Genomic DNA, 71,764 nt, shown 5'->3' with positions numbered 1-71,764 from the left:
ACCTACTTGGTATTACCAGCCACCAAACTCAATGATGGGGGCTTCAAGTTGGTCTAGAACAGCAATGTCCAACAAATATAACGCTAGTCACATCTGTAAATTAAAATTGTCTAGTAACCACCCTAAAAAATAGTAAAAAGAAACAGATGAACTTAAATTTAATATTTTTATTTAACCTGATAATTCAAAAGTTTGATCATTTCAACATATAATCAATATAAAAATTATTGTCCGGCTGGTGTGGCGCAATGGTTGAGCGTCCACCTATGAACTAGGAGGTCAAGGTTCGATTTCCGGTCTGGGCACATGCGAGGGTTTCGGGCTTGATCCCCAGGGTAGGGGCATGTAGGCCGCAGCTGATCAATGATTCCTTCTCACAATTGATGTTTCTCTCTCTCTCCCTTCCTCTCTGAAATCAATATTTAAAAAAAAATTATTACTGAGAGATTTAACATATTTTTTCATACTAGTTCTGGAAACCTGGTGTATATTTCACACTTACAGCACATCTCAGCTTGGACTAACTACATTCAAGTGCTCAATAGCCACATATGGCTTCTGGCTACCATATTGGACAACTCGGCTCTAGAAAATGGTCATGAGCAAGGAAAATGGCTTAACTTAGTAGAAATATAGTATCTCAAGGGTCTGAAATAGACTTTAAAAATCACAAATCTTAACATTCATTTGATAGTCGAATCTTTTCTACAATGCCCCTAATCGAGGGGTCACTCAGACTAGTGCTTGACTCATACGTCCAGGAATGATGAATTCACTGAGGCCAGCCAGTCTATTTGGGGGCAATCTTAGCTCAAAAATTCCTTGCCAAGGGCACAGGCAGGTTGGCATATGGTGGTCTGAGCAGCTTAGTTGGGTTGGGCTTACCTTAAGGGGTTGGTTAATTGGGCTAGGAAGTATTGGGGGGATTAAGAACTACAAAATAGATGGGGTGGTTTGAATAGGAACTGTTAGACTAGGGCTGGGCTGAAATTCTGGTTCAAATTGTCAACTACATTGTAACTAGAGTAACAGATAAAACTCCCCCTTCCCCCCCCCCAAAAAAAAAAAAAAAAAAAAAAAACCTCACAAAACACCCATATGCTTATATGCCAACTTCACTAATCTGGAGATAAACTGATTTGGAGAATAATTTAAATTGTGATAAACTTTAAAACTTTTCACCATAAAGTAAAACATAGTTGGTTTATAATTAACGAAGGGTATCATATGTAGTAGACCTGTTTTACAACCAACATTATCCTAAAGAATTAACTTTCAGATCCAGTAGTCAAAGCACTTTCAAAATCATCCCTTCTCTGGGTTTTAGCCTTCTCCTTCCATAAAAATACTCTGGAAATGGGAGACAGACAACTTTCTTTTAAAAAGTCAGTAAAAATGACACCGACTGCCGGGCTTATGTGATCCCTGACTTGGTGGCTCCTGAAATAATACTTTTCCCCCTGCATTTGCATTTCTTCTTTCTTTTTCTTTTTCCCCTTGGTAGTGAGGTGGTCTTTTCCGGGCCACCTTCGCCCTCCCGCCTTCCCTAATTCTACCTTTCCAGGGCAGGGGAAGGTGCATCCTCGCCAGAGCTCCCGCCGGCGCCTCCCTAGTCCCTCTGGCCCGCGGCCGGCGGAACGGCGCACCCTGGACACCCATTAACGTTTATACTACATCTCCGGCCCCGCCGAGGCGTCTCCCGGCTGTTGTCCGCGGCCCCACGCACGCCACCCGCCTGTACACTGTCAACCGCACTTGGGGGGAAATTTTTGGAACAGAAGCGCCACCTATCCGCTTCCTTCCCGCCTCCACAAAACCAGCCAAACACCTCACCTGGGGCCGCAGAAGCGGTTTTGGCACACGGTCCGGAGACCTGTATTTTTCACAAGAAAACAAGCATCCCAGAAAAAAAAAAAAAATTCAAACTGCACTCAGCGGCCAATGGGGACGAAGCGGGCGGTGGGCGGAGGAAGCGCGAGGCGGGCGGGGCGCGCGGGGGCTGGTACCGCAGGGGAGGCGTAAAAACACGGCGGGCGCCCGGTTTGGGGTTGTTTTTGTGTGTGTGTGTGTGTGTGTGTGTGTGTGTGTGCGTGCGTTTTTTTTCCTCCAAAACCAGCTCGAGCGCGAGACTCCGCCTGTAGCGGCAGCCTCTCGGATCCACCTTAAATCTTCAGTGGACTCCGCGCAGGGGTCAGTGGGCGCAGCCAATGCCAATCAAGTTTACAACCACCAGCACGGGAGGGGAAAAAAAGAGAGGAAAAAAACAATCTGCAAGTTCTCCAGTCCACACACAGTCACACCGACACACACACACACACACACACACACACACAAGCACACAAAAGGAAGGAGGGGGTGGGGGTACCGGCGCGCGCGCGCGAGCGCGCGGGAGAGGAAATGTTTGCAAAATGCTGGCTGGAGGCTCGGTGCCCGTGGCCCCGGCGCTCGGGGAATGCGCGCGGGAAGCGCGGCCCGGCCCGAGCGCCATGATGGTGGCCGCGGTTTGGAGCCCATTTTCCTGCGGGGGAGCTGCAGTGATGCAATCCCCCGGACCGGGCTCGGCTGCGCGCCTTCTCCCGGCTTTTCCTTCACGTTCCTTTCGAGGCGCCTCGACGTTTCGCGCCCAGCACGCAGAGTTCTTTTTGTATCTTTCACTTTCCGATTCCTCCCTACTGTGTCCCCCCCCCCCACGCGAGACGGAGCTGGTACGCGGGTGGGGGACACACACACAGACGAGTTTACGTGTAAATATACACTTTCGGTTCTGCGGGCTCTGAGGCTGACCCCACCCACCCCACCCCCACGAGAGCCCGGTTGTTGACCAGGTCCCCGAGTTCTGCCCCCGCCCCGGGTGGTGGTTCTAGCATGATCGTGGGCACTCTTCTCCCCGACCCCCGGCTCGCTTGCGGTATTTTTACCTTCCATTTGCCCGGGAGGGAAGGGGGACTGAGCGTAGGGTGTGGCTCAGGTGAAAGAGATGGCAACTTTTAAAAAGTTAGTACTCTGAGAAACGGATCGGAGAGCCTAGACGAGCTTCTAAAACATCCTTTTCCATCTAAAAAAAAAAGCTTATGAAGAGCAAGTATCGACGCTGATGGTGATGAAGATGAAATGGCGAAGGCAGCGTTCCAAGACTGCCAGGGAAGGTCGCTGCGCGCGGCCAGGGCGGTGGGCGCACCGAGGCCAGAACGGCCATCGGCCCCGCTCCCTTTTTTTATTCCCTCGGTCCCTTCCGTCCCCCAATCGTAACCTCTGCTAGTGCTTCCCGGCCCCGGCTCTCTTGCTAGGCAGCTGGGGGTGCGACAGAGGACTTGCCCAAGCGGAGGGAAGGGAGGAAGCGACCCTCCGGTGCGCCACGGCGGCCCTCCTGGCTGCCGGCGAGCCGGGAAGCCTTTCGAAAAGCGCGGGGCTGCGGGTCATTGGAGCCCGGGGTGGGGGGTGGGGGTGGGGGAGCGTGCTACTGCCCTGGAGGGTACCCGAACTCGGGAAAGTTCTCCCTTTCGCTCAGGTCCCCCCACCGCTCTGGAGTTAGCAGAGGAAGATGGGGAGGGTCTGCTTGCCGAGAGGAATTGGGGGGGGGGGGGGGGTCCCGCTTCTCTCCTCGCCCAGAGGAGAGATGATGAGGGAGGCAAGTTTCTGGGAAACCGCTCAGCACCGCTGCGCAGGCGGAGACGCAGCCGCCCTTCGCGGCCTGCGGGCGCCCGGGGCGCGGGGACGGCGCTCAGGAACCCCGGCGGTGCGGGAGCTGCCAGTTGAAGACCCAGAGCTCGACGGGGTCTTTCTGTCCCGAAGCGTCAGCCAGCCCGACCCCGCAACTACCGCGGCGGGCGAACGCGGAACTGCGGGCCAGTTCGGGGAGACGACGGCGCAGGGGCCAGGGTAGCCGGGCAGGAGGTGGCCGGTGCTGGTGGCCCGGTCCCCTCCGAGGGACGCTCGCGGCGGGGGACGCAGTGCTGGCCTGGGGAAGAGGACGCCCCGAGTCGCGGGGGACGCGTTTGGAGACGTGACACGGAGGTGTAAGGGAGCGACACGACGACCGGGGGCTGCGTCCCTGTGACCGTGCCTAGCGCGGCGAGCATCCACCGCTTCCTGGCCCAGCACTCCTACAACGCAGTCTCTAAAAATTCACATTAAAGGGGCCTTTTTAGGAAGGGAAAATGGGGTACAGGCAACAATGAAGAGGAATTTTTTCTTGTTAGAAACACTTTTTATTTTTAAAGTACCCTTTTTGGTTCAGAGAAACTTTTATTGCATTATTTCCTGATTCTCCCTCCACTCCTTCCTCCCCATTTTGAATTGTTTTTCTTGCTTTCTTAGTGTCTTCCTGAAAAACACCCATACGTGTTCTGAATAGAATCACAAAAAAACCACCTTTCAGTCTTTAATTAAAATAATACCTACTTGGAAAATGTAGCCCAGCCAGCAAAGGACCTACTTTTCCCTTCCCGCAGCTGTAGAGTCAACCCTATTTTTAAAACACACACACACACACCCCAACTTCGGGTCAAAATAAGCTGAAACTATCTTGTTTAGAGCCCCCTTTTGGGGCGCAACAATGTAAATGTAACTACTTGAGGGAAACAATTTAACTCAAATTCAGATTTTTGCAATTTAACCATTTGCAGTTTCCTAAAAAAAAAAAAATAATTTACTTTTACATTTTGAAGAGAATTTAAAATTACAGGAATTATTTTAGTAAATCTGACTTTAAAATCTTAATTTTTTTTCTTACTTAAGTAAAAATTATCTCTGCTGTGAATATGAGAACCTAAAACCCTCTGATTTTTGTGTTTAACCAATTTTGGGTTGTGTAGATTACCAGGAAATTTATAAGTTTAGGAACTTGTGTATGATGACCAGTTAAATTTGAAGAATGCTGGTTTTATCTAAATTAGTGTGGAATGCACACTAATTTCTAAAGGGCCTATAAATTTGAATATTTTGCACAAGGGGTGTTGATTAGACGGTCTAAACAATTGCTCCAATTCCCCACAACACTGCATGTGTAAATAGAGAATTTAGTGAAGCCACCAATGTTACTTTCATTTTCAATCCTGCAAATGTGTGATCAGTGTACACTTATGTAAGAATTTTTAGTTCTGACACATTCATATCCTAGAAGACGTAAATATTTGAACTAATGGAGAATTTAATAATCTTATTTATATGAAAATATGGCTTTTCCACTTTTTACTTGTAAAGTTTTGTCCACCCTTATAGAACCAAGTGGAAAATAGCTACTACTACATTCGGACCCACATAAACATATGAGTTGTGGGCCTGAATTGTCTAGATATTTTCCACTTCCTACTCTATTTGTGTAAATATGACTAAAACGCTAGGTTGAATACCTCAAGCTTAGTAAAACACAATTTACACAGTTCAACTCAATGAATAGCTATGGAAGCTTTCTTTATTGATTGTTTGATATGTAACAATAATTGGATCTTTTCACACATTACAAAAAATTATACTTGGCTCAGTATGCAACCTTTTAAGCACAGCCATATTATTTAACAGAAGAAGGGGGAAAAATCTATTCTACCCAATACAGCATTTACAAATGCACAAAACATGCCACTTTGGCTTGTATATTGTCTAGATTAAAAAAAAATCTTTTTTAACATAAATAAGTTAGTATAATTTTTCAGTGTCTTTACAGAGTTATGTACACAGGTACACTTGAAATGGTTTTGTTTCATACACATACACAGGAAATGAAAAATACTGTTTAAAGATGTAGTATCCATTTCACTTATATCAGACGGGCTTTTTGTATACACACTTACCTCTTAAAACACTCCTTTCCTTTGGGCAAATTAGCAAATAGAATAAGAAACTTTAAATTTAAAAATTATTTCATTATTTTTCATGTGAAATTACTTACAGATCTTTTAAAAAATATCCAAGGATTTAGAATTATTTTGACTGTGTCTACACAGCCCAAAGTGAAAAGAAAATTCAGAAATTTTCTCAACAAATCTGGTAAAAATTAGATGGTTGATTCTGAGCATTCAGACTCCCCCCTCCATTTATTTTTATTCTTATTTTTTTGCCTATAATTACCTGGAGTGATTACCTAGCTGCTAAATAATTAACTGGTAAATTCCAATTTTAAGGGGAGTACTGAGGACAGTTTTTTGTTGTTGTTTAAAAAAAAAAAAAGCCATTTACTGCTACATAACGGAATCATCAGAGCTCCCAAATGAAAAAATAGCTTCATGTAAAAAATAAATAGCAATTATTTGTAGCCAGTGTTCAAATTTGGATGATTTTTAAAACGAAGTTATCAGTTTTCACTGAAAGGGACATTACATCTTTAAAGAAAACAATTCAAACCCCTTCCTTAAACTGCTTCTCTTCATGTTAAGTCAAATAATTTTCTCCTTGCTCTAAATCGAAGCAAGCTCTTCATACCTACCAAAGCCAATTCCTCAGCTCCACCCTCCCCACCCTCCCCTCCCTTCCCCAAAGTTTATATGCTACATAAAAGCTAAAAACTATATACACAGGTAGTACAATGAAGCAAATAAGGAAAAACCTAATTGCACGATGCTACATCCAATGCTTTTAGAGGCAGATCACTTAAGAGTGCCTAAAATTTTAGTGTTATTGTGTTGTTCCTTTTCAGTGCTTATACAGGACATCCATTCCATGGAGTCAGCGATATGTATTTAAAATGTTTAATTCATATCTTCCTTGCTTCGCCAAGCAGTGAGATGTCTGATAAACAAGGAAACATACTCTCAATTCTGCAAGAGAAACAGAGGAAAGAATTAGGAGAAAAGTATTAGAATAACATTACCAATAAAGTACAGGAGTTGTCCCTGTCTTAGTTGGGAAATACCTGATGGAAAAGAAAGTATGTACTCAAAGTTGATGGCTATAGTCATCTCTATCCAATGTTTCTTCCCTTCACGGAATTTTTGCTCTCCTCTGTGTTGTGTACTTTTGTCTACAGCACTGGTTCTCCACAGTGGGCAATTCTGTCCCCCAGGAGACATTTGGCAATGTTTGGAGACATTTTTGGTTGTCACAAGGGGGGTGCTGCTGGCATCTAGTGGGAGAGACCAGGGATGCTGCCAAACATTCTACAATGCACAGGACAACCTCCCACAACAAAGGCTTACTTGGCCCAAAATGTCAACAGTGCAGAGGTTGAGAAACCCTGGTCTAGAGAATCGGGGTCAAAGATGGTGAGAAAGAACAGAGAGAGGAAAATTAAGAAACTGTAACACTTAAGAGTTGCAAAAGTTTCTAAATCTGAGAAACGATGGAAAATACAACTTCTAGTCTACTAAGAAAAGTCTATGAACATTTTTTTCAAAATGTCCTAGTGCCTTAGTCATATACAGGATATACCTATGAATGCTCCTGAATAGGGCCTTACTATTATTTCTAGTATTCTCTGGAAGGGCAGTATTTACTAACAAATGCCTCTCTGTGTCAGAATGGAACCAGGTCAAAATCCCGTAGGTCTGCTTTACTGTGGCTCATCTAATGAGCTAGGCCACAAGTCACAAACCAACAACAGCTGCAGGTGATGAGGATGTGTCAGAACAGGTTTTCATCCAATTTTCCCCCTTCATATACAGCTGTCATATAGAGGGTCTATAGTGCCATTTTGTATAAGCTCTGAAAAATATCAGATGTATTTGAAGAAGTCATATATATGACATTATGATTTAAAAACACAACACACTTGAATCCCACCTTAATCCCTATGGTTCTTTAACTTATTTTTTAAATTTTTATAAATGAGGATTTTAAAAGTTAGTACCAACCTCTATTAAGATCTCTTTATATGGTAGGCTATGAGCATGTATGGGGGGGGGGGGGGAAGGGGGAGAAGAGGTCACAGTCTTGTCCGTAAGAAGTATACAAACTATTAATATCTATATTTTGATCATTATGAATAGCTTATCCATGTAAAGTTGGGGGAGGCGAGTTATTCAAATTATTTATGTTGATTGATTTTAGTAGATGGAAAAATCTTCACTTCCCTTGTTTGGGGGTAGACCCACCCTCGACAACCCTGATATCTACTATCCATTTACCATACAAATATCCAGATCGCCCTGTTATAGCGTGATTAGCATACACATGCTGACGTGTTCCTGGACTGCTTACTCTGGCAGAGTTAATTTAACTTCTGCTTTGCAACTTCAGTGTTACCAGAACGTCTGTAGGAACCTTCGTTGTTGCTGTTGTTTGAGCTTTCTATTTTGGTTTTTTAAAAATATGCAGCTTCCTTCTCTGACCTCAAACTTATCAGAAAACAGGGAAAGTGACAGTTTATAGAAATTATAGATAAAAGAACACAACACACCTCTCTTTTTGCATTTCGGTTTGCTCAACCAAATACTTGCCATTTGTGCCTAAACATATCCCTCAAAATTTAAATTTAATCTTTTTTTTTTTTGGGGGGGGGGCGACATTTTTCCATGTATGGCCCAGAATCTGTTATTCACAGAACATGAACCTCTAGGAAATGAATTCTCCTGAAGTGGGTCTGAGGCATACACCCCTCGGTCTTGGTCAGATGAGGAAAGAACCTATTGTTCCCAGCATGTTTTGGTGGGACTCACAGGGAACTTACGTTGCTACCCACAGGGCCCTGATTACAAGGACTTCTCTGGGACGCTTGCTCTAGTCATTTCGTGTTCCAAGGGAAAATGACCCGAGGACATGGAAACTGAGAAGAAATAACAGTATCCCCACAGTGATGCCCCACAGCCTTCGCCATTCCTGCTTTTTGGACTTAACAAAATATAAACAAAAGAAAAACCCACAGGCTCTAATCTGCCGGCAACCACGGAGATCAGGTTATCTTGGGGTTTGAAAGCTCAGAGAGAGAGTTCCTGCAGGCCGATCTGGGCGTCAGTTATTTGCTCCTAGTCATCAACCCACCCGAGCAATTTACGTTTGACGTTTTCGGAGGCCCGGCTTCTTGGGCGTCTGCTCCACGGAGCCCGCGTTCGGGGAACCGTCTGAAACGTTTTCATCTGTTCTGTTGGTTCTTTTGTTTTGAGAAGAGGCATCTAGGGACAAGAGGGGATTAAAAGAAAGAAAGAAAAAAAAAAAAGAACACACACAAACAATCTTTATTAGAAAAAAACAATGGCTGGCAGAAGTTGGCTCAATAGTCGCGGAATGAAAAACCCACCACCTCCACCCACCATGCCTGGGCCCGTCATACCAAGGAGCCTTTCAGGCAGGGCACACACTATGAGGTTGTTTTTACAGAACAGACAGTGCTTGCTACGCCCCAAACGCCCTCTCCCAAGTGTAGAGGGGAGGCCGCTGATAAAACACCCCAACGTTGTCACCTACCCACCGCCGGCCAGACGGGAGGGAGGATCTGCGATGCTTTCGGTTAGTAAAAATTATCAGATAATACAATCTCGGGCTCCTGACTCACAAATCATAAACACAGAGAGGCAGTCAGACAGCACGCGCCACCTAAGATTACGAAAGTTCCCTCCCAAGGAGCTACCCCAGAGTCGGCTGAAAAGAAAGGGGATGGGTTAAGCCCCGCAAGCAGGCAAGGCGGTGCCCCAGACAGACAGACAGGCAGGCAGGCAGACAGACATTTTATGGCTTGGGGAGGGTCATTACCGTCTGCGGCAGGTCGCTTCCTCATCCCGGCGCACGGCTCCGCTAAGCCCGGCTGGCTGTCCGACGCATCCGTCTTTTGCTCCCCCACCAAGTGTGAGTCCTCGGAGTTCGCCGGGGCCCCGACGACAGGCGCCGCCGGGCGGCTCCCGCTGACATCCTGGCTCTCCGGCGCGGGCACCTTGCAGGCGCCTTTGGGTGGCCGCGGGGCTCGGTAGTAGAACTCGGGCAAGCTGCCCTTCTCTACCTCCTGCCACTCGTATCTGCCCTCCAGGGGCTTGTGGTTCTTAAAATCAAAATTCCACTTGCGCTGGCTCGCCTCTTCCATGTCTCGGCAGTGCTTCTCCAAGTCCCGGGTTAACTCTTCGTGGTCGACGGGGCCGAAGAGGTTTCTGCAGGCGGAGGGCTTGGGGTACTCGGCCTGCCGGGCGTCCATGCGCTCCAGGCTCGGGCTCCCGTTAGACACTCTCACGGTTGACATCTTCCTCCCAGGTCTGGACGACCGCCTCTCGCGCGCGCGCTCCTCTCTCTCTCTCTCGCTCTCCCGCTCGGAAAACAAAACCGAACAAAACAAAACGCCCCGACCCAGCCCCGAACTGCTCTTATAAGCTCTGCGACTTGCCCTGGGAGCCAAGAGAAACAAACCCCAACGAGTAACTGGCGAACGTCAGGAGCGCGCTGGGTCGAGGGAGGGGTGAGGGGGAAGCCCCGGCCAGGCAGCCCCAAGTCTCCGCCGATCAAGTGTCCCGGCGAGCGGGAGGGCGGGGAGGGGAGGGGAGAGGCGGCGAGAGGCGGGGGCGGCCGAGCCCGTCCGAGTCCAGGCCGGTGCAAGCCCGCGGGGTCCCGCGAACCGAGCGGCTCTCCAAACCTTGCCGGCGTCAGGGGCGCAGAGGGGATGAGAAGGAGGGGAAGGGGAGAAGAACACCCCGAAAAGGCGAGCCCCCTTTTCTTAGTTGCCCAATATGGCGGTGGAAGGGAGGCTGACGAAGAAGAAAATGATTGACACCGCAAGTCTATTTAAACAGAGGAGGAGATCCATTGGTTGCGGCGCCGGGAGCCGCCCCGCCGAGGCTGGCGAGCGCGGCCTTAAGGTGGCCCCGGAGCGATCCCGCCGCCTCCCCGCCTCCCCGAGCGCGCCGACTCCGAAAGCGCCGCCCGGAGATTGGCTGGTCCCGTGATTGCTGGAGGTGTACGGCTGCCAGCAAACCTGCTCCGGCTGGCCCCGGAGAAATGAAAAAAAAAAAAAAGAGAGAGAGAGAGACAAACAAACTAGCCAAACGGCTGGGAAGGTGGGGAGGGGCCGGGGCGGCGGGGCCTGGCGCTGCGCTGACGGGCGCGCAGCCGTCCCGCCCGGAGCCCGGGTCTCCCGCTCCTCCGCGGGGAAGCGAAGGGCTGGACCAGAGGATCTCAAAGGCTGCCGGCTGCTCTTTGTGCGCCTCGGGGGCGATCTTGTTCCCCCCGCACTGCGGGCAGCTAGAGGGGGGAGGCAGACGTTGGGGGCTCTGCCCGCAGCCGGGCTCTTACCTGCTGCCCCAACTTCGAGCGCTGCGGGAGAGGCGGGGAAATGCTGGGCTTGAGGGTCTGGGAGCCTTAGCTGTGGGCGAGCAGTGGTTAGCTCACCCTTCACCTAGAAGCCTCAGCTATTCTAGGGGGAGACAGGGGGCTTAGGGAAGAAGCCAAGGCGAACGTCTTTCTACAGATTAGCCTGGAGTAGGCGTGACATTGATAACAGTGTATATTCTGAACACAAGCTCTCAATAAAAATAAGATTTCAGGATCTAAAACTCAAACTGGTCTCCGGAGTCCCTAGTAAACTTTGTAGCTGTCTCAAACACCGTTAGTGTTCAAAAGCGAGGTTACACGCCCTGGCCCAGGTTCTTGCCTCCCAAACACGGGTTAAAGCCATGGACGTGGGCTGCGTGTAGGAACTCGTCTCTTTGTGTGTATTTTTCAGTTCTTTCCCCGGTTGTAGTAGTTTCCTCTACCTGAGTCCCGCCGCCAACTACAACAGCTCCTTCCTTCTCCCTCCTTTCTCTCCAGATGCCCTTCTCCCACCCAGAACAACAGGCAGGTGGCAAGTGAATGCTTTTGGACTTGTCATAATCTGGAAGTCCAGGTTATGCAGTGATTTCTAAAACCACCACCACCATGTCTTTAGAACTGATATTGTTCAGGCATTTCTCGGCTCCCCTTGGCAACCTGAAATTTCCCTATCAGTGTGGTCTTGAGCAGGGTGGGAGGAGGTAAAACAGCGAGGGCACGGCTGTGACATCTCAGATCTCATTGGGTCTTCAACTGCCACCCCACCCCCCATACATATAATCTTGGTTTGAGCCCAAATTAACATATTTTACTGGAAACTAATCTCCTTCCATTCTAATAGTCCACAGCAGCAATGTTTTCTTATGCATCTATGCTACAGGTGAGTTTGGTTTTTAACTTTTCTTAGCCACATTATTGTTTGTTCCCTCCGTGCCTGCTTCACCTCATACACACCATAGTGTCAGAGCTCACAGAGACCTTCCCAGCCCGATGGCTCACCCCCCTCTTTTTACCACTGAGGAAATTGACACTTCGAGGATTCCTGTCCAGGGACACGCGTCCAGTGGGCAGCAGAGACAGGATCAGACAGAGGTCTCCTCTCTCAAGCTGGTTCATTTTGTTTCTTTCCTACCTGATGGCCCCAACTGGTTCGGTATTTTTTTGTCTGCGCTTGCCTTTGCTGTCATCTGCAGGTCCTTCTCTCTTACAAATAATTCAAAGTGGCTCCTTCACATGCCAGGGGATGCCTGCAGATGTTTCCTCGAGGTGGCCTGTGGTCGCTGCTATTTAAATGTCGCTGTCACTGGCCTTTGGTATCACTATCCACGAGTTCAACCAAAATGCAGATTCCCAAAGGAGAGGGGTGATACCCTACTCAGGGAGCAGGGGGGGAGGCAGTGCCCAATACTTGCTTCAAGTCAGGACTTCTTTCCCGGCAGAACATATTTCCCCTGGGATCAAAGTAGGGGGGCTCATCTTCATTTGTGTACATTTCATGGCCCCAGTTTTATTAGACTGGAGAAGAGGAAGAGAGGGACACCCCAGTTTGGGTAGGCCTCAGTGCCATAATTTATACCCCATCCCTGAAATTAGATCATTGTGGTCGAAATTTTAAAACAATTGCTAGACCATACGGGAATTCTACATGCTATATTAGCATGCATTCACATGCATTACTACACAAACTACCACAAATATGTAACTGGAGATACTCCAGAGGATTACCCCTTGCCACAGAGCTTCATTTTATTTTTGGACTCAATATCCGACATAAAAGTAGAAAAGTAATACTTCTATCCTCTCTACTTAATGAACCTTTCTTCAGTTAATATGTAGGAGCACCATGTTGTGGTTTTGTTCATCTCGAGGAGTAAACGAGACACAGTCACACCACCTCAAGACGTCTGGCTGGCAGCAGGAAAACTGTGCCTGCATCGACCTTGCTACAAGCTAACGTGTTTTGTTTACAGTCAAGGCACCGGAGATCGGAACAGCAAATAAAGAGAAGGCCCGGCGTCTAGCAGCAACAAAGCGTGAGAAAAAAAGAAAAAGAAAAAAAATACTATGGGTCCAGGAGAGAAGAGGGAAGGCGGAGATCAGGAGCGCCATCCTCCTGCGAAAAGTAGGCGGCTGCAAAAGTGGGGCGGACAAGGATTTCAGATAAACAGCGTCAAGGCGGAGCCTTGGGAGGAGACAGAAAGTTTCCCTCTGCACTGTTCTACCGTGGGCTCTGCTTCCCCAAGACCCCGTGGGTGTTGTTGTTGTTGTTGTTTTTTGTCATTTTTACTCCTGGTAGTTTCCTAGTTACACCTGAGAAGTGTCACGGAAGCCACTCAAGATTTCTGGGTGCTTCACAAGCTGAGGAGACAACTTCAGAGAAACACCTGCGTGGTAGACCGTGTCCAAATGGGGAAGTCAGGCAGGCTGTGGGGTTAGCCGGCCGGCCGCGCAGCCCCTAATGTGTCCGCAAGGTCTGCATTGCTTTGCTCGGTTGCCCCTCCCACCACAAAGACGCGATTTGTTCTTTCTCAAGGATGTTTGTAATGAGGCAGCTTTCACTCAATTTCACAGTTCTCCTAAGCCAACATATTTTTAGAATTTGGAAAGTTCAGTCATCTGTTCCTGACACTTTTCATTCAATTTAACAAATATTGATTGAACACTTTCTATTAGTATAATTATTCTTACTTTCTTTCAACTAATGTCTATGGAGTGTCTTCCATATGCCAGGCATTATCCTAGGTTCTGGGGATGCAGAAGTAAACAAAACAGATTTAAACTAGGGTGCAGCTTACATTCTAGCAAGGGGAGAGAGAAACACAATAAATGAGGCAAGTATGTATTATGTAAGGAGGTGATGTCTGCTATGGAGAAACAATAATCAGGGGAGAGGGAAAGAGAGTGTTGCAAGAGTCCCAATGTGAATACAGTGATTGGGGAAGGCCTCATTGAGAAAGTGGCCTTGGAGAGAAGCCCTGAGAAATTGAGAAAGCAAGCCATGCAGATATCTGGGGAAAGAGTGTCTCAATAAAAGGAACGGCAAATGCAAAGGCTCTGAGGTGGGATCTTGTCTGATGTGTTCGAGGAACAGCAAAGAGAAAGGGGAGAGTGGTAACAGGAACATTCCATATTGTAAGACCATGTAGTCCTATGTAGGGATTCTGTCATTGATTGAGTGATATAGGAAGCCACTGGAACATTAGGAGATCTTAAGCAGTGGAATAACATGAGCTAAAATATTCCCCGAGGCTTTATTCTCCGCAGCATGAGAACTGAAAGGATGACTAAGTCACAATCCCTGTCTATAGGGTGTATACACTCTAGATGGGGAGGTCATTGTGTACACAAAAGCTACAGAGGTAGAAAGCAATACATAGAAGAACATGGTACAAAGATGGAGTACAAAAGAGAGAGGAAGAGGAAGGGTTCTGGAGGAGGTGATACATGAGTTAGATACTAAAGAATGAGAAAAATGTCAAGAAGATTATAAGGATGTATTGGTAAGGGTGGTCATTGTGGAATGGGATCAGATGGAGGCAGGCCATAGATGGCATGCTTTTTAAAAAATCTGTTTTATTCATAAGCAATAGGAACTCATGTTGCTTTTGGTGAAAAAGAATAACATGATCTCTGTCTAAACTTGTCTGCTGAACAAAGACCAAGCTTGGGTCCTGAGAGACCATCTCTGGGACATAGCTAAATGAAAAGCTGGGTAGACAGTCCCATTATGGTGTTAATCCAAAGGAAGATAAAGTTGGGCAGAGTCCTGGTGTGAGGCAAAAAGGTAGAAGCATGGGCCATGAGACCGGAATGAGATGGTTTGGAACAGAGAGCAGGAGGCAGTCTGGAATGATCCCCTGAGCAACAAAGGCCTAGCTGCAGGGGCTCTGTATGTGGTGCTCACAGCCTTGATGGTGAGCAGAGATGTAACCGTTAAGGTGCTCAAACTGCCTTGGACAGTTGTATCTTTGTGTTAAGAAGTGGCACTTGACAGCAGAGTAAAAGATGAGTGTGATGAGCCTCTAAGGGCGGACCCAGGGAGGTAATTTTGGAGGTTGATTACAGTTGCTCAACCAAGAGATACAACAGCCTTGAGCAGTGCTGTGGAGGAGGCAGTAGAAAGCAAGGAATGAATATGGGATTGCTTAGGTAGTTATAACAGATAAGGAGAGAGATGGAGGGTTGGAGGATGATTGTAAGGACTCAAGCCTGAGTATTTTACAAAATAATGCCATTAATTAGAGAAGTACCACAGAGGGAAGAAGTAAGAGACTGCTAGCTGTCCACCCAAACCCATTCTCGCCTTCTTGACCAGTATCAGAATTATAACTGGGCATACGGATGCCTAGCTACACTACATTTTCCAGCTTCCTTTGCAGATAGATGTGACGTTGTGATTAAGTATTTTCCAACAGAATGTAATAAGGTCTGTGTCTTCCAGGCCTCGTGCACAAAACCTGTCACAGGACCCGTCACTTCTGCCTCTCTTCCCCTTCCCGTGGACTGTAAAGGGGAATGCTAGCGCAACCTCAGAAGCCACGTGTTGAAGATATTAGAGCCACCCTCAATCGGGGTCCCTGAACTGATTTGAGAAAAAAAAATAAACTATTTTGTTGAACCATTACACTTTCCGTCTATTTGTTATAGCATTTTACAGTCCATCTTAACTAAGACAGAGGGAAGTTTGGGAGATAGGAAATAGGAAAAGTTAAAGAAATGGGCTTCATTAAGCCAGTATGTGCAATGAAATTAATTGGGTCCCCAAGAAAAGAATGAATAAGAGGTTATGTTCCTTAAGAGAACAACAGAGACTATGTTGGAGACATGCATGTGACACATAACGTGAAGTGATGCCGTGGTTGGTGTGGCCTTCTGGGTCCCATCCATACCTACAGTGTGCCATTTATCATATGGCCAGGTCAGATGCTGAGTAGATTAAAGATTACAAAAGGAAGGGAATAAGAATGCATGTGGTGTTCTCAGTGCTTTTATGTCATACTTGAGGTCTTCACTGTCCCATACGTCCTTCTCAGAGTCTGCTTCCTTCGCCTCTTCTGCCAAGGACAGCAGACTATATGCCACTCTTTCCATTCCCTTCCTGAAGTGGACAAGATGAGGAGAGAGGTGTTTGTCAGACCTACACTGGGCCAACCAAATTCTCTCTACTGAAATTTTGGAACCAGGTCTCAGAATCTTGAATTAGTAAACTGTAAATGTGAGATGAATGAGGTACAGCAGATTTGAGATTGAAAGAGCCATTTTAAGAAAGCTATCTTCCGTCATGTGCTGGCATTGCGGATAAAGACTCTGCAGAGGGTCAGAAGAAAGGAAAGAACATGCGAGGAGGGGCAGAGAAGAGAAACCGTGGGTTTTAGAAAGACGGATAACTCTTAGCCACCAAAGACTCCCCAGTTTCTGGATCTTGCCGCTCAGGAGGTTTCATTCCCTGCACTTAAGTTCTATGGAACAGCCCTGTGCATATAAAACAATCTCCCCCCTCTTTTGCTCCAAGCCATGGAGTTTCTGTTTCTGTGAGTTGAATCCAAGACATCCCTGGTGAACACAATACTTTATATATTTGAAAGCACCGTTTCTGGTGCCATCACATTTAATCCCCCTAAGACCTCAGTTGTGAGACAAATGCCGTTAACCCTCTCATGCATAGGAAGCCCTGGGAGAGAGGAGCCCGAGTGTTCCAAAGCCACGAAAGAGACTAGAAAAGGCACTAGGATTCGTGTGCCTGCTCTTTGGAAGCCGAGTCCAGAGTGCATTGTGGTGATTCTTGTAGAAGATGCAATGACTTGGTGGGATGGGAATTATTTGGAGGCCTCACAGGTATAATTTACCTACTACTATTCATAAAAAGAATGTTCTGGGGAAAATGAGATTCAACTTCCTAGAAAGAAAAATAGCATCTTTGAAAGAAAATGAATTCAAGAACAGTTTACAATGGATCTACTGGGGTCAGAGCTTAAAGAAGAAAAAAAAAATGCTTCAAGCATTTTCACTTAGAGAAAAGTCTTCACTTTCAAGTAAAATGTAGTAAGCATGTGCAGGTTTACCAGCATTACTGGGTTCATAGGAAATAAGTGGCAAAACCTGGATTCATGCCCATACACATGATTTAATGTCCATGACTGAAACATAAGTGGACAACTTCTGTGACTAGAATATGGAATTTGGAACAATAAACATATTCACCACCAAGTCACCATTTTAAACTACATTCTATTCTCTACATTGGAAAAAAACATGAAGGAGAAAACCTCCATTGATTCTGATCTCAGCCTTCAGTTTATGCAAACTTACCCCTAAAAGAATAACAACAGGAAACTGCCCCCATTTTCTGCTCCTGACCACTCTCTGAATAATTGTTCACATGAATATTTGTTAATTCTTTCATTCATTAAATTTTTAATGAGCCCTTACCAGATGCCAAACTCTTTGGGGACACAGTAGAAAACAAAGATAGCCAAAGTCCCTGCTTTTGTGGAATAGAGCTTACATTCAAGTGTTGAAGGCACACAATACACATAAATAACCGTGGTATGTCATGTTGTTATAAGTGCCAAAAAGAAAAATAAACTAGTTGAGTGTACAGAGAGTAATGAAGGCAGATGCTATATTAAGAGGAAAAGACTCTCTAATAAAGGACATTTGAGTAGAGACCTGAATGAAATTAGGGTATGGACCATGTAATTTTCTGTGTTCCAAAAATAGAATAAATAGGGACGAAGAGTTAGGAGATGAAATCAGAGAAGAAGTAGGGGCCCAAATGATGTAAATGTTATAAGCCATAGTACAGACTTTGAATTTTATTCTGATCAAGGCAAGTCCTTTTTAAGTTATATATTTTTATTGATTTCAGACAGGAAGGGAGAGGGAGAGAGAGATAGATCAGCTGCCTCCTGCATGCCCCCTACTGGGGATCAAGCCTGCAATCTGGGCATGTGCCCTGACTGGGAATTAAACCTTGACCTCCTGGTTCATATGTCAACACTCAACCACTGAGGCACACCGGCTGGGTAAGGTAAGTCATCTTTGAGCAGAGTTTTTATCTGACTTTTGCTAACTTTAATCACTTTGACTGCTGAATGGAAAGTAATTCAAAGAGGCAAGAAAGAAGTAGGGAGACCAGTTAGTACACCATTGAAGTAATCCAAAAAGAGGCCATGCTGGCTCAGACTAGGGTGGTAGCAGTTTAGGTGGAAAGAAGGGTAGAGTTAATAGATGTGTTCTTAAAGATACAGCCAACAGGGTTGGCTGAAGGATTGGAAATGGAGTGTGTGTGTGAGAGAGAGGAGTCTATAATGACTCCAAGGCTTTTTGGCCTAAGCAACTGAAGAAAGGTATGGCTGTTTACTAAAATAGGGATGACTGAGGGATGAACAAAATTTGCTTTGAATGTGTTAAGTTTGAGATATCCATGGACATAGAAATGGAGATGTTGAGTAAACAGTTGTACAGATGAGTCTGGAATTTGGGAGAGAGAGGTTTGTGTGTTGGAGATACAAATTTGGAAATTTTCAGCAGTTAGATGATATTAAAGACACCAGAGGTCCGGTGCACGAAATTTGTGCACTGGGGGAGGGGTGTCTTTCAGCCCAGCCTGCGCCCTCTCTCAGTCCAGGACCCCTCGGGGAATGTAGCAGTGTGCCAAGCAGCAGGTGGCCAGGGAGGAGCCCGAATCGGGGCCGGGGGCCGCTCGTGCTCATCCCTGAGTCGGGAGAGGCTCCCGCCATGCCAGCTGTGCTCGCCAGCTGTGAGCCTGGCTTCTGGCTGAGCGGCGCACTGACCACCAGGGGGCAGCGCCTGCATTGAGCATCTGCCCCCTGATGGTCAGTGCGCATCATAGCGACCAGTCGTTCTGGTCATTCCGCTGTAACGGTTGCTTAGACTTTTATTATATAGGCTAGAGGTCCAGTGCACGAATTCATGCACCAGTGGGGTCCCTCGGCCTGGCTTGTGATCGAGCCAAAACCGGTTCTCTGATATACGTGAGAGGGCACAGGCCAGGCCAAGGGACCCCACTGGTGCATGATCGGGGCCAGGGAGGGATGCAGAGGTTGGCCATGGGGAGGGACCACAGGAGGGCTCCAGGGCATGTCCAGCCTGTCTCACTCACTCCCAATCGGCCGGACCGCAGCAGCAAGCTAACCTTCCGGTCGGAGCATCTGCCCCCTGGTGGTCAGTGCATGTCATAGCAAGTGGCTGAGCAGCCTTAGCATATCATTACCATTTTACACTTTGATTGGTTGAATGGCTGACCGGTCGACCAGACACTTAGCCTATTAGGCTTTTATTATATAGGATAGGACTGGATAAGATCTCTGAGGGAGTGAGACAGAAATGAAGAGCCCTGAGCAGTAAGCCTTGGGGTACTACTACTTCCCATCAAGAGGATGGGAAGTATTCAGGCAAAGGAGACTGGAAAGGAGCCACGAATGGAGTGAAGAGCCAAGAGAGAGGTGACTCAAAAACCAAGTAAAATAAATTGTTTCAAGGAAGAGAGAGAGATCACATGGTTCAAATGCTGCTGACAGAGTTAAGTAAGATGAAGACTGTGAACTAATCATTGGATTTGGCCATGGAGATCATTGGTGATCTTGATAAGAATAGTTTTGGTAGAGTGGAGGATATGAAAGCTTGACTGGGATGAACTAAAAGAGAGAGTCATGCATATGCATGCTGTATACCCACAGAATAAAATGTGCACACATAACAACCAATCTAAGAAGATAGTATCTAGGTCCTAATATCAGGAAACCAGTCTGGAAGCAGGCCAAGGGTGCGGTCTGGGCATTCGCTGATGGAGGAGTAAGCACACTACAAAGGTGACTATCTTCTCTTCTTGTTTTATTGTGTGGTTTCATGCTGCTTCCTTCAGTATCTTTTCTTAACAATTTAGTTAATTCCTACTTGGATTAAACATAAATTTATACAATTTAATAATTGCAAAATACATAATAACTTTAAACTATTAAACTCATTTCAAAAATAAATTTCTAAAAATTGTCATGTCAACAAATTTACCTCAAACCTCTTTGAAAGGAATCACTTGGAGAATGAGCTGAGAATTAGCACAAAATTAGCTTTGCTCGTGAGTCTCATATTTCAACTGGCTAATGTTCTGCTTCGAAAATCATTGTAGAACAGCATCTTCTGTTCCCGCCATAACAGACTGTCTTATTTACCAAATAAACAGTGTAAAACTGCATTATAAATCCTTGCACATTAAAAGGGCAATCAGTTAAATTTCTATGTATTTCTGACACAAAGCCTTTCCTGATGCTATCATAATGGTATCTCCTCCAAACCTCATTAATCTGCTTAGGATCTTCCGATATCAGTGGACCAATTATATTATCTGCAGTGTCAAATGCAATTTGCAATTTGTTGCCTTTTCCCTTAATTTGGATTTATACTTCTGACCTAGAATGTTCCAAAGCAGTTTTCCTTCTCTTCCTTTACTAAAGAAACACAGAAACATTCAGAATAATTAGGCCCTCTGTGGCCACCTGAGGACAGAAGATGGAATTTCCCCCGCAGGAATGTAATTGTCCTGCTGCGCTGTGTAAACAGCACAGGAGGGCAGCACAAGGCCTGCGCTGTCAGCCCTAATCCTGCAAATATTCCAAACTGCAACCATATTTATAAACTACGTTTCTAAAAGCGTACACAGGCGTTATAATCCCCACCAAATGTAATTAAACTCTAAATTTGCATCAGTTCTACCTATTAAACGTTTCAGATCATTTTCATACATTACTCACATAATTATCTGAATTTAACATGTATTATTCACAGCAGAGTGTTTTAACAATTGTCTGTGTGGTCAAGGAAAGTGTTAGAACCCTTAACAAGTGAGGAAGTAGAAATAGAGATAAAAGGTGACTTATCTATGGTCACTCACAAGTAGGTGCAAAGTCAAGATAACAACCTAAACCTGATGGTCCTTTTCTGCCAAACCTAGCTCTTTCAGAAAGATACCCTTCCACACACAAATACATATATTGCCTCTTGACATATTCACCTTCACGTCAGATAATAATCTACATTCTTTAACCTTTTTTGTACCATCCAATGAGGCCAAATTTAATCCTCTAAACAAAATTAATGCAAAGTAGGTAGAGACCAATAGATCTTGGCAAATACACACGTTCCAGTGAAGATCAATGAGACAGCCGCCACTGCTTTCTATCAGGGGTCCTAGATATGACAGTCATGGGACCACTAAATCTATAGACCCTTTTAAGAGAAAGTGCCCCACCCCTATACCATGTATGGCATGTGCTCTTGACCAAGAGCTGTGATTTCTGAGGGGCCTGGTACAGATAGCTCTGCCCAAAAGAAGGAAGATGGGTATTAGCTAATTCAATCTTATATTCTCACTCAAGAATTAAAACTGGTCCCACTTCTAGGAATATATATCAAGAAACTAGAAACACCAATCAGAAAGAATATATGCACCCCTATGTACATAGCAGCACAATTCACCATAGCTAAGATTTGGAAATAGCCTAAATGCCCATCAGTAGATGGGTGGATTAGAAAACGAAGGTACATCTACACAATGGAATACTATGCTGCTATAATAAAGAAGGAACTTTTACCATTTGCAGCAGCATGGATGGACCTGGAGAGCATTATGTTAAGTGAAATAAGCCAGGCAATGAAAGAAAAATACCACATGATCTCACTCATTTATGGAAAATAAAGAACATTATAACCCGATGAACAAAAGGATAGATACAGAGGCAGTAAAGCACCGAACAGACTGTCAAATTACAGGGGGAAGGCTGGGGAGTGTTGGGGAGCGTGGAGAAAGAGATCAACCAAAGGACTTGTATGCATGCATATAAGCACACCAATGGACACAAGACACTGGGGGGGGGGGGGGGGCGATGAGGGCATGTGACAGGGGGTAGGGGAGGCTGGGGGAGAGTCAATGGGGGGAAAAAGGAGATATATGTACTACTATATGTAATACTTTCAACAATAAAAAAAGATTAGTTTTAGGTGTTTAAAAAAAAAGAATTAAAACTGGGAAGTATAGTAAGAACCAGAGGGTCATAGTGAAAAGAGAATAGACAGATGCCGAGAAAGGACATGTAGGGACCAGCAGAGTCACTATGTGCTGGAATGATGGGCCATGGACTTCCATGGCAAAGGTGTCTAGAACTCCCAACATGCCAAATGAACTTGTGATTCCTATTTACATGAGACCCTCTCAAGGCCCAGTAGTTTGGTTTCCCATGTTCTGAGGACTTGACAGTATGGCTAAGATTCCTGTCACACATCTGAACACAAACATGCACACATTTCACACCTTACTTGAGGTAACTAATGAGACTGTTTCTTACAACCAAAGATCTTCCTCAACCACCACTCAATCAGAGAATGGTTCAAATTAGGTAACAGATACTCTTTATAACCAATATAAGCACATATTTAACCCCAACCAAGATCACATGCAATGTGTAATTGTTCGATCAAATCTGCCTTTCACTCCCTCGTGCATCTGTTGATGCCCTACAATGTGTCAGGAATTGTGTTGGTGCTGGAGTCAAATACATACAAACAAGTATTTGAGGGCCTCCGTCTCCAAATTCAGTGAGAAAAGCACAGAAACATGATATCAGAATGGAAATAAATAATAGAAAATTTAGGAAAACTGTATACTGATTGCCTAAATTGTAGATTCTCTTTTGCTTCTACCATACTAACAGAGTTCTTCCATCAAAGTCCAGTTTATCAGTCAACATGAGATTTGTATCAGTATACTATACACCCAAGAGAAAAAAACAGAACAGAATTAAATTATCATTCTTGAGTGCCTTGATTATTGGGACAAAGAATGATATAATTAGATAGACAGGGTTAATAATCACTAAGCTCATCACGACATTACTAAACATGAATGCTGGCTTCCCAGGATTTTAAATGTGATTATGATGTTTTAAAAGTTAGGCATCCCTTACTGATCTCTTCTTTTCAGCAATTATCAAAACAGGGAAGTAAAGAAAACATAAGGCGTTTAAAACATAGGAGGAAAGGGGAAAGGCTCTGAGCAAGGAGGGAGAAGAGGGAGACACAGAAAACGAGTCTTTTAAAACATGAGTCATCATTATATGGATCCAGGTTTATTATAGGTCTGTATTTACTGTGGATTTAGTCATAGTCACTTAAAATAATAATAAAAAACCCCACCAGTACACACTCTAACATGTTTAGACAGATTTTCTAATACTATTCTGCACAGAGGGTTCTGTTATACATTTTATAAGCACTACAGCAGGGGTGGGAAACGTCCAGCCCATGGACCATAAGGCCCTGGAAATCATTTGGTCTGGTCCTGCCAAGGCATTAGGGGTGAGTTAATTAAATGTCTGACCAACCCTAACCGGTTTGGCTCAGTGGATACAATGTCGGCCTGCGGACTGAAGGTTCCCAGGTTCAATTCCGGTACCTTGGTTGCGGGCACATCCCCAGTAGGGAGCCTGCAGGAGGCAGCTGATCGATGTTTCTCTCTCATCAATGTTTCTGACTCTCTATCCCTCTCCCTTCCTCTCTGTAAAAAATCAATCAAGTATGTTAAAATAAATGTCTGACCAAATATGGCAGGGGAATTTTTAAGTTGATAATTTTGTATGGCCGGAGAATGATGTTATGCTCAAATCACCCTAGGCAGAAAAAGGTTCCCCACTCCTACACTAGAGATTTGAATCAAATACCAACTTTTACCTTAAGTCATTTTAGGATAGATTCAGCACAATTAAATATGGCAAATACTTAAGTGTGCCAAATTTGTATGAACAATAAGGCCAGTCACCAGAAGAATTTTGAAAAATGAATAAAATGCACTCACTGTCTTCAATGGGGCAGGGACCTTTATTCTACTTATACAAATTAAACAGAGACAATAACTTTAATACAAGGCCAAATATATGTGCTATAAAAAGATAATATAATCAAAGTGCTATGCAGGTTCTAGAGATCAGAGAAGGCATGACTACAGAGAGTGCTTTTGACTGCAAAGTACTATGCAGGTTCCAGAGGCAGCTGTAGTCTTAAGAGCTCAATAGATTTTAACTGGGATTGAGTTAATCCAATGAAACATTACTAAATGTTAATGTGGTGACTAGAAGAAGCATCTTTTTCCCTGTTATTATTCACTGACTGTGTCCAACATAGCCCATAAATCATATGCAAACCCTTTAAAAATATAGTATTGGAATTCTCTCTTCCTTTTGCCTACTGGCAGTCCTATCTCTCACAATAAAAAGCTTTGTATGCCAGATAATGTCATTATTAGTTCATATGTAATTGGGAAATGGAGAAATATGTCAAAATAATTAAGAAATTACATTTGCTCATTATTTTTCCCAGCACACTTACATTTTGAGCAATCAGGGGCAAACCTTCTCACAATTAAATAGAAAAATCCTATCTAATAAAAGAGTAATATGCAAATTAACCATCACTTACTACACTCACAAACCATGCCCACCAGCCAATAAGGAGCAAGTATGCAAATTAACCCAAGATGGCTGCAAACAGGAGGATTGGGTTGCCCCCGGCGATGGAGGAAGCCACACTTTCCACACACTCTGGCCAGCCCAGGCCTCCACTCAAGGCTACAAAGTTTCAATTATAGAAGATAAATAAATCCCAACAAAAATGGCTGCGGCCACGGAGCAAGCAGAAGGCTTGGCTCCGCTCAAGGCTAAAAAGTTTCAATTATAGAAGATAAATAAATCCCAGATTCCAGGGCCTCCGGCTGGGTTACTGGGGGGCGTGGCCGGCCTGCAAACCACCACAGGCCCCTCACCCAGGCTGCCCCATGCCCCAAGGGAACCCCCACCCTGATCCAGGACACTCTTCAGGGCAAACCAGCTGGCCCCCACCCATGCACCAGGCCTCCATCCTAATAAAAGAGTAATATGCAAATTGACCATCACTCCAACACACAAGATGGCTGCCCCTATGTGGCCAAAGATCCTGCCCCCATGTGGACACAAGATGGCTGCCACAAGATGGCCAGCAGGGGCGGGCAGTTGGGAGGGACCAGGCCTGCAAGGGAGGGCAGTTGGGGGCAATCAAGCCTGCAGGGAAGGGCAGTTGCGGGGGACCCAGGCCTGCAGGGGAGGGCAGTTGGGGGGGACAAGGCCTGCAGGGGAGGGCAGTTAGGGGTGACAAGCTGGCAGGGGAGCAGTTAGGCATCAATCAGGCTGGCAGTGGAGTGGTTAGGGGGTGATCAGGCTGGCAGGCAGAAGTGGTTAGGGGCAATCAGGAAGGCAGGCAGGCAAGCAGTTGCGAGCCAGCAGTCCTGGAATGTGAGAGGGATGTCTGACAGCCCGTTTAGGCCCAATCCTACCGGGATCGGGCCTAAACAGGCAATCGGATATCCCTCGCGGGGTCCCAGATTGGAGAGGATGCAGGCTGGGCTGAGGGACACACACCCCCGTGCACGAATTTCATGCACCGGGCCTCTAGTTTAGCACATAAAGACCTTGAGGGGAAAAAAAAATTCTTTAGGAGTGCTTTCCTTTAATGCAAATAAAGTCTTGTTTAGTGGCTTCAAGAACCTTTAAGTTTTTCTTATATGGTAAAGCTGCAATGTAAATGAAGGTGTGAAATAATTTTCCTGTGTGTGGTGGAGGAAACTGATAAAGAAGGCTAAATTCTGGGCCAGATTTTCAATTTTTATGAAACTGCTTTTAATTAGAAGCTATCAAGGATCTATATGTCCAAGGAGGAAGCACATATTCCAGGATTAAATAAAACCCATATCCAATTAAAGTGTTTTAGTAGCCACATTAAAAAAATAAAAAAGAAACAGGTGAAATGATGTAATTAATACAAAAACTATTAATGATATATATTTTACATTACTTTTTCATACTAAGTCTTTTCTTTTTAATCCTCACTGGAGGGTATGTTGTTTTTAAATTGACTTTTAGTTTTTAAATTGACTTTTAGAGAGCAAGGAAGGGAGAGAGAGAACCATTGATCAGTTGCCTCCCTATGCGCCACAATCCCCTTAACCGAGGTATGTGCCCTGACAGGAATTGAACCCGCAATCTTTTTGGTGTACAAAGTAACACTCCAACCAACTGAGCCACCCAGCAGTGCCACACTAACTCTTTGAAATCCAGTGTATGTTTTATACCTACAGCACAGCTCTATTTGGATTAGCACATTTAAATGCTTAATAGCCACACACAGCTAGTGGCTAACATATTAGACAGTATGGCTCTCTAAAGGATGTTGTTGAGTAAAAATGACTTTGGAGATTTAACTATGTAGTGTTTTGTTTTGTTTTTTTTAAATTAGCATAGTAACTTTTATGGTCCTCAAGTAACAAAGTTGCATAGGTTTCAAATTATCTGCTCCTAACCCTATACAGTATTTCCCATATCCCTGCTATTCTTAGTGCACCATATTAAAGAATGTATCTGTTTTCCCTATACATACTTTTCTAGCCTTCCTCAAAGTTGTGGGTAGCCAAGCAACATAGTGTGAACAATGAGATGTAAAGGGAAGTCTGTTATATCATATGGAATGATAAAGAGAGGCCACAAAGAAAAAGCTTTCTTTTTCTTCACCTATAGCTCTTCTTCCTTTTTGTTTGGAACATTTCATATGAGAACATAATGTTTGGAGCTTTGGCAGCCATCTTGTGACTATGACAGAAGACTCGTCAATACACTGAGGATGGCAGAGAAAAAAGGCACCTTTCCTTATCCTATATAATAAAGAGGTAATATGCAAATTAACCCTCACTCTCTCACAAAATGGCTGCCTACAACCAGGCCGGCAGGGGGGTTAGTGAGGGATGACCAAACAACTGAACAAGCAGGCTGCGTGGGGTGACCAGGCCGGTGGGGGGGGGGCCATGAGGGGCGACCAGGCTGGCGGGGGGGGGGGGGGCAATTGGGGCTGACCAGGTCAGCAGAGGGGGGCAGTTGGGGGTGACAAGGCCAGCATGGGGGGCAATAATGGGTGACCAGGCCGGCAGGGAGGGGGCATTTGGGGGTGACCTGGCCGGCAGGCAGGTGAGCCATTAGGAGCCAGTGGTCCAGGATTGTGAGAGGAATGTCCGACAGCCGGTTTAGGCCCAATCCCTAAATGGCAGTTGGACATCCCTTGAGGGGTCCCGGATTGGAGAGGATGCAGGCTGGGCTGAGGGGAACCTTCCCCCGCCACCCCCTCCTACACCCCCCGGGCACGAATTTTGTGCACTGGGCCTCTAGTCAGAGATATAATTGTAATGAAAAGCCAGCCACACAAAGGTGGGGATGGGAGGAGGGGTGGGGATGGGGCAGAATTAGCACAAGGAAAAGTGCTTCAGCAGAGATGCCCTCAGTGGGTATTGCTTAACATTCACAACCAGAGTTTACGCTTTTTTTTCTCTTACCCTCACCCCACCCCCTTGTTGAGGATTCCCTTCTATCTGATTGAAACATTCCTTCTTAAGGCATAACAAGAGTGCTGGAGTTACTTCCAACACTTAAAAGAGTGCAGAGCTAGAAGCAGCAATTTGGCCTTAATATATGTGTTTAACACTTTTTAAAATTAAAATGATCTATTATCTATTAGAAATAAAGTTATCTGTCATGAAAAAAGGTTTCTATTATTTACTTAGTAATATTATATTGTGTTGATTCAACCACTTTTAGGTAGTTGGTAATACATATCAGATTGTTATTTGTCTTGGGGTCAGAATAATTCAAGAACCCAGACTGACATAAATATGTTGATACAAATGGCAGCAGTTTTTCATTGCTTTACAACGTCAGGATAATCATGAGAGAGCGTGCCCAGAACACTGCTAAAGAAATGGTATGGATAGTTTTTCCAGCTACTGATTGTGGACATTTTTCTAACTATTATTTCCTGAGTGATATGACAAACAATGGGAAACCAACCCAGTAGTGTTTCTTTTACTCATCAAACAATTGCTTTTTTTTTCTTCAGTGAACAGAGATGAAGTTTTATTTGACTATTTACCAGTCTTACATTATCATTTTCATCACAATCCTCTCAAGGGATTCACAATTCTTTATCAACTCATCATTCAATCCCCCTACTTAATTTTTTATTGAGCCATCTCATCATATGCATTAAAAGTACTCAGCTGTTGCTCTGGCCAGTGTGGCTCAGTTGGTTGTGGCATTGCCCAGTCCTCCCATACACTGAAAGGTTGTGGGTTCGGTTCCTGGTCAGGTCACACACTTAGGTTTTCCGTTCAATCCCGTCAGGATGCTGATGTTTCTCTCTCCACACCCTCCCTTCCCTTCCCCTTTCTAAAATCAGTATGTCCTCTGGTGAGGGTTAAAAAAGTATTCAGTTGTTGATTGCCTTGACAAAGTGAGCCATTTTTTATAAGTGAGTCTTAATCATCAGTGTGAACAAGGAGTCAATTCACCTTAATTTCGCTTAATATGTATGGACCAGAAGGCTAGTCATGACGAAAATGTCAATTCAACCTTGGCTTAGAAAACTGGTTACCACCTTACCTCAACCAAATGAATGTACCTCCAGAAAATGAAGCAAGGAAAGTCACTTCTGACTTTGGTACAAATTTGCCTTAAAAGGTAAGTATCCAAATTGCTAGATTTACTAAATTTTACTCTTATTGAATATAGTACGAAAAATCCAGAGGCTGTATTTTTTTTTAGATGAAAGCTCACTGTGCACTGTGAATGATGCTGAAAGCGTGCAGAGCCTAAGAAATTTGGCCCCACCTCACAGGACTATACATTTTCTCTACTTAACGTCATGCTCCCTAAACATCTCACCTTCTGGTGCAAATTCAAGTCTTCAAATGCATCATTTAAAACCTGACAAATAGAATCCGATAAAATTGCCAAACCGTGAACACCTATACTTTCACCTAACTCTAAGATAAAGATCCAGGTTTAGCTGAACCTCCTTAAGGTTCTTTTTGAGAACATTAAAATGCACCATTAGAAACTTTTCCATAAAGGTATTTTTTAAAAACCAGCTTGCCTGCCTTTCTTATTAGTGCATCCAGTCATATGTGTAACACATACTGGTAGTTTCATCCTATCTTCTTGTTTTGTATCACAGCCTTCTAAGCCATCTGAAACTGTCTTTGAAGGGAACTTAAAACCATTTTTTTAAAATTTGCTTCTTGGTTTGTGCTTTTTCTGGCGATTGCTTCTAGAGTCACCTCTTTTTAGTTTCAAAATTTGCATGGCTGCCTTTTTGACCTGCCTTCAAGAGTCAGTCTTTAAATCAGGCAGATATTGCTCGAGGTTGGCCTCAGGTTGAGGCGTCTTTGCATCTTTCCATCACAGCGTCTAAGTTTTAAGAAGGCCCCTGCATACTGCCTCGGCTTCTGGGCTTACTTTGCCGCTTATCACTTCGGCGTGACGGTGAGGGTGGTGCTGTCCTCTTCGTTAAATTCATGATAAACATCTTGCACGACAGGTCTGACGGGGCAACGATTTCTGAGAGTCCCGAGCTTTCGTTACCGTTCGTATTTTCATTGGCTTCAGATTTTACACAGAAATTGTCCTGTTCCTAACCTCCAAGCCGTGCTCCTGGCTGAACACGTAATTCTCATCACGAGTTACACATCAAAACAGTGAACGCCCAGGGCCCGGAGAGCGGGACCGAGCCGGAGGCCGGCTTCGTAAACAAACTCCTGCGCAGGCGCAACGGCAGCAGCCGGTTCCACGGGTTGGTTGGTAGCCAACGGGACTTTTCGTCTAGCGAAAAGTGCAGGAACAAAACACTGCGCCCTGAGGTGGTAGCCTGGTTGGCTTGTTGTTGTTTTTTTGTTTTTGTTTTTTTTTTCCATAATCCTAGCTTTTGTCTCTGAAGAACTTGTGCGGCCCGGGGGGCCTCGGAGAAAAGTCCTCGGCCCCAGAGAACTGCCGCTAGTTACACAACCCTCATTTGTTCTCGCCGCCGACTCTAGGTCTTTTTTTTTTTTTTTTTTTACTTGACTGCAGCACTAATCCATCCCGGCTCCATTAAAAAAAAAAAAAGAGCCTCACAACGCCACCCAAAAACATTTCTACTCTCCGGCTTCCCCAAACCACGCGAGATCTGCCAGCGCGAACAGCGCGTTCCCCCCCCCCCCCCCCCCCCGCCTCCCCACCTAAGTGTACGTTTGCGCCTGCGCTGGACTAATCACTTTGGCGCCAAAAAAATTCAAAACTTTCTGCTTGGTTATGGCCAACCAAATTTGGCCCTCGAGAAAGGTGGGTCACGTAGCTCCGATGGCTGCAAGCACACCACACGACATTCTCCGAGATTTTGCAGCCACAACCCTACATGCCTGTAGGGTCGTCCCTGCTTCCCGCGTTTTTGTGTGGCCGTGAACGCGGTGGGAGAGCGGGAAGTTACCGCCGAACCGGCAGGGAAGGAGTGGGAGTGGCAGAGCCGATCAGAGGGTTGTAAAATAAGGGGGATGAGTTGTATGAGTGCTGGAAGCGACAAAGGAATACATTTGAGGGACCAACATATATATATATATATTTTCTTTTTCTTTCTGGAGAACAAGAAAGGATGTCAGTGTGAACTAATGTAATGCAGGGGGAAGGAGATGCGAAAAATTCAGAGGTAAATTAAGGCAGTAACTATACAGCACAACGAAGAGGTGAGACTAGAAAGATAAAACTGTTGGCCATAGAGGAGGTTTTCTTAAAACAGTGTAAATCTATGACACATTTAGTCCATGATGGGTAAAATGAAAATTGAGAAATCCTAAGTGAGTGAAGCAAGGAGGATTCTAGAAGCCATAGTCCTGGGCAAGCTCTGTGGTTGAGATTAGGAAGAAGAGTTAGGGTAACAGGAGTCAGGAACTTGGGAACTATTTTGGGAGAACTGACTAATCTGACCTCTTTCTCTCCCAGGAACATGCGACACCTGCACAAGCACTGGATTTTGTCCTGCAACATCGTAAAGGTACAACCCAACACCTGGAGCGTTCTCTCTCACGGAGGCTCTTGGGCCCTACCACCTTCCACAAACCCCATACCTCAGCCAGAATGAAATGTGCATTATAGGGAGTTAAATTGTTGGAATTTGGCTACGAAGTTACTTAGATGTATTACTGGCACATTACAAAAGTATGTACTTCTAGCCTCTAGCTTCCCAGGTCACTAGCTATTAATCCATATTGATATTGGCAGCAGTATTAGGCAGTTTAGCCAGTATATTTTGATTCTTTGTGTACCGTCTGGAGAACAAGGCAGAGGATGCTGATGGAGTATATCATTTTACTAGACCAGCAAAGAAATGACTTGTAGGTAAGCATTATAGCCTCAGGACTTAAGGTAGCAGGTATAGCATGGACATCCATCAGTAAAGACCCAGACATGGTAGTCCCTTATCAAGACCTTCTCCTTGGAGCACTTCATTTCACTTTGGCAGCCTACGGTATAGCTTAGCAGCTGTTCTGTCTGTGTGGAGTTCATGGGAAAATGTTGCAGGAAAAAATCCATGGATACAATAGGATAGGATTTCGGGGTTGAAGCTAACTTCGGTTTCTTGTTCTAGGGAGTGGGATTATCCAGCTATAAGAGGCATGGCATCTCAGTATGGTGTCACAGTAAGTGTGTGGAATTGGGAATCAGACCTGGAGTTTGAGTCCACCTGTATTTAGAGAGCCTTAACCTTTTGCATTCGGATGTCGAGTGTGACTCGACACGGTTAGCATTAAATCCCGAGTAGAATAAAGGAATCGAGAAAAAAGCAAGCGAGTGCAAAAGGTTAAGGTAAATCCTAGACCTTGCCAGCATATTAGAATCACCTGGAGAGCTTTTAAAAACCCTAATGCCCAGGCTTCACCCTAAACCAATTAAAAAAGAATTTCTGGGAGTGGATTCCAGAGATCAGTATGGGCTTTTGTTTGTTTGTTGTTTGGTTGGTTTTTTATCAGTATGTCTTAAAGCTCTTCATTTTGCTACTAAGAAACCACTGCTTTAAGAGTTCCCTCCAGAAGAAGGAGGAAAGAAATTAGACCTGTGGTGTAAGACCACCTGATCTGGATAGCTATGTATTTGAAAAAGTCTGGAGAAATAAAGGCTAGAGTTTGAGATGGGCAGACGAATAGGGCATAGTAAGCTACTAGTATGTTCAGAAAACAGACCACTATGGTAAGAATGTGGTGAGCATCCTAATTTTGGAAAGGTCAGTGGTGAAGTCATTAATACTGGTCCCAGGAATATATAGGATTTGTTGTAAAATTGGGGAATTTGAGCCTCCTAAGCTGGTCCTTTGACCTAGCACAGGCGACACAGATAATGATGTCTTCATTGCTCTGCCACTTGGTGAATCTTGGGCTATCAGCAGGCCTAAAGGCAGTGGAGGGGTGGAGTGAACTTTTGCAGCCCGCTCTGCTCCGTTGTTTGGGGAGGAGCATCAAGGCATCGCTGAAGTGCACGCATGTGGATGTTCTTCTCCAGTGGGTCCGTGCCTGTGGGAAAGCACGCGCAGCAGGCCATTGATGATGAAGCCCCTTCTCATAGCCTATCAGGTTGGTGTAGCTGCCCTAACCACCCAAGTGGTGGTGTTGGTACTAACATGAGAAAGGTGAGGTTCAAGTCTGTTTTTGTAGCCTTTTAATGAATTGGGAATCATTTGGAATAAGAGGGATGGCATGGAATTTGAGCTTGTAAGGACAAGGTACTTTCTGGAAGAACAACTCTGGTTTCTAGGAATATAAGTGATTCAGTAGTTGAAACCACCTACTCCTTCAGTCATTGGATATCAAGACCCATATGGGGCAGTAATGGCCAGGAAATCTGCCGCATAGGGTAACCTTTCTTTACTTGGACCCCTCTTCTTGAGAAGCACATTAGTTTGTTTATGCAGGCGTCCTCAAACTACGGCCCGCGGGCCCCATGCGGGTGTTTTTGCCGTTTTGTTTTTTTACTTCAAAATAAGATATGTGCAGTATGCATAGGAATTTGTTCATAGTTTTTTAAAAATCTATAGTCCGGCCCTTCAGCGGTTTGAGGGACAGTGAACTGGCCCCCTGTTTAAAAAGTTTGAGGACCCCTGATTAAGAGAATTGGTTAAATGGCGAAACATTGTCTCCTTGGTAAGGAGGCAAGGGATTCAGAGACTGTGCGGGGGTCAATAATTAGAAGTTATGAAGTGGGTGAATATTAGATCATGCAGAAATGAGGAATGGAGTCAGGTAGAAGGATAGGAGACTCGGGATGAGGAGGGAAGCAATTGAAAGTTAGAAATAGAAAAATCCCATGTGGTGACACTTTAGTTAAGCTGTTATAAAAGTATGTTAAAATAGGAGTGCTGCCCTGGCTGATTTGGATCAGTGGATAGAGCATCCTCTATTGGGGATGTGCCTGCAACCAAGGTACATGCCCTTGACCAGAATCAAACCTGGGACCTTTCAGTCCTCAGGCTGATGCTCTATCCACTGAGCCAAACCAGTTAGGGCGGGACTGCCCAAATTTTCATTCAGGGTTGGGAGAAGAAAACCCCCCTAGAAAGGGTACTTACAGTGGAAAATAAAAATTAAGTTGTTTTAAGTTAGTCTGAAGTCATGCTTGTTCAAGGTGCTGGAACGCTATTGTTGATCACCCGCTTTGTTTTTCATATCTTAAAGGTATAAAGATAAATTGGGTGACATTCCTCCCTACAAGAATCTATGAACACAATGCAATATGATATATGCGATTACAGAAGTAATATGTGTGGCCGAGACCGGTTTGGCTCAGTGGATAGAGCGTCTGCCTGCGGACTCGAGGGTCCCAGGTTCGATTCCGGTCAAGGGCATGTACCTTGGTTGTGGGCACATCCCCAGTAGGGGGTGTGCAGGAGGCAGCTGATCGATGTTTCTCTCTCATCGATGTTTCTAACTCTCTGTCCCTCTCTCTTCCTCTCTGTATAAAATCAATAAAATAAAAAAAAATAAAAAAAGAAGTAATATGTGTGAAAATTAAAGAAGTTCTATAGTTAAAAAGGTGTAACTTATTTTGGAGGGGGTAGGGTGAAGAGGGACATAGAACCACAGAAAAGATGAAACCCACCTGGCTTTAAGAGAGGAATAGATGTTCCCAAGGAGGACAAGGCAGAGGAAACCATGTGTCAAACCTAAGCTGTGGAAGCATGAAACAGCATGGTGTACATGTGGGTAACCTTCAGTGGAAAGGGCCTGCATATCCAGGTGGGTCATTAAAATGGAGGTGAAATGGAGGCCCTAGGTATTGTGGAGGTTTCCAGTGGGGCTGTTGGCAGTCACACCAGTGGAAAGTTAATGGAATTTTATTTTATATTTTTAAAAACATTTTTATTGATTTCTGAGAGGGAGGGAGAGATAGAAACAAGATTAGAGAGAATCATTGATTGGCTGCCTCCTGCACACCCCACACTGGGAATCAAGCCTACAACCAGGGCATATGGCCTGACCGGGAACCAACCATGACCTCCTGGTTCTTAGGCTGATGCCCAACCACTGAGCAACACCGGCCAGGCCAAGTTAATGGAATGGAATTTTAAACACACACACACACACACACACACACACACACACACACACACACAAATACCAGTCATTTCCTCCATCAGTCATTTCCTTCCACTCCTTGCCCTTCCCTTTTATAAAATTTGCTAATTTGTTAGGGAGTGCTAAGAGGGTAGTACATGAACTCTTCTAAATTAGCGCCCACAGCTTATTGGACCTGGCTCTATTCTGACTTAAGCTGAGTCAATCTGCCTCCTAAGAATTTAGATCAGAACATTGAGAGACTAGGTCTTATTCCCCCCCCCCCCCCCCGATCTTTATTGAAGTATGATTAAAAAATAAAAATTAGCCAAAACCGGTTTGGCTCAGTGGATAGAGCGTCGGCCTGCGGACTCAAGGGTCCCAGGTTTGATTCCGGTCAAGGGCATGTACCTTGGTTGCGGACACATCCCCAGTAGGGAGTGTGCAAGAGGCAGCTGATCGATGTTTCTCTCTCATCGATGTTTCTAACTCTCTATCCCTCTCTCTTCCTCTCTGTAAAAAATCAATAAAATATATTTTAAAAAATTATATATATTTAAGGTGTACAATGTTATGTTTGGATAGACCTATACATTGTGAAATGATTACAATAATCAACTAACTAACATAGCCGTATCACATAGTTACCATTTTCTTGTGTGTTGTGGGGACAACACTTAAAATCTACTCTCTTAGCAAATTCAAGAACACAATACATTATTATTAACTACTAGAGGCCTGGTGCACAAATTTGTGCATGGGTGGGGTCCCCAGGGTGGTGGTGGGGGGGGGGGCCGGAACGCGATCGGCCCCCTGGGGAGGTGGTGGGATGTTCTTGCCAGCCCGGGATTCGGATCCATCCTGCTGACATTCTCGCAGGTTGTCAGGACCCACCTGGCAGCTGCTTTTATATTGTTTCTTCCTTGTAGAGCGTCTAGGGAGGGGAAGCGGCTGTGGTGCCTGAGGCCGACTTCCAGGAGGCTGGCGGCGCTGGTCTGTTGGTGTCTGGCCCGTTCTCTGAAGATTGGACCTGCAAGACTACTGAGGGAGTGAGTGGCTGCAGCTGGGGTGGCCCCACCAGGACGGGTTGGTCAGCTGAGGGGCGCTCCCGCTGTGGGAGCGCACTGACCACCAGGGGGCAGCTCCTGCATTGAGTGTCTTCCCCCTGGTGGTCAGTGTGCATCATAGTCCGGTCATTATGGTCTTTCCGCTTGTTCTGGTCATTCGGTTGTTTGGTTGCTTAGGCTTTTATATATATAGATAGTCACCATGTTGTACGTTAGGTCTCCAGACCTTATTCAACTTATAACTGAAAGTTTGTATTCTTTAACCAGTTTCTCCCCATTTTCCCCTAAGCCCCTGGTAATCACCATTCTATGTTACTATGAATTTGATTTTTTTTAGATTCCACTTGTAGGTGAGATAATTATCTTCCTGTGTCTGGTTTATTTCACTTAGTATAATCCCCTACAGCAGTGGTTCTCAACCTTTCTAATGCCGCGACCCTTTAATACAATTCCTCATGTTGTGTAAATATCTGTGTTTTCCGATGGTCTTAGGCGACCCTGCTAGCGGTTCTCAACCTGTGGGTCGCGACAGATATCGGAAAACACAGATATTCACATTACGATTCATTAACAGTAGCAAAATTGCAGTTATGAAGTAGCAACGAAAATAATTTAATGGTTGGGGGTCACCACAACATGAGGAACTGTATTAAAGGGTCGCGGCATTAGAAAGGTTGAGAACCACTGCCCTACAGGTTCATCCATGTTGTCACAAATGGCAGGATTTCCTTCTTTGTTAAAGCTGAATAATATTCTAGTGTGTGTGTGTGTGTGTGTGTGTGTGTGTGTGTGTGTGTGTGTCACATTTTCTTTATCTATCTGTCCATCGACAGAAACTTAGGTTGTTTCCATATCCTAGCTACTGTGAATGATGCTGCAATGAACATGGGAGTGAAATGTCTCTTTGAGATAGATTTCAGTTCCTTTGGATGTAGACCCAGAGGGGGTTGCTGGATCATATGGTAATTCTATTTTTAATTGAGACTAACTCATTTAGATAAAAGCGTTGAACTTATAAGGTCATGTAAATTTCAGAGCCAAAGTTGCCATTTGGGGCTTCCATTTGGGGGCAGCAATGCAGTGTAAAGCAGAATGAGCTGATGTCTAAGAGAAGCAGAGAGAACAGGAGACAATAGACCTTGAAGGCCAGAGAGAAAGAGAGGGAGTTAGTGGCTGTCTCTGTGCTGACAGCTTTCTGATTCCTTATTTCAGTCCACTTACCACTTCATGTTCTTGAGTTCCCTGCAGTTCTTCTGAGTTTTTATAATAAACCCCCCCTCGACCTAAGTGGTTTCCTTTCTTCCTTTCCTTTTTTCCTCATATTGGTCGCTGAGGCTTTTATATATATAGATAGTCACCATGTTGTACATTAGGTCTCCAGACCTTATTCAACTTATAACTGAAAGTTTGTATTCTTTAACCAGTATCTCCCCATTTCCCCCCAAGCCCCTGGTAACCACCATATTGGTCACTTAGGCTTTTACATATATAGATAGTCACCATGTTGTACATTAGGTCTCCAGACCTTATTCAACTTATAACTGAAAGTTTGTATTCTTTAACCAGTATCTCCCCATGTCCCCCCAAGCCCCTGGTAACCACCATATTGGTCACTTAGGCTTTTATATATATAGATAGTCACCATGTTGTACATTAGGTCTCCAGACCTTATTCAACTTATAACTGAAAGTTTGTATTCTTTAACCAGTATCTCCCCATTTCCCCCCAAGCTCCTGGGTAACCATCAACGTGCTTAATTCTTTTCTCCCCTTCCTCGTATTCTCAGCCTAATAAAATCACACACCTTCCACATCTGGAACACACACATATATACCAGAGACACTTATTTAATACACTACAGCTCAAATAAGCCCAGAAAAAGGAGGTTTCTTATTTTTTTTCTAGACTTTCACCTGTGTATTAGTTTTCTATTACTGCATAATAAAATGCCCCAAAACTTAGTCACTTAAAGCAATAATAAACATTATCTCATAATTTCTGTGGGTCAAGAATTTGGGAGCAGCTTCGCCGGGCAGTTCTGGGATGGTAGCCAGTCAGTAGCCTAGGGCTGGAGGATCTGCTGCCGGGGCGGCTCACTCACCTTGGTGGCCAGTTGGTACTGGTTGGCGAGAGGCTTTAGTTTTCCGTACGTGGGCCCCTTCCCAGGGTGGCTTGAGTGTCCTTATGACGTGGTGGCCAGCTCCTCCCAGAATGAGTAATCCAACAGGAAGAAACAATCCTTGTGAGGATCTAGTGTCGGAAGTTACAGAGCCCAGCTGGCGTGGCTCAGTGGTTGAGCATCGACCTGTGAACCTGGAGATCACAGTTCCATTCCCGGTCAGGGCACAGGCCCGGTTTCGGGCTTGATGCCCAGTGTGGGGCATGCAGGAAGCAGCCGATAAATGATTCTCTCTCATTGTTGGTGTTTCTCTCTCTCTCTCCCTCTCCCTTCCTCTCTGAAATCAATAAAAATATATTTTTTTGGGGGAAAAAAAAAGAAGTTGCAGAGACCCACTTCTGCCCCGTTCTTTTTATCAGAAATAGGTTACTAAGTCTGGCCCATATTCAAGGGGAGGGCTATTAAGTGTCACCATTTAAAGGGACACATATCAAATACTTTGTGGACATATTTTGAAACCACCACGACTGCTAGGTTACAGGGGGTGGGGGGAAAGCACCCAATCCCATTTTAAATATACATAGTTCAATTTAATTTCATTACTTAAATGGTTCCTTTAGATAAAAATGTTTTATCTTTCGTAATGCCTCCCAGGGAGGTCCTGTCGTCTCTGAAGATAACATCCATTGTATGGGGGATAGGAGGGCTAATGTGCACATCCTTGTGGCATGGGTGAGAGAAAGGGCATCTCCTGACTTCGTTCTGGACCTGGCAGGTTTCCGGCATGATATCTCTTGTCAGCTGATCTCTGGGGAGCCTGTTACCTGTGATGCTAAAGCCTGCAGCTGGTGAAGTCATGGCCCATTTTTGTCTTCAGTCTCCTAGGGAGTATTGGTCAGCTCCCCTTGCAGACTCAACTTCCCCTTGGCCCTTGCTATGGAGTCACCTTGCCTGGCCATGGCAGGCCCCCTGGCTGTTAGTTCAGCAGTGCTTAAGGGAACAGGGAAGGCTTGGGATACTTGACTGCTCTATCTCTGCCTGACCGTGCTGTTGGGGACTTGCCACTGGCCAGAACAGCCACGGCAAGTGCAAGGAATGAGGTGAGGGGCCTGGACAGTGGTCTCAGAAGGAAAGCAGAGGCAGAGATCCCTTGCCCCGAGTGCTCCTCTCAACATGGGGGCAATTCAGTATGGTATGTAAGCCCCCTAACGACCCAGTCCTAGTCTCTGGAACTTGTGAAGGCGTTACCTTACGGGGCAAAAGGGATTTCGTAGACATGATTAAATTAAGGGCCTTGAGAAGGGAGAGTAACCTGGATTATCTGGGTGGGTCTAATCTAATGACACGGGTTCTTAAAAGAAGCTTTCTTCGGTCCAAGTCAAAGGGAGATGTGACTATGGAATAATGGTTAGAGAGATACAAAATTGGTCGTGAGGATGGAGTAAGGGGGCTATGAGCCAAGGAAAGTGGTGGCTGGAAAGGCAAGGAAATAGATTTTCTCCCGATAGCCTGTAGAAATGAACACAGCCCTACCGTCACCATCATTTTAGCCCAGTAACACACAGTTCAAACCTGCAGAACTGTGAGGTAGTACATTTATGTTGTTTGAAGCCACTGCACTTGCGGTAATTTGTTCCAGCCACAATGGAAAATGAATACACTCATATCCAACTTTGGCCTAAAGAGAGTCAGGCCCAGTGACTGACTGTCTGGGTTCTCCTTTATCTCTCTCTCTCTCTTTGTCACTAAACCTGAAAGCCAGAGGACAGATGCACTTTCCATGTCCTGCTCCATCAGAGAGCAGTATTTTTTACTTTTCCATCTTCATTTAGACATTAAAGTACAATAAACTCATATGCTCTTCACCCAGATTCACTATTTGTTAATGTGTTGTCATATTTCCTTTCCGTGTGTGTGTGTGTGTGTGTGTGTGTGTGTGTGTGTATTTGTTGTTCAAGTATTTGAAGGTAAGTTGCTTGTGGAAGTTGAGGATCAAGAAATTAGCTCCCATAAAACTGTCTGCATGCTCTAGGACCCCTTGGAAGTTTTTACTTGGCCCAGTCTGAAGACCTGTTCTACCGGACTGAACACTCTGAGTAACCTCTGGTTGATGACAAGGGAAGGCAGAAATAAAGGAATTTCAAGAATGGCTTCCAAAACAGTAGCCTGGATTTGAAGCCTGTTGTCTTGATGCACATTCCTAGTTTGAATTTCAGAAGGTGAATATCCCTTCTTTCCATTCCTTTTGTAAGTTCTAAATGGTGCCATACTTCCTATTCCTAGGGCAGATTGATTCTGTAGGGAGAGGAATAAAAATCATGCAAATCATTTTCAAAATAATACTCCACCACACAAGTATTGTAGGATTTTATGGGTTTGGATGAAAGACAACTGTCTCTTTATCTTCTTCCAAATGGCTAGGAATATGTTTGGTGATTACAAAGTTAATATTTTTTAACAGAATTAGTATTTACTAAACATGCTTTCTAGTAATTATTAATAATATTCTGATTCCTTTTAAAATTACTTTATTATTTTTTCCTTTTTAAAAATTATTTTATTAAGCCATGATGTACACATACAATCACCCTAAAAGGAATTAATAATTTAGCCTCTTTTTTTGTCTCGAATAATTTAAAGCAATCTTTTTTATTTCTTTTGTCAAAGGGCCATAGTAATGAATCCTGTAACATTAATTTGACAAGTTATTTTGGTCTAGCCTAAGACTCATGATACAGACTAGTATAATATAATGTGCCTGACCTGGAGTCAAGTTTAGTTTCAAATCCTAGTTCCCACACTAACTAGCTGTGCAGTTTGAGGCACATTACTTATCTTCTCTAAGCCTTGGTTTACTCATCTGTCTCATAGTTTGATAGGATTCAATGACGTTATGTCCTGAATACCTGACACACGATAAATGTGAGCTATTTTTATTGTTTTTGTTGTTGTTATTGACTAATAGGAGAGATAATAGTCAAGTCACCAGTCTGCTGGTTTTCTAACAGTTTCTTCAAACATGTATCAGCTTTCCTGATAAGTGAATTTTCTGAAAGTGGCAGTTGAATTTCTCTATGAGTCTTATAGAGAAAAACTAGAATTAACCTGACTTTTCTAAAATAAAAGGAATAAATATGTCTTAAGCTGTGGATATTGAATCAGTAAGGAATTTCAATTTCTTCACTTGATCTTAGCCAAAAAGCGGAACATCAATTTCTTGAAATCATACTCCAGCTCCCCTGAGCTACCTCTTTTCTCACAGTTCGCATTTCAGCACATTGTAAGTCAGAACTTTTCCCCAAACATAAACATTCAGAATTGCCATAGTTAGGATTCTGAGTTTAAAATAATCAGTGATATGCCAGCCTTAGGAGACAAATATATAACTGGTTTACATTTCTGATTTGTGTAGCCCAAATGTTATCCAAGGAATTAACCTTATTAATTAAATTTATTTTTATTAAAAATAGTTTAGCAGCTCACATGAAAATATATTTATCTTTGCTCCTGTCAAATTGTAAGGCATTTAAAAATTGTTCCTAGTGTCAAACATCAGGTGTGGACCTCAAGCATCTCCTAGTGAAGGCTGTAGGTCTTTGATGAATGGCTTCACAAAAGTCAGAAGTCCCAGCCTGAAGAGAAATACGTTTCTCATGTTCTTTCCACCACTTGGTGATGGCACTCCACAGTCATTCTATGAAGCTGGCATTTTCATTCAGTTGCAACTAAACAGTTTTGTTTTTTAATTTTTTTTAAATTGATTTTTAGAGAAAGAGGGAGAGTGAGAGAAACATTGGTGTGAGAACGGCCTCCCTACAGGGGAACAAGCCTCAAACCCAGGCATGTGCCTAGAACCTGAATCGAACCAGCAACCCTTCTGTGCACTAGTCAGTGCCCAACCAACTGAGCTACACCAGCCAAGGCACACCTACACAGATTTTTAAGGAAAGAAGCTGTAGAGGATGGAGGGAGTTACCATCGCAGTGTCCGCACAAATTCCTAGAATCCTTTCAAGATTTAGGGGTCAGCAACAATTCAGTAAGGTAAGGGCCCATTAAGTAAGTTTGGCTCTGAAAATGCTAATTGAAAATCCTCCTCAGCAATTCAGCCCCTTTCCTTCTGCTTTTCTGTAGCCAGCTGGGTCCCATGGTGACCGTTTCTGAAAGAAATCATCCCCTTCAGCAGTTACCTAGCACCATGGCAACGGAGACGTCAGCAAAGCAGGATAGACCACGGAACAAAACAGCTCCTACCAGGCTTCCTCCCTGCTACTCTAATTCAGCCCTGTCTGAGGCCTAGGGATGAGGTTAAAGACGTGCAGACATCCTCACTCAAGAAATCCTATGTATTTCTGTGATTTTTCCGTGAGCATAGACATATGGGCGTATAGTAAATTGTGTTATGAGAATCCCTCCAAAACATCGAGCGTATTTAAAGGGTGGGGATAGATTGTGGGAGAACAAGGAGGTAGATATGGAATGCCCTTTGGGTTTAATGTTATATAAAAATTATATTTGTAATTACAAAGTAACCGTAAATAGATAGACAGGGAAACTGGACCCCCAGATATATGGCTGGCCTGATGTCTATTTAGGCAAAAGACCTCAGGGAAATATTTTAAAACTATTTTTATTTACTTGAGAGTTAAATGAATTAAAAATGGCTTTAGTGAACACGGAAGGGGTTGCAATGCTGTCCGTGGTGCTGAATACTCCATTGTCCCAGATGTGCCAAGGGGGCTCCGGAGGCTGGTTAGGGAACCCCTTGTCATGTTAGGGGACTGATGATAGGAAAGAAAGGGGCTGGGGAGAAAGCATCATTTCCAACCCTACCTAGCACCTCTGAATGCCCAGAATAAAACGTTCAGATGAGAGAGAAAACAAAAAATTAAGTGGAGAATGCTGAACGTTTGGATAGTTGAATCTTCCCTTTTCATATGGAGATTTTCGGCCTGAGCCAATCAGGTTGGAGATTTCTGCTGCTTTGCTCCCGAAAGGAAAACTGGGGGGAGGGAGAGAGAAGATGGCCACATTCTCCCCTGGAGCCACATGATCCATTTCCCATGTGACACATTCCAGAGCCTTGGAAAAGAGCTGGGAGGGGCACCCAGAGAGTGGGGCTGGGGGCGGGAAGATGGTTTAACAGTCAACCCTGCACAGCGTCATCTTGTCTCCCTACCAGGAAGCGGGCTGTGAGCCAAGGGAAAGGCAGAGGACAGATATGAATGTGTTCCCAAGCTTTCCTGGTGGCTTATGGCATTCTCCAAACTCCCATGCAAGGGCTATTGCTGACCAAGAAGACCCAAGGAGACTGGCTCTAAGATCAAGTCCGGATGGAGGTATGTGCCAGAGATCCCGCGGTATTGTGGCTGAAATTCGGCTTAGAGAACATAAAACCTTCTTCTTCTTTTTTTTTTTTTTCCCAGGCAATTTGGGGATCTTGTCTTGGCTTATTGGCTGGTTAGGGGCTTTAGTTTTGTTATGGGTCCAGCAAAGATGCCTAGGTAGTTCTGCAAAATGAATAATTCACCAGAGTAAGTGCCTGTTGAAGAAACAGATGGAAATTCTGTATAGTGGTAATTCATAAAACAAAGCAGTCATTGATGAAAACGATCTTTTTCTTTGAATCCGGGAAGGAGGAAAAAAAATGTTACTGAAACCAACTAGATTTCATTGTCACTGAAATAAAATCCTATTTCATCCCTCTCCAGCTGTTTATTCTGTGCTCATGCTCCCAGAGGTTGTTGGCAGTGGCTTCTGGAGATGAGGGGGCAGGCGTGCTGTTTCTTTGTGCTGTGCAATCCTCTTCCTCCTGATGTTCCTGACCCAGGGAAACTGGACCCCCAGATATATGGCTGTAATAATGTTTCAGGAGGGCTTGTGACAGTTTCCAGCTCTGGTTCAGGACAGCAGACTGCCACCGAATTTCAAGCCTTACAAAACAGCTACCAAGAGGGCCCCCGTGAAGTTCTCAAAGGAATCTCCCAAAGTTACAGGCTAAAATAATCTGTCATGTATTCAAATCTTGGTATCTTGACCATTTCTACCCAGCATAGAGAAGGAAGCTAACAAGTTTAAATTTTACTTTGTCTATATTTTACAAATACTTACAAAGTTCTTACTATATGTAAGGCATCAGTCTAAGCACGCAAAAATCAATCATGTGATCCACATGATAACCCTCTAGAGGAGGTGTTACTAGTACCCACATTTTGGTGATGAAGAAACTACGGCACAGCGAGGTTAGGGGACTCTCCCAAGGTCGCACAGCTAGTAAATAGTAGGAACAGGATTTGGATACAAGAAACTTGACCCCAGAATTCATGATCTTAACCATTGAACCATGCTGCTTCTCTGCTTGTGTTATTTCAGATGATGTCAGTAATGGATTTGGTTACAAATTTTGTTCAGTTGATGCTACTAGAAGATTGAATCAGCTTGCCTGGCTAAAACAGATCCCCAGTGAAATCTATATTTAATCTTGAATTATCCTAATAGTCACATTTTGTACCCCCAAATAACCCAGTAAGTAATAGCCTGTTCTTTTCCCCTTGTGCTGTATAGATATCTGGTAGTAAAACACTGTTACTATGGTGACCAAATGATGTCTAAAGGAAAAAAAGAAATCTGGAATTACATCATGGTTGATTTTTAAAAAATCAAACCTAGAAACATTCTTCCATCCAGCCTAAGCATGTTCTCTTTAAAAGCACTTACCCAGGTTCCAATATAACAGATTCAACGCCTATAAAATTATGAACATAAACTATGATATCAAACTGACTAGGTATGTTGCTTTAAAATAATATATTTTAAAACAAGGGAATCGATCTCTCTCTTTGTAAATTATTTTAGGCTTTTAAGGAACAATGAGGAAGTTTTTGTGTGTTTTTTTAACTTCTGGAAATTTCCGAGATATAAGGATTTTCTTCCTTTGGTCTGTGTAGTTTCCCTTCTGGCCCTTATGAAATAAAAGATGACTGATCTCGTTCTTATATGCTGTGGGAAAACTAAGAGAATTTGCTAGGTCAAAGATACTAAGAGGAAGATAAGGGAAAGGAATCTAAAATTTGTAAAATTCTTCACTAAATGAGGTGTTTCCCTTCAGGATTTCATTGAAGAAACTTTGAAGAGTAATTATGTGCCCTACAGTATTGAACTTTAGTTAGTCCTTTAGATTAAGCCTTTCATCCCTGCTGAAATCTACATTTCCCTGGGATAAGTAACACGTTCACACTAATCTGGTCAACTGAAGGCAGCTTCTTGTGTCCTTCCATCTTTGGATTGCTAGCACTTAGCACCAGGCCTGGTTTATGGTAAGCTTTCCATATATATTTGCAGATGAAGAATGGGAAGACTCAAGACTGACAACATTCTGCCAGTTTGGGGCCTGGTAGGAGCCATTTTGGGGCCCATGCCTATTTTGTTTTGCATGTGTTTATAGGGAGGATCATGAAGAGATAAACGTGCAGTAGGAAAAAATTATGCCTGAAATTTATGTATGCTATAGTTAGATTGACCCTGAACAATGGCACATTAGAGTTCAAGACATACCTATAAATCCTTTCTTAGTGACTACCAATTCCCCTGGCATCCTATATAATAAAAGGGTAATATGCAAATTGACCCTAATGGTGGACCCACTAGGAAAGACTGGTTACTATGATGCACACTGACCACCAGGGGGCAGATGCTCAACGCAGGAGCTGCCCCCTGGTGGTCAGTGCACTTCACAGGGGGAGCTCCGCTCAGCCACAAGCCGGGCTGATGGCTGTGAGCACAGTAGCGGTGGTGGGAGTCTCTCCCGCCTCCTCAGCAGCGCTAAGGATGTCTGACTGCGGCTTAGGCCTAAGCCATCAGTTGGGCATTCCCCGAGGGCTCCTGGGCTACCAGAGGGATGTCCACCTGCCAGCTTAAGCCCGATCCCCTGGGGAGTGGACCTAACCCGGCAGATGGACATCCCCTGAGGGGTCCCGGACTGTGAGAGGGTGCAGGCCGTGCTGAGGGTCCCCCCTCCCTGCCGCCGAGTGCACAAATTTTTGTGCACCAGGCCTCTAGAATTATGTATATTTAGAATGAAGTTCTTCTGATATTTTGTCTCATTGAATTTATTGGGTTGACATAGGTTAATAAGATTATGTAGGTTTCAAGTGTACATTTCTGTGACACATCATCTTTATATTGCATTGTGTGCCCACCACCCAAAGTCAAATCATCTTTTGTCACCATATATTTGGCCCCCTTTACCCTTTATCCCCTACCCCCTTCCCTCTGGTAACCACCGTACAGTTGTCTGTGTCTTCTGATATTTTTATTTACATCTAGATGGAGGCACCGCTAACATACCTGATGTTTTGCCTGGCACTATTTCCCAACATTGAAATAGTTCCCTTTGGGTTGAGAGTTAATGTCTTGAGAAGGTCAGTTCCTTCCCCGGGCAGCCCTGTCTTAATCAACTGTGAATCCCAGTACCCAAACGCCGCCCAAGAGCCCACAGAGCTACAGGATTCCTCCCAGGAGAACCCTGGGATCTTCAGTGTCAGAGTAGGTCCGAGCCAGACAGCCTTTCCCAAACGGAGTACAAAAGATTGTCTCTAAGTATTTGAAAGGTTGCTTAGTATTTGAATTCGAGTTAATAGACGAATTAGGGTTAAAATAGTCACAAATATAACCTTTCCTATTATTTTTTTCCGTCTAATTAATTCATTAAGGAGAGGAAGAGTGAGGTTTGTGAATGAGGAACGCATCCCTGAATCCTATTCACTCACCCTCCTTCCCTCCAGTGTTTGCTGTCTGCTGAGGGGACTGTGCAAAAGAAACAGCCCTGCTGCTGGAAGCAAGTGCCACACGCCCCCCCCCCCCCCCCCCACGCGCCACACACCCCCTCTGCACTCATGCAGGCCTTCTCAGATACGCCGGTAGGCTAGTGCACACAAGAGGCTTCCACCCGGAAGCCTACCTGGGCTTCCTACTCATCCCTCTCGAATCTAAAAGGTGCAGTCTCCTCAGCCAGCTGAACAGGAGAAGACAGAAGAGAGAGAAAGTGGAGCCTTCCCCTGGAGGAGAGGCTTTGAACTTGGAAGCTAGGCATGAAAGAGGAAATAAGAAGAGGGACAGCGAGCACGGGTGAAGGACACGAGAAAGGGATGCCTCCGCCCTGCCTTTTGGTCACAGTAACCTGCCCCACCACTAGTAGACAATGCCAAATGAGTCACGCCTTGCCAGCAGGATTATCAAATCCTTTCCTAAGGTGTCTACATGGGGAGGAGGAAAGACCCGAGTGGATGCAGTTTCTTCTCTATGAACCAGAGCACAAAATGGGATGGGATGAGAGGTACCCTCTCCGAGAGGATGGCTTTAAAAGCAAAAGGGGAGTTACCATCATGAATCTCTTTCCCTGTGTGTAGTCACTTCCCCTTGGCTAGACTTGGAAAGCATTCATCTCCTGGAGCCTTTCACTCGGCAGACCTTCCTACCCACTGGATGTCTCTTCCTGATGGAGGCACTATGATATGCATGATTAGCCCCAAATTCAGATCAGGAAACTGAAGCTCAGAGAGATGAACTCATCTGCTCAAAGTCACACACAGCAAAGAAAGCCAGGATCTGAATCTAGGTCTTTCTTTCTTTTTTTAAATTTATCTTTATTGTTCAAAGTATTACAGATGTCCCCTTTGTTTGTTTGTTTTTCACATTGATTCCCTCCACCCCATCCCCGCCCCTCCCAGGCCTTCACCACACTATTGTCTGTGTTCTTGGGCTATGCATATATGTATATGATGCATATGAGTTCCCTGGTTAATCACTCCCCAGCCTCTCCTTCACCCAACCTTTCCTCAGATTCCTCAGTCTGTCTTTCTAATTCTGTGCTCTTTCCATTATATCACAAGTGAAGTCTACATTCTTTTTTAAAATGTATGTTTTTGGGCCCTGGCCAGTTTTGCACAGTGGTTATAGCATCAGCCTGCAGACTGAAGGGTCGCAGGTTTGATTCCAGTTAAGGGCATGTACCTCGGTTGCAGGCTCAGTCCCAGCCCAGTCGATAAGTCTCTTTCACATCAATGTTTCTCTCTCCCTGTCTTTCCCCCTCGTTTCCACTCTCTCTAAAAAAAGTCAATGGAAAAATATCCTTGTGTGAGGATTAACTATATATATATATATATATATATATATATATATATATATATATGTTTTTGGATATTAGATTAATACAAATACAGTTCAAGAAAATTTGGAAAATATAGAGAAGTATAATGAAAATAAAAATCAGTTATGACCTCACCACCTATAAATAACCACTGTTAAAAATTTCGGTGTATTTCTTCTGTTTTTCCCCCAAAGCATCTATTTATATATATAAAAGCCTAAGTGACCGCCCAACTGTTCAACTGTCCAACCGGTAGCTATGATGCGCAGTGACCACCAGGGGGGCAGATGCTCTGACCGGTAGCTATGATGTGCATTAACCACCAGGGGGCAGATGTTCTGATGGGTAGCTATGACGCGCACTGACCACCAGGGGGCAGATGCTCAATGCAGGAGCTACCGAGCTGTGGTGACTTGGCAGCTGTGCTTCTTGGGTGATGCACCTGGAACCAGAGAGGAGGGAACCCAATTCCAGGTGCGCCACCTGAGAACCACCCTCTCGCAATCTGGGAACCCTCGGGGGATGTTGGAGAGCCGGTTTCCGCCTAATTGACACAGGCCACAACGAGGGATCCCACCAGTGCACTGGGCCTCTAGTATAACAATAACAAAAGTAAATGTTTTCTTAGCACTTGCTCTGTTCCAGATGTCGGTCTTAGCTCCTTTCTTATATCATATTTTATTCTCACAACAGATCAATAAGGTGGGTCCTGGTATTATCCTAATTTTATTGGTGAAGACACTCATGAGTACAAAGGTGCTAAGTCACTTGCGGTGGCTGCATAGGTAGTATGTGATTTGAAACCCAGGTAGGCTGGCTCTAGGGCAGGGTTTCTCAACCTCAACACTTCTGGCATTTGGACTAGATAATTCTTTGTTGGGGGTGGTGGTGGGGGGGTGTCCTCTTTATTATAGACCTAGTAGCCCTGTGCAGTAGCTCGCCAGTAGCTTGCTGCTGCCCTCCAGTAGCTCTCTGCCTGCTGCCCCACCCTCCTGTAGCTCCCCCGCCCCCCTACCCCCCCCCGCCCCCCCAATAGCTTGCTGCCCTGCCCCCTCCTGTAGCTCTCTGCTGCCCGCTTGTAGCTCGCTGCCCCACCTTCCTGCTGATCCATGATCCGGTCGTTACGCGGTCAGAAGCGTAACGACCATTTGCATATTACATCTTTATTATCTTTATTATATAGGATGTTTAGCAGCATCTCTGGCCTCTGCCTACCAGATGTCAGTAACACCTTCCTCCCCCAGTTGTGACAACCAAGAATGTGTCCAGCCTTTGCCCAATGTCCTCTGAGAGGTAAAATGACCTCTGAGCCACTGCTCTAGAGCCCATGCTCTCAACCACTACACTGTACAGCCTCTTTATATTTAAAATGTGCATAGAGTTATTTTCTCCCACATCTAAAGAAGGAAATGCACCTTCAAATTTGGGTGCAGGCTATGAAACCATCCTGGAATGTCAAAGGCTTTATAGATCATAGGTAGGAGTTTAGTTACTTACAGAGAAATGTTCATAGGTGGACATTTATAACAAGCTTATCGAATCACACCATTGACTAGTGAGGAAAACAACTATGTTTCTCTCTCTTATTACTTTTTTCCTGGTTCTCTGTGCTAGGCACCCTTCAGCCTTCAAGAATTTCGATTTCAGGTGTTACTTATGGTATAGCAGGGCAGTGCTTATCAACCAAAGTATCAAAACAGATTGCTGTGTCCCAGACAAAAGTAATCGCTTCCTAATAAACAAACTACCAAAGTTTGCTAGTGATTTATTTTTAAATTTTAATTATAAATTTAAGGATGTCTATATAATTATTTTCTTTTCAACATGATTTCTTAGGTTGAAGATTAAGTATTGGAGTTATTGGTTGAGCTTCTAGAGTTGCAGATAATTCTGGATATATCTACTGGGGAATGTCACACATTTGAACATATTTGTCATGTCTTTCTCTGAAGAAAAAAAGTTGAAAATTGGTATAGGTGATTAGATGATATGCAGAGAGGATGAAAATAAGCATTGAGAAATGTCAGCAGTAGCATTTTAATCTATAAAATGTCTAAAAATATATGGCACTAAAATTAATATTAACCATGTGAAACATGCAAGTATGCATTCAACAATATCTTCAGTGATATATATATAGGTGCATAATTTGTCCATGAAAAATATACGTTAATGCAAATTCAAATCTAACTTTTGCTCCATGAACTTGAAGGTTGCTTTCTTGGAAAAACTGGGTGGCGGACAGTGGTGCAGATAACTCCCCGGTCAGTACTTATACTCGGTTCATAATGAATCATTCACCTTCTTTTCAAACATCTGTAAATCGCATTTCTTGTACAGTTCTTTCCTGTGAGTATAACGAGTCTGGTCTTTGCCTCCCCAACTCTTTCCTATTCAAGTTACACTACTAGAGATGTGAACTGAACCAGAGCTTGGAAATGAAACTGAACATTTAGCTCCAAGACAACTGTTTGCCTCTACTTTAACTCAGTGAGCACGCAGCAGGTATTCAAAGAATGTTTATTGTAATGTCAAAGGCTCACAGTGCTGGGCCCCAGCAGCTCCAACCAACTTCCCTCTCTTTCTGGCAAAATGCACTCTCAGTGTGAGCTCTCTGCTAGTGAGGGTGGTAGATTATAAGTTAAATGGACGTGTGTTGCTCATTACAATGTCTACCTATCAGTTTTAGTTCCTAGAGTTAAAATGACCTTAGAAATCACCCAGACCAACCCATTCACATGTGGACATGGAAACAGGGATTCGGAGAGATCGATTTACTTAATTAAGGTCCTTACACTGAAAAAAAAAAAAAAAAGACCTGGGTCCCTGGACTTGCTGTTCAGTGCTTATAATTGGAGTCAGAACCCAGGTTTCTTGGACCCTAGTCCAATGTTTAAGGTGAAGTAGAAAGCACTATATTCTTTAAGCCTTTCAGGATTTCTAATATTCTAGTAGATGCTGGTAGGGTAGTGGAAAGTGATAGGATGGTTGGTATAAATTTTAGTCTTCACGCTCAGTTATATAAGAAATGCTATATCAAATTAGTTTCTATTGCCACTATAACAAATTATCACAAATTTAGTGGCTTAAGAGACAGTTCCTTATGTCACGGGTCCGAAGACTGGGTGTGCTTGGCTAGTTTTTCTGCTTGGTCTCAGAGGCTGAAATCCAGAGGTTGTCAGGTCTGTATTCCTTTGTAGAGGCTCCAGGGATGATTCCCCTCCCAAGCTCATGGTGATGGTTAGCAGAATGCAGCACCTTGTGGTTGCAGGACTAAGGGCACATTTCCTTGGGCATAACCGTAGGACTAAGGGCATCACTCCTAGAGGCCTCTCCCTGGTTCTTTCTTCTTCTTTTTTAAAATATATTTTTATTTATTTCAGAGAGGAAGGGAGAGGGAGAGGGAGAGGGAGATAGAAACATCAATGATGAGAGTCATTGATTGGCTGCCTCCTGCACCCCCCCTACTGGGGATCAAGCCCACAACCCAGGCATGTGCCCTGACCGGGGAATTGAACTGTGACCTCTTGGTTCATAGGTCAACACTCAACCACTGAGCCATGCCTGCCGGGCCTTCCTGGTTCTTGCAGGTGGACCCTTGCATCTCAGAGCCAGCAACAGCTTGTCAATTCCTGCTTATGCGTGGAATCTGTCTCTTCCTCTGCTACATCTCTCCGCTACCAACCAGAGAAAGGGGTTTATTAGTTGGGGCCCACCTGGATAATCCAAGATAATTTTCCCATTTTAATTCCATAACCTTAATTATATAGGCAGAGTCCCTTTTTTAAATATAACATAACGTATTAACAGGTTCCAGGGATTAGGGTGTGGACATCTTTGGGGGCCATTCTGCCTATTACACACATTATTTCCTTTAAATAATGGCAAGCCTGCATATAGTCAATAATACTGTAATAACTGTGTATGGTGCCAGATGGGTGCTATCCTTATCAGGGGGATCACTTCGTAAGGTATATAAATGTCTAATTATGTTGTACACATAAAACGAACATAATATTGTATGTCAACTGTAATTGAAAAATAAATAAAAAACAAAGACAAGCTGCCCGCCCCCCCCCCCCCAAAAAAAAAAAAGGCAAGTCTTCATCCTACCAGGCTAATGAGACAGTCCATGACAAACATTACTGGGACTCTTTCTCTCTTCCTCTTCCTGGGTCCTGGGGTTCCTATACAGAGCAAATTTGTGTGATGGTCCCTGTAGCCTTGGATCCCCTCGGATTATAGCAGAAATGGAATTGTGGCCTGACCTGGTGTGGCTCCTTGCAGGCTGGTGGATCTGCTGCTTTGGGACCACCCCTGGGGCTGTGTACTCTTCCCAGCTGGGGAACCCTGTGCCTTGGTTCCACCTTCCACGCTGCACTCCTGTATTACCACCTGTCACTTACCTGAAGCACAGTGAGAAAGGGAGGCAAGGGTCCCAGAACTACCTTTAGAAAATAGCTTTATTGCGTTATTATTTACCTACCATAGAAACACAGGACACCATGTATGGGATATTGCATTGGACATACTTACGCTAACAATTGTTATTTATCTGAAATTCACATGGAGCTGAGCATCCTGTATTTCATCTGGTGACCCTATGTGGGTGGCCTATTGTGAGAACATGTCTTATCCTCTCTGGCTTCCCCGTCCCCCCACCACAGTCATGCCGGTGGCTGCCTGGGCCTTATTTCGTTCCGTAAAGCACTCAGCTCAGCGTCCACAGCTTAGGGCCAGAAAGTAAGATAGCCACTCAGGAAACTTTCAAAGGGCCTCTATGGCCTCTTTAGCCATTTAGCATAAGTCCAGGGATGTGTGTAGGTTCAGAGCTTTGAGATAGATTGCACCGTAAACCCTACACTGCTAGAGTTAGTGGGCTGGTGAAGGTTACTTCTAACTGCCTCTGCAGGAAGAAAAGCGTGATTTATATAGTGCTTGTCCATTTCTGTGGTGTGACTCGTCCTACTGTGGCTGGTTCACGATACCAACGCGATGTCATTGAACTTGGAGATGGAAAGAAATGTGCACAGCTGGCTCTGGGGAGCCCATGCAAGCCAGCCCCAGCTCACGCCTGCTCCAGGCGGTCCTCATTGTCACATACAGGCAAATCACGCCTACCTAACAATGAAAAGCTTAAGAGAAAATGTCTTACCACTATGGTATTTTCTTATAGTAAAACTATTAAAAAATAAAAATAATTCCCTACTCGGGGTAATAGCAATTGATAAAACTTTTTCTGTACTTCAATTCAGAACGAGGTATAGAGTCTCCTTTCCTTATGTGTTTAAAAGGCAGCAGTTAATCATCGTTCATAATGAATTTCTAAAACTCTCATGTTTTTTATTCCGAAGAAAGGCTGTGTTTCCAGATCAACGTATCTACTGAACTTTGGATGCTAAGCCGCCATCCAGTATATGGGGGCAGTGGTTTTCACATATTTCTGAGCTGGCATATTGAACAGATGGATCTGTGGGTGGTGAGGAGGCTGCGGGGGATCACTTTCTATTCCTACGTTTGATTGAGGAGTCGAGAAAGACCTATCCATGTACAGCCAGTTCGACCTTCTGAATTCAGATCCAGCCCTTTGTGGCCTCCCTGGGCACGAAGGCCCAGTGGAGGTTCAGTGCACAGGCTGTGGAGTGAGGCAGCCCAAGGGTGACCACTTTCCAACTGTATGTGCTTGGGGAAGAGCTTCAGTTTTTTCATTTGTAAAACAGAGCTACCTCCAAGGGCTACACATATAAAATATCTGAGACATAGTAAGCACAGAGTAAGTATCAACTCTTGGTAGTAGTGATGTTATAACTACTGTCATCATTGTAATTCATCTTACTGCTCATTAATAAACAGCCTTATGTATTTAGGTCTATTTAGGTCTAGCAGATACTTCCCATTTTACAGAAAATGTTTGTTTGTTCCCCCCCAACCAAATCATGTAAAAATTCAATATCATACAAATTCTAGTTTGACATTAAATGTTTAAGCAAATCTCAGAAATGAAAATGGTCTTCCTACATTGTGAGAATGTCTGTGAATCCTTATAATTTCAGGAGGGGGAAAAATCATTCGGATTTTTAAAAATATATATATATTATTGATTTTTTACAGAGAGGAAGAGAGAGGGAGAGAGAGTTAGAAACATCGATCAGCTGCCTCCTGCACACTCCCTACTGGGGATGTGCCCGCAACCAAGGTACGTGCCCTTGACCGGAATCGAACTTGGGACCTTTCAGTCCGCAGGCCGACGCTCTATCCACTGAGCCAAACCGGTTTAGGCCATTCGGGTTTTTTGAATCCGAAAGAAACCAAAGCAGCAGTCAATGAGCTGAGCCAGGAATAGCCCCTGGCAGAACTGCAAAGTGAACCAAGTTTGTCATCTGGGCCCCTCTGTTTCTCACTGTGGTCCTCTTATTAGTGTACAGTCATTCATCCATTCATCCACCCATCAAATATGATTTTCCAAAGTTAAAATCATGACTCTCATACAAATATAGAATGAACATGTGAAAGGTTTATTAACTTATTACCAAAAGAAGCAATAAGGCTAATTCCAAGAGCATTTGAAGAAATGGGTATTTACAGGGCTTTTTGCTTTGTTTTCTTTTAAACAATGTCAGCATAAGATTGCAATATAGTCACAAAACTGGTTAATGTCCTACAGGGCAATAAATCTATAACCTTTAGGGTTATTTCTCCTGCTGGACAGAAGTGCCCTTGGTTGTATTCACATGTAACTTCACAATATCTGGACTCCAGTCATATTGTGTAAATAGCAAAATCAAACACAGACACTTTGTCCCAGAGAATTAATCCTTGGAGAAGCCCATCTAACAATGTCCTGGCATGACTTTAAAATAATTTGCTATCCTCTTGTTTACTTATTTTCAGACACTATGTCATTTTTATTAACATATCTGTCCATTTACTTGTTCAATAAACCTTTATTAATATCTATATGCTCCAGATATATGCAGATAAAGACACAGTCTCTGTCCTTAAGGAATATAACCTAATGGGGAGACAAATATTCAAAATAAAAATTATAATATAAAGTGATAGACATATTCCTCTCCCCAGTTTCCTAGGATCCCATCATTACAGAAGTCTACCCAATCCCCAATTCTGCACCATGTCAACCTACCCACCATTTCCCCACTTACATATTGAAACACATCTCTTAGTCTAGCTGATGTGGCTCAGTGGTTGAGTGTCGACCTATGAACTAAGAGGTCATGGTTTGGTTCCTGTCAGGGCACATGCCCAGACTGTGGGCTCAGTCCCCAGTTGGGGGTGTGTACGAGGCAGCTGATCAATGATTCTCTCTCATCATTGATGTTTCTATCTCTTTCCCTTCTTCTCTGAAATCAATAAAACAATATTTTTAAGAAATGCATCTCTTAGAGCCCGATAGACAAATGATTCCTCTCTTAGATTTTTAATGGATTGTTGATTTTTAGAGAGAGGGGAAGGGAGAGGGAGAGGGAGAGGGGAGAGAGAGAGAGAGAGAGAGAGAGAGAGAGAGAGAGAGAGAGAGAGAGAGAAACATCGATGTGAGTGAGAAACATCGATCAGCTGCCTCACACACATAGCCCGACTGAGGATCAAGCTTGAAACCTGGGCATGTGCCCTGACTGGAAATAGAACCGGTGACTTTTTGGTGCATGGGACGATGCTCAACCAACTAAGCCACCCCAGCCAGGACTACAGAGACACATTTTAACCTAGTGGTGTGTGTCACATGGCGGGCTCAGAACTGGTTGGGAAGAGAAAGGTTGACCAGGAAAGAGGTGAAGAAGTCTTTCCTGTTGCTCCTAAAATTACTACATATGGATGACTTGGACATAATTACTAATTAAGCAGCCCTTGTATTTCCAAAGCATCCATTGAAGATGTATTTATTTCCAAATTAATGGAGCGGGGAAAGCTTTCTGAAATTTGACTTTGGGGCCCTAGAATTTAGTTATAACATGGCAGACTATTTTTTCCAGGAGAGGGGTGCAGGGGTCTGCCTGAGGACTCCTCAACTACCTTCTCTCTCCCTCAAATCAGAGTTCTATTTCACATAGCAGTGGACCTGGGTGACTCAATTTCGCTGGCCCTGCTCTTATGTTTTCCCCTATCTCCATGGTCACCAATGTGCCAGCTCCCCAAGAATACACAACGATTTTCTCTCTCTGCTTGTAATTCTCCTCGCAGAGCCACCTAGAGTAGGAGTCATGTATTTCAGTTCTCTGTCCTTAGGGGTTCGACTAAGTAAATATTTAATAAGCAATTATTAATGTAGCGAACTTCAATGGAGGCTGTAGAGCTTGGAAAAAGAATAATACTCTCCTTCCAGGAGCCATAGTTTAGTGGGGAAGGACAGAAACTTGGAAATAATTCTAAAGCTGTGATTCTTAATCCTGGCCGCCCGTCAGGATCACCTGGGGAACTTTGAAACATCCCCATGCCCAGGCTGCACTCCAGACCAATTTAATTAGAGTCCCTGGGGTAGGACCCCCAGCGTCAATATTTTTTTTAAAGCTCCCTGGGAAAGTCCAGTGTTGCTAAGCTAGAGAACCATTGGTCGAATAAAGCAAAAGAAATGGAAAATACTGTAGTAAAGGGCTAACAAAGTGCTGTATGGATAAGGATACCACATCCATTCTGGATATGCTAATATTCCTCTCCACTGACTGGCCACAAACGTGGAAAAGATAGCCTCTCATAACCCTGGGGAAAATGTAGGTCAGTTTGATTGTAGGGCATTTAGAAACTATATACTCGGGGAGGTAAGGTCTGCAGGAAATTATGTCTCTAAGGGGAAAGGCGCCCAACAAAGATCAACCCAGAAAGATGACCCTCAAATTCATTCCACAGGCTCTTTCTCTCTCTCACCCTTGCGGGGAGAGAGGGATTTTTTTTTTTTTAACTCCCTTTTCTTTCTGAAGAAGTCTTATTCATGCCCAAAGCCCACATCCTTGGTGAAGCCGTTGCATTTCTTCCTTCTATCCCAAGCAACACTGGGACCCTGTTTTTCTCTGGCATTTAGCTCCCTATCTGTTTTTAGCAGTTAATTATAATTATTATAGAATTCAGTTATAATATGGCCGACAGTGTATTTATACATCTACCCTTTTATGGATCTCGCTTATCTTTGTTTCCTTAGTACCCAGCACCGTTTCTTGTTTTTCTTTGACTGAATAAACAGAACTGTGGCAATTTTAGGTCAAGTCAGAAAGTCATGCCATCATCAGGGGAGACCTCGCCTCAGGAACTCCCCAGGCCCCCTTGTCCCACGTCGGAGCATCCAAGGGGTGGGGCTGCCAAAACCGGCAGACGCACTGGCATAAAGCAGCTGGAGGAAACATGGAAGACGGCCTGGCAGGGCTGTGGTTGCTAGGGGTGAGCTAGAGTTTCACCTCTCTTAGCAGAGTTTTGCTTTGAGAGAAACAAGAGGAAGTTGACAAGTTTCTAGTTGAGTGTTGAGTATGAAGCGCCTGTGCCACGTACTCCCATTTTATTTAGGCCACAGGCATCCCCAGTCTGGAGCAGCCCTTTCTTTCTGAAAAAGTGCTTGTCTGTTTTATTTTTAAACTTGAAATATTTTTTTTAATTCGCTTTTTTTTTTTTTTGGCATCTTACAGGTTTTACACATAGTAATATATAGGTAAAACGATTATTTCCATTGTATAAGTAGGAGGGTCATGCATTCTATATTTTCTAGGACAGTGCTAATTTTAGATCGTATGTTCTGTTTTTAGACTGTGTATCCTGATTTATTTATATGGAAAGTATGATTGCTAGTGTTTTTTTAATGTTTTTATTGATTTCAGAGAGGAAGGGAGAGATAGAAACATCAATGATGAGAGAGAATCATGGATCTGCCGCCTCCTGCATGCCCCCCACTGGGGATCCAGCCCACAACCTGGGCATGTGCCCTTGACCAGAACCGAACCCGGAACCCTTCAGTCCGCAAGCCAATGCTCTATCCACTGAGCCAAACTGGCCAGGGCATGGTTGCTATTCTTACAACTATCATCTGGCCAGCTGTGTTTAAAGATCTTTTAGCAGTCAAGATGTCTAATTACCTTATATTTCTCTTTGAGAAATTAAGTAGGGCTGCCTCATGGACCACTCCTCGCCCCCCCTCCACCCCACACACTCCTCCAAAAAAGCCTGAAGGTAACATGGAGCTGGCACTTAGCACATTGTCCTGAGCTCCAGACTTTTGTTGCTTGTGGTTTCGTGGTGAGGACAATGTATATGAAACACCCTCTTCCCCGCACAAATTTGTGCAAAAATCCTTCACAGAGAAATGGATCATTAAGAACTGTTTATTCATTCCACCTCTAGAACTTCAGAAACTTTCTCTGTGAGGTGTCATCACAGGAGCCCACCGGGAGGGGCACTGGGCCTATTGCAGGAGCGCCCTGCCCGGCCCTGTGCCGATGGCCCAATGGTGTTGCTCTGGTTATTACGGATTCAACTGCTAAGCTTTCTCTTTCCGGTTAATAGAGGCAGCCAAATTAAATATCCATGATCCCACTGCCACCAGTCACCTCAATTTTAATAGAATGGCCCACAATTACACAATCTTTTTTTACCTAATAAAAAGTGTAACTTCTTTTTCTCACTGAATAGTACAAAAACTAGTGTTAAACTTTATAATATTTTTTAAGATCTAAGGATTATAAGCTTTTAAAAAGTTGCTGAGTAACAGTTATATTTGGTTGTTTTTAATCATCTGAAAGCCTTAAGGTTCCTGGTAGCCTGGTTACATTCTTTAGAAGACATCTTGTATGTTCTTTCTTCAGTCAATGTGACGTTTTATGAGACAATAACTAGAGAATAGCACCAACAAATTGATAGGTGGCAAGCTATTAGGACATGAGCCACGTCACCTTTGGGAAAAGCGGGCTATTTTCAGATGCCATTAGATGAGGAGCTCTTCGGGCTCATGCAGAAATGTCATGGTGGCTCCATGGGCTTCCTTAATGCTTCTGTAATGGAAATTCTGCAATAAGGACGGGATCCTTCTCAGTAGCTGGCCCGTCTGTGCTCACAGATTCCCGTTAGCTGTCTCCATAGCTGACATCTGAGTGTTTCCATCAGCCTGAGTTTTCCGCTCTTGCAGCCTCGTTGCTTTAGTGCTACAACATTCAGGAGCTTCTCACTTGCCCAGAATTCCAGCAGCTCCTCACTTAAGGGGAACACCCTTACTGTGACTCTCTAACCCTCTGTTGTCCCCAGTGAGTGGAGGGGACAAGGATATAATGAGGAGTGGGGCTTGGTATGAGTTTTACCACATTTGACTAAGGATCAAGAGAGGGTGAGGCCAAAGAGAGCCTGCGCTGGGCTCTGCTAAAACAGCGCCTAAAATGAAAGCGAAATGGGCCAGAGTTTGTTCTGGATAGCAGTCATGTTTTCCTGCCAATGCACGAGTCCTACTCGTTGGCAAATGACAACCAACCTAAGTGTCCAAATAAGATAGTTAGCCTTAGGAATCAAGCTCGATGGCACCATTTTAACAGGAGGCTTCATTCTTTTTTTCTTATCCAGAACTAAGAGGAAAAAAATGAATATGGTTTTTGCTCACAGGATGGAGAACAGCAAGCCGCCTGTGGTTATTCCGACACTTCTGGTGCCCCTCCAAAACCACAGCTGCCCTGAAACAGCCACCCCTGCGCCAAGCCATGACCTGGCGGAATTATATGAGGAGCACAGCTGGATGAGCAACAGGACAGACCTGCAGTATGGACTGAAACCCGGGGAAGTGGCCACAGCCAGCATTCTGTTTGGGACCCTGTGGTTGTTCTCTGTCTTTGGCAATTCCCTGGTCTGTCTGGTCATCCATAGGAGTCGAAGGACTCAGTCCACCACCAACTACTTTGTGGTCTCCATGGCGTGTGCCGATCTTCTCATCAGCATCGCCAGCTCGCCTTTCGTCCTGCTGCAGTTCACCACTGGAAAGTGGACACTTGGCAGCGCCATGTGCAAGATGGTGCGATATTTTCAGCATCTCACCCCGGGCGTCCAGATCTATGTCCTCCTCTCCATCTGCATAGACCGGTTCTATACCATTGTCTATCCCCTGAGCTTCAAGGTGTCCAGGGAAAAAGCCAAGAAAATGATTGCGGCGTCATGGATCTTCAACGCAGCCTTTGTGACCCCCGCGTTTTTTTTCTACGGCTCCAGCTGGGACCATCATTGTAATTATTTCCTCCCTTCCTCGTGGGAGGGAACTGCCTATACTGTCATCCATTTCTTGGTGGGCTTTGTGATCCCATCTGTCCTCATAATCTTATTTTACCAGAAGGTCGTAAAGTATATTTGGAGAATAGGCACTGATGGCCGAACTGTGAGGAGGACAATGAACATTGTCCCAAGGACAAAAGTGAAGACGGTCAAGATGTTCCTCATTTTGAACCTATTGTTTCTGCTCTCCTGGCTGCCTTTTCATGTGGTCCAGCTGTGGCACCCCGAGGAACGAGACTATAAGAAAAGTTCCCTTGTGTTCGCAGCAATCACGTGCCTGTCCTTTAGTTCTTCAGCCTCTAAGCCTACTCTGTATTCCATTTATAATGCTAGTTTCAGGAGAGGAATGAAAGAGACCTTTTGCATGTCCTCGATGAAATGTTACCGAAGCAATGCCTACACTATCACAACCAGTTCGAGGATGGCCAAAAAGAACTATGTGGGAATTTCAGAAATCCCTCCCATGGCCAAAACGATAACCAAAGACTCAATCTATGATTCCTTTGACAGAGAAGCCAAGGAAAAGAAACTTGCTTGGCCCATTAACTCAAATCCACCAAACACTTTTGTCTAAAATCTCACAATTCTTTCGATTGTTGTTATGCGCCAGAGATTAAAAACTTTAACTATACAAATGGAAGCTAGTTATATATTTTTTCAATCAACTTTTCTGAGGGAAATGTTTTCTTTTGTAAAGTGTATTCATTTATCGATTATAGTTTTAATTTTAGTTACTGTTTCACCTTGAGCTCCTTTTACTATGCTAGTGACATACACAAAAAAGAGAATGTGTTTCTACTTTTAATTTACCATTATATTCGAAAAGTGTAAACCACACACACAGTCTTTGATTAATGAATCAAAGTTTTATTGTTTCCTTTTTGTCCTTCCTACTGAAATGCTGCAACTGTGGGCTTCTGTTTTAAATGGAAGCCTCGCTGTCATACATTTCAGAGGCTTGTATTTTTTTTTATTAAAGACCATTTAGGAAGTGTTAATATTGTGTATGTTTTTACATTACCTTTTTCTAAATAATCACTGTCCAGAAAGCATTCCATGTACAGTATTGTAGATATGCTGGGACCATCTTCTGTGACTGAATTTTGGACAGTCTTCTGTGACTGAATTTTAATCAGGGTTTGTAGGGAAAGTTTATAGAGTTGCTTAATCCCTCTTTCTCATTTTCATTTCCCTTTAACTTATGCAGCGGGTGATACCTTGAAAAATTTGAAGTCAATGGGATGTTTTTCTCACACCCGTGTCCTATCAAGGTTGTGTCTAGGGCATTTACTTTCCTTCTTTGAGTTAAACTCAAGCAAATGGGCTGGTGCTCTTGCTAGGCAGCCCCAGAAAATGCCAAAGGGAAGAATGACAGATGGCCCTTTGGCTGCCTGGCCCTAACCCTATTCCCTAGGACAGCAAGGGCAAGGAGCACCTTCTTCTTTCCCCTAGAGACTCAGACATGAGGCCTTTTCTCCAGCCAGTGCCTGCTCCCCACAACTCTCTCCAGGACACATCATCGTACCCTCCCCAAATCAACTCGTCTTTGCCTGTGATAACTTGAGATTTTCTTCTCTGGCTTGTAGGTCCCCGTTATTTCAAATCTAGGACCAGTACAGTTTTAAAGTGTTCTTATTAAAACAATAAAGGGCTTACAGACAAGACTAGCATGCATTTTCACACCCTAGTTACCAAGAGCTGAAAATAATTCCAGATGTTCTGTGATTTTGCACTATCTCATTTGATCCTCTCAAGAATTCTGTGATGTACTTATTATCCCCTCTGTTTTATCAATGAGGGTACTAGGACTCAAAGTTATGTGGCATATCCAAGTCAGAGTGTGACAGAGCTGGTGCTCACGCTCAGGTCCTTAGACTGCAGGTCGGTTGCTCTTTCCTTGACATTACAGCAGTGTCTCTAGAGAACACATGAGCAGCCAAACCCATCCAGGCCTCCATAGGCTTTCTGGCTACTGCTTTGGTGGAAGTCTAAGGTCTAAGAGAAGCTGGCCATTCTTAAAAAGAGAGTCTAGATGAAATTTAATGAGCTGGCCCTCACCTTTTCCTTGTCCGTGGATAGGTTCTTGGACTTGTAGTGCTGAATTTCTGAGACACATAGAGAACCCTGTACCTTCCCACCTCACCAGACACAGGGAAACTAGACGAGATTGGCTTTGATATTTGAGTCAAAGAACAACAATAAAGCATTTAATCTGCAAAATATTTATAGAGCTGATGTTTATAAGTGGTGGTGCTTCCTTCAATACATTCAAAAGTTAAAAATAATAGCTATATTTTCCTCCCTTTTCTTTCTCCTTATATTCTTACTTATTCCATGAGCAAATGGCACTCTAAAAATGACAAAATGAGGCCAATGTTTATCGCACTTGGCCCTTGAATTTTATCAACTTATTTAAAAAAATAGAAGTGATTTTATTTTCTGCCCTTTTAAATGGAATATTATTTTTTAAAGTTAGATTGTAAATAGTTAAACTTAGTTCATTTTAATTTATTCTTATGTATATTATAGGTCTCAGTTTAAACTAAAAGAGACCAGAAAATTGCTAAGCTCTATCCTGTCTCTAATGTTCTATGAGTTTACCCAGTAAGTAGAAATTCAGTGAGACCATCTCATAAAAACTCTTGTTATAGAAAGTACTAGTTTTTAAATGCCCCCAAATAATGACAAATTAAAGTGTTAAATTATAATCGAGAGAGCACCAAAATCTCATGACCTCTGAAAATGCAGCTATAATCTCTCAGCATGTTGATAATTCACTATATCTTAGTTTAGTTTAATATATAGTATTCCTATTGTCTCACTTAATCCTGAGAAAATCAGATATAATGCCCAGGTTGATGAATATTTGCATAAATCTCAGCGACACAAGAACCTTACGTTTGCCTGTCAAGAACTAGAGTTAAGTCGCAGGGAGGCAGGCTTTTGGAGAGAATGAGAGAATTACTCCAGTCTCCTTACCAGGTACACGATGATGCACACCACGAATCGATTCACGTAGTCTCCAAACAGGAATTCAAGAAAGTGAGAATGGGGGTGTGTGGTGGGGTTCATAGTAGAGGCAATTCTCCTCCCTGGCTCCAGGTTCCCATAGACTCAGAGGAAGGGAGAGAGGGATGCATCCTTCTTTGAGGTAGAATTTTAATTTCTCCCTTCTCATCTTCCGTGAAAGCATTCGTGTAACCAACCTGCACATCCTGCTCAGATGTGCTTCCCTGTGGACCTCCCGCCTCAGGTTTACCCAGGATGCCTGGAGCCGATTCCCTGGGCCAGAGTTCTTGCTCAGGAAGAACAATTTTACCCACCAGGCATTGGGAGCAGTCATTCGCCAGATAAGGTTGGCAGTTTTACCCCGCTTGGTGGGCACAGTCCCTCCCTTCACCTCTCCAGCCTTGCTGCTACCTGCCCCAATTCAGTTTCAGAGCCACACAACCAAGATCTGCTGGAGTTACTTGACCAGCATCAGCTTTGAGGGTGCATCCCTCTGTAAGAACCACATGTAAAAGAAGCAAAGAATTAGAGATTTTTAGGGGAGAAGGGATGTTGAGAGACCCTAGCACAAGCCTCTCATTGTTTAGAAGAGGAAATTAAGACCAACAGATGTTAAAGTAGGGGAAAACTAAAATGCCTTCTACTACCAGTCCAATATCCTTTCGCCATCCTGCTTGCCATGGCATGATTCATGTATTGGAGATAAAATCCTCCCTGTGTGCAGAAGAATATGAGGAGTAGAAACAATTCCCCGCTGTTCCGTTCCCCTGCTCATTTGCCTGGAACAGAGCTGATTTTAAGGTGCTGTCATTAGTGGAAATGCAAACCGACTTTGTCAAACTGTTCTACAGAATGGCCGCTTGATGGCACTGTGGCTGGCAGGCAGAGCCCACCACCTCTTCAGATGCCTGTCAGTCACACTTGCTGTTCCAGAGAAGTCCTCGTCTCATAGCAACAAGACGGAAAATTGCTGAGCACCCAGAGGCAGCTGTAGATTAACCAATCAATCAGTGTGTTCAAAACACAAAGCATCTAAACATTGGAAAAATTCCAAAATAATTAATACCTTTTATAGACGTGAAGTCACTAGTCAAAATATTATTTTAAACCCACTTTACAAATGGTATCATTAAATAAACATCAACCATCGGACCATGAAACTGGCAGCTATTTCACCCACACTTACCAGGCTTCTCTCTTTCCTGCTCCTTTTATCATCTGACTCTGAGAATTCATGGACCTTTTCAAAGCAGTGTAATCTAGACTTTTCCTAAAAGTAAATGTTCGTATGCTCCTGGTAAGTAGGCAGTTAAATTAATTGTAGGTCCGTTTCATTTCCTCAGACCCTCTTGAATTTTTTGAGCCCCCCCAATTTGGGCCATTTAAAACTTTTTGCTCAACTGAAAACTTCTAGTCAAAAGCTCTGTATTCTTTCTCAAAAGGAGTGTTTTTAAAAGTATGTGTTGTTTTAAAAACCCTGTCAACCCTATATAATTTGTAGAATGTATGATTTTTAGTTCTGCAGGAAAATGACCCCCACAAGTGCTGAGCCGTGTGTAACTTAGATGGCTACCAAAGTAACTAACAGGTGGGGAGCGTATACAGGTGGAGACGCTGGAAAAGGGACAATTGACTAAGTGACTCACGGGATGGAGCAGGATGGCGTGGATATCATCAAGCTTCTCAGACTGGCGGGCAATTGAAAACATATGAATTGTTTATTTCTGCAATTCTCCATTCAGTATTTTCAGACTGTGGTTGACAAAGGGTAACTGAAACCTCGAAAAGTGAAAAACACGGGTGAGGGGGGACTACTGTATTGCTAAAGAAAGCCTCCAACTATATACCATTATAGGGGCAGGCATGAAATAACTACAAAGAGTTCTGAAATATGATACCTACAACACTACATATTTAGATTCTAGCTCATTAAATAAACGTTTATTTTCAGTTGTTTAAAGTCTAATAATAGTCAAAACCAGGCATAAGTGAATATTTTAAATTTAATGTAATCCTTTACTACATAGGAAGCAGTTTCTCATAACTTGTATTTAGCTTACCAATTACTTATTCTAGGACAGTTACCCCTTCATTTTTTTTTTTAGTTGATTCCAGAGAGAGGAGAGAGACAGAGGCAGAGAGAGACAGAGGCAGAAGGAGAGAGAGAGAGAGAGAGAGAGAGAGAGAGAGAGAGAGAGAGAGAGAGAGAGAGAGAGAGAGAGGGAGGAGAGAGAGAGAAGAGGTGAGAAACATTGATCAACTGCCTCCCCTAGGTGTCCTGACCAGGAATCGAACCCGCAACCTTTTGGTGTACAGGATGATGCTCCAACCAACTGAGCCACACCGGCAAGGGCATCCTCCCTCTTTTGCTAATAAATGAGGAAACAGGCTGAAAAATTAAATAAATCAGATAATGGATCCAAGACCAGTTTTCTGCCTAAATCTCACTCTTTTTACTACTTTATTCTTATACAGTCATAGTTCAGTATAGTGAAACAGACAATTTGAGATATCTCTGGTGAAGATATTTTATTTTTCATAAAAATATAATTGTACAATGCTCTTCAGAGAAAGAAATAATCCCTTCAATGCCCCCCAAATACCATGTGGTTTAACAGTAATCTTCCTCTCCCATAAAACTAAATATGTAATTAACAATAAGCAACTGATTTATTGTGAAATATAGCATTTATGTTTCCCTTTATTTTAACTAAAGGCAAGTCCAGTTTACACCTACACTTTTTTGTAATAAGCCAAATCAAGTCTATCATAACTCAAAGATGAGAAAAGAAAATGCTAAATGGTGAAGCTGATAAATACTGCCAATTAGCTGGTAAATTGTGATATGAATTTGCTGCAATAAGATAGATTCTGATTTAAATACAACAGAAATATTTTAGATAAAACAGGAAAAAAATTTAAGAACTTCAACCATATCCTAAAACTTGACCTGGTCAGACTTATTCTGTATTATATTCAGTCACCATATTATATGGCAGGTCTATGCTAAATTAATGACAGTTTATGACTGGTCTAAATATACAAACATATTCCCCCCCTTACCTTCCTTTCTGTGGGTAAAAAAGAAAAAGAGAACATCCCTCTGACTCGGAGAGCGAGGAGAACCGCACTGACCCAGAGGGACAGAGCTCACTGATCCTCACCCTCCGCTGTGCCCTCTCGGCCTGTCATTACAGGTACGTGAGAGGTGCTAGGTGTCAGTGTGCTGCTCCCCAACTGAAATGGGGGAAGAAATGCTCCAGCTGTTTTAATCAGTGACATTTATTGACATGCTTCAAGTGGCCAAAGCGTGCAGCGAGCACAATTCCCAAAGCAATCAAAATACTCCTTTTTAAAGCCAAGAACTTTCTCTTGGTTTTGATCTACTCCAAAATACCCAATCGATAGGTTTAGGAATAAACTCAAATAAACTGTAATTTACTTTCAACCCCAAATTATACATCTTCTACCTGACCTGAGGACAGAGTCACTGCTCTTGTAAAGGTACTGGGGCTAGGGGGGAGGGGGTATAGCTCAGATAAATGACCCTGTAATTTAAAATTGCAACCAGAGAAGAAATACTTCAAGCACAATGGAGACATTCCATTGAAGAGCCACATTCATTTTGGAATGTTTGCTTTGAAAACAACTCTTCTGGGTAATTCGAAAGGTACTAAACAAAGTAACACAGAATAAATACATCTTGCTTGGGTTGTTTTGCAAAATAAAAAATATACATTTGAGTAGACCAGATGGCAAAACAGACCCATTACAACCTGAACACTATATTTAAAACACTTAAATTCTGAAAGCCTGAATATTAACAATCCTTTATCTATATTTGTGATCCTAAAAAGACATTAAATACTCTTAAACCCCCCTGTCCACCAAAACATAGAAAGACCCAACAGTCTGGGCTAGTGGTATATCAGTAGTCGCACAGGACTGGATTAGAGATCTGAGTTTGCAACCTACGCACAAGAGATCTTTAGGAACTCAACTAAGGGGAGGCACTTTATTCAAATGCATAGCCTAAGAGAAAGGGGGTGGGGAAGTACCTTGTTATCTGAAACTTTGTGGTCTACCTCATGTTCCTTCTCATAGAACATTTCATAACAAAACATATTTTGTTTGGAAGCCAAATATTTGCTTCATTAGAGCCAAGGACAATTATAATTTAGCAGCAATAGGGCACACAACTCCTGATTTAACTATGGGAAAGAAAAGAGAGAGACTCTCAATGGGGAAATCAAAAGATTCCTAGCCCAAACCGGTTTGGCTCAGTGGATAGAGCATCGGCCTGCAGACTGAAGGGTCCCAGGTTCTATTCCGGTCAAGGTCAAGTACCTTGGTTGCGGGCTCATCCCCAGTAGGGGGCGTGCAGGAGGCAGCTGATCGATGTTTCTCTCTCATTGATATTTCTAACTCTCTATCCCTCTCCCTTCCTCTCTGTAAAAAAATCAATGAAATATATTTTTTAGAAAAAAGATTTCTAGGTCTATTTGAGTGTATCATAGTATGAGCTGGATTCCTTAACCATCCCTCCATTTGATGGTCAGGGAGAAGTGAATGTCACTTGGATGGGAACTGGAAAGGACTACTCTGCCCCTGTGCACCTCCTAGTGTGGTGCTGTGCATAACTCTAGCTCCAGTGTTTCACTCCAGCGTGGAGGCATAGCCGGGCCTGAACCAGATGCACACCTACAGTGTGTTTCGTTCTGGCTCAGAACACATTCATAAGGAAACTCATGTCAAGGAACAAAGTAAGTGTTCTGATTATGGCTACAGCCATTAGGTCTATCAGCAGTTTGTCCCTCATTTTGTTCCAGATCTCTTGAGGCAGAAACTCAATCTCAAGCAGCTAATTTTAGTCTATTCTCTTTAGGAAAAATTTCCAAGTTAGTTGACTCCACAAGGAAATGTGTGTGAACATTCATTCCTGCCCTCCCCACATACACATAGAGACATACAATAGAAACACATACATATGTATACACCCTGGATTGTCAAGATGATGTATGCTGCTGAAATGCCTAAAAGGTTATTTCTTGTTTAAAAATAAAATTTGAATCATTATTCTCCACGTATGGATTAGGCCCGAGCAAACTGTTATAAATACAGTTTGAGAAGACAGCAACAAAAGTTTTAAACAGAGGCTGTCTTGAGGGCTTTCCTGATGGATGCTGTTAACATGTACATTATTTAAAACAGGCATATCATTATGGATTATAAAAATAGAAATGTATATACTGGTTAATACAGATTCACAGCTTATGCTGGAATGGCTCACAGGAGAAATCTTGGTTCATGCAGAAAACAGACGTTACTCAAGTACATATAAAGAAATAAAATTAGGTCCTTAAGGCCAAGAACTTAGTCATCAGCCCATTTGGTTTCTCTTTGCAGGGCAATAAAAAACATGAAAGGAGGTGACACCTAAACACACATACACATACAATTACATGGGAAGAATATAAATTAACCAATAAAGCAATGTGGAGTTAAGGTGCAAAAATACAATCTTTACCCATTTTTCTCTACTCCTGTGTTTTCAAGCATTGCAACATATTAAATGCCATGGGTGGCAATACCAACCAGAACGTTTGTAAATTTTTCTAAGTGTTAAAAGTTGAAGCAAAATCCTTTGAGATCCAGGATCACACATTTGGTAGAAACTGCAGATTTACAGAGATGACTGTGGAGCAGTGGGTAGTAAATGAAGCCAAGGAATACAATCTTGTCTCTTCATCCTTCATAGGAATCAGGATATTGACTTCAATCACTGACTCAACATTTTATATGATGTTCACCCTGAAAAACAAATCAAAGTTACCAATGTAAGAATGGTTTTAAAGTCAATGAAATTTAGTTAATCTGTTTTAAAATGCATAAAAAACTTTTTAGAGTTTGGTATCTAGCCCTGGTCGGTGTGGCTCAGTTGGTTGGAGTGTCGTCTCATGCATTGGAAGGTCGTGGGTGCAGCTCCTGATCAGGCCTTATGCTTGGGTTGCAAGTTTGATCCCTGGTTGGGGAGTGTGGAGCATAGGGGAGGCAACTGATCCATGTGTCTCTCTCACATCGATGTTTCTCTCTATATATTTCCCTTGCCCCCTCTCCAAAAAAATCAATTAAAAAATTTAAAGTTTGCTATCTACAGGAAGGCTATTTTAAAATACAGACTGAAGGAAAACAGAACTGACTTGCCTTTTTATTTCCTTAATTCAATTTAGATTGAGCAAACGTTACCTCATCTAATAAAAGTTAACAACATGCCAATACTTCAATTTTATAAAATTTTTTAAAAAATAAAATGTTTATGATATTTCCTAATACTATTTCAGGTGCTCCCAAAGCAATCACAATGATGAAGAAATCAATGACATGACATCTTCATTCTAAAATCTGTACAGTCTCCTTAACAAATGGTGCTGGGACAACTGGAGATTCACATGCAAAATAATTAATTTGGACCCCTACCTCATACCATATAGAAAAATTAACTCAAAATGGATCAATGACCTAAATGTAAAAGCTAAAACTAAAAAACTCTTAGAAAAAAACATGAGGGTCAATCTTCATGATCTTGGATTTGGCAATGGATTGTTAGATATGACATACAAGGCACGAACAATAAAAGAAAAATAGATAAAGTGGACTTCCTCCAAATTAAAATCTTTTGTGCACCAAGGGACACTATCAAGAAAAAGAAAACCTACAGAATGGGAGCAATATCTGAAAATCATATATTTGGTAAGAGAATCCAGAATACATAAAGAACTCTTACAACTGAACAACAAAATGAAAAAGAACTCAATTAAAAGATGGGCAAGGGACTTAAAGAGACATTTCTTCAAAGGAGATATACACATGGCCAACAAGCACATGAAGAGATGCTCAACATCATTAGTCATTAGGGTAATGCAAATCCAAACCACAATCAGGCACCACTTCACACCCACTAGGAAGGCTATAGTTTTTAAAAATGGAAAATAAAAAGTGTTGAAAAGATGTAGAGAAATGGGAAGCTCCATATATTGCTGGTGGGAGTGTAAAATATTTCAGTCACTGTGGAAAACTGTGTGATTCCTGGAGAAGTTAAATATAGAATTGCCATATGTCCTAGCAATTCCACTTCTAGGTATATACCCAAAAGAATTGAAAACAGTTACTTACACACTTGTACATACATGTTCATAGCAGCACTGTTCACAATAGCCAAGAGGTAGAAATAAAAATCCATAAAAGAATGAATGGATAAACAAGTTGTGGTATCCATATACAAAGGGGTATTATACAGCCATAAAATGGAATGAAGTACCGGTATATGCTACAATGTGGATAACCTTGAAAACATTATGCTAAGTAAAAGAAGCCAGACACAAAAAGTCACATGCTGTAGGACCCATTTATATGAAATGTCCAGATTAGGTAAATCCATAGAGATACAAAGCAAATTCATAGCTGCCAGGGTTTTTTTTTGGAGTGATGAAATGTTTTGTAACTAGATAGAGGTGGTGGTTGCACAACATTTTAAATGTAATAAATGCCTCTGAATTGTTACTTTTAAAATGTTAATTTTATGTTATGTGACTTTTGCCTTAATAAAAAAATTATTTATAGTGATGGGCCACTATACAAGACTCAGCCTGGACTAGGTGAGGACCTGGCACATACACCTCTGCTATCTCTTCACCTATAAAATAAAAAGTGTAACACCTTCACATAATTATTGGAGGAAATACTTAAGATACTTAATTTAAGTGAAAATACTTTGTAAATTGTAATGCAAAATACAAATAAAAGGTATTATTATTAACAATAGCTAGAATGGTATACTCCCCTTTATGGAATAGGTCAACTTAATAAAAAAATATTTCCATAAATTTATCAGTTGCACTTTATAGACCCCATGTAAAATGCATTTCAGTATTTATAATCTAATCATTTTAATTGCTTATTAGTATACTAGAGGTCTGGTGCACGAAATTCGTGCACGGGGGTGGAGGGGGGGGGTCCCCTCAGCCCAGTCTTCACCCTCTCCAATCTGGGATCCCTTGGGGGACATCCCTCTCATAATCCGAGACCGCTGGCTCCTAACTGCTCACCTGCCTGCCTGCCTGAGCGCCTCTAACTGCCTCTGCCTGCCGTCCTGATTGCCCCTAACTGCGCCCCCCGCCGGCCTGGTCGCCCCTCACTGCTCCCCCTGCTGGCCTGGTTGCCCCACGCAGTCAGCTATTCAGTCGTTTGGTCGCCCCTCACTGCCCATCCTTGCCGGCCTGGTTGCCCCATGCAGCCTGCTGTTCAGTTGTTTGGTCATCCCTCACTAACCCCCCTGCCGGCCTGGTTGCCCCACGCAGCCTGCTGTTCAGTTGTTTGGTCATCCCTCACTAACCCCCCTGCCGGCTTGTCGCCCCACGCAGTCTGCTGTTCGGTTGTTACTGTGAGGGTGTCCTGGCCAATTTGCATATTACCCTTTTATTAGTATAGATTATAAACATCAACATTTTATTTATTTAAAGATAAATACAGAGG

The 71,764-nt window shown here is 43.5% G+C and overlaps 3 protein-coding genes across 5 annotated transcripts in view; 1 reads left to right on the top strand and 2 right to left on the bottom strand.

Annotated features, from left to right (window-relative positions):
• Positions 1 to 5,387: 5,387 nt before the first annotated feature.
• CDKN1B (cyclin dependent kinase inhibitor 1B) lies at positions 5,388 to 10,650 on the bottom strand. The gene is made up of 3 exons (XM_079773583.1): positions 9,619 to 10,650; positions 8,911 to 9,041; positions 5,388 to 6,752 (listed from the first exon to the last, which is right to left on the bottom strand). The coding sequence occupies exons 1-2, from the start codon at positions 10,094 to 10,096 to the stop codon at positions 8,920 to 8,922; spliced, it is 600 nt and encodes a 199-aa protein (XP_079629709.1). The 5' UTR covers positions 10,097 to 10,650; the 3' UTR covers positions 5,388 to 6,752; positions 8,911 to 8,919.
• Positions 10,651 to 30,409: 19,759 nt separating this feature from the next.
• GPR19 (G protein-coupled receptor 19) lies at positions 30,410 to 60,960 on the top strand. Of its 3 annotated transcripts, none has more exons than XM_079774291.1 (3): positions 30,410 to 31,101; positions 43,019 to 43,175; positions 59,567 to 60,960. In XM_079774291.1, exon 3 carries the CDS (start codon positions 59,568 to 59,570, stop codon positions 60,795 to 60,797), a length of 1,230 nt encoding a protein of 409 aa, XP_079630417.1. In that variant the 5' UTR covers positions 30,410 to 31,101; positions 43,019 to 43,175; position 59,567; the 3' UTR covers positions 60,798 to 60,960. The 3 variants fall into 3 exon arrangements, with proteins under 3 accessions (XP_079630417.1, XP_079630415.1, XP_079630416.1); XM_079774289.1 differs by having other exon boundaries at positions 59,528 to 60,960; XM_079774290.1 differs by lacking the exon at positions 30,410 to 31,101 and adding an exon at positions 35,616 to 35,700 and having other exon boundaries at positions 59,528 to 60,960.
• Positions 60,961 to 65,746: 4,786 nt separating this feature from the next.
• CREBL2 (cAMP responsive element binding protein like 2) overlaps positions 65,747 to 71,764 on the bottom strand; it is a 17,420-nt gene continuing 11,402 nt past the window's right edge. The window contains exon 4 of the mRNA XM_079774292.1: positions 65,747 to 69,043. Coding sequence (XP_079630418.1) covers positions 69,039 to 69,043 — 5 coding nt within the window. The 3' untranslated portion in view covers positions 65,747 to 69,038. The remainder of the gene's footprint in view (positions 69,044 to 71,764) is intronic.

This window comes from Cnephaeus nilssonii (genome assembly GCF_951640355.1).
Source record: "Cnephaeus nilssonii genome assembly, chromosome: 6".
NCBI lineage: Eukaryota > Metazoa > Chordata > Mammalia > Chiroptera > Vespertilionidae > Cnephaeus > Cnephaeus nilssonii.
Note: the sequence above shows the minus strand (reverse complement) of the source record. Positions and strands in the feature narration are given on the sequence as shown.

What these genes read in the sequence shown, in the direction of transcription:
- GPR19 (XM_079774289.1), top strand. Translation starts at nt 59,544, where the DNA reads ATGAATATGGTTTTTGCTCACAGGATGGAGAACAGCAAGCCGCCTGTG.
- CDKN1B (XM_079773583.1), bottom strand. Translation starts at nt 10,096, where the DNA reads ATGTCAACCGTGAGAGTGTCTAACGGGAGCCCGAGCCTGGAGCGCATG. An exon ending in GAAGCGACCTGCCGCAGACG is followed by an intron (nt 9,042 to 9,618) that starts GTAATGACCCTC and finishes TCTTGTCCCTAG; the next exon opens with ATGCCTCTTCTCAAAACAAA.